The following is a 71,436-nucleotide window of genomic DNA, read 5'->3' on the forward strand; positions in this document are numbered from 1 at the left end:
GCATAATTTTCTCCCCCCTTAGATGTCATATGCCCAGTATGATGACCCCACTGCTCCCAAGGAAGGAGCACTGAGCCCCGTTTGCTCTAAGCTATTCTAGGCATTGGTCCTGTGATATGTTCAAGGGCAACAGGTCTTCCTTCCTTAGGATTATATTCAACAAAACTCCATGTAAAGAGATCTAACTTCTCCACTGCTTCATTTCACCCCAGTGCTTTGGGGGTTGCCAGACTGAGCAGGAAGAACCCCTGCTAAGCTGCAGCTCTGCCAGCTCCGGCTGCCCACAGAAGCAAAGCAAACCCCTTGAGGCACCATTGGAGCCAACCTCCTTAGGCAGGTTCATCCGTACCTACATGTGCCTCAGGACTTCGCTCACTGCTGACCCAGCTGCTGCCATGAATGGCAACAGGTCCCTGCAGCTGCTCTCCCGGCAAGGGTGGCTACTTTGCAGTGTAGATAACACCTCATTTTGCATAATCCTAAACAATTTCTCACCTACCCAACTTCTCAGGCCCTCTGACATACATGGCCATAGTTATTTAGCAGCCTAGCATTCCATAGAGCAGAGTGTACCAGGGACGTGAGGAAATTCTTTGAATTTCAAACATATATGTTTACTGTGAAGGAATCCACAGCTGGAGCGAGGAGCTGTGAGAATGCAATGCCAAGGAAATGTTTGCTGAAAGCATTTAAAAAATAACCAGAGTGCAAAATAAGGCACAAAAGCAACATTTTGCTGGGAGTGCAAACCAGAATTGAGGACTGTATTTAGGAGCATAGTTAGAACTCTACCAGAGCGGTTTTGGATTGCCCCCTGCTCTTGGGTGGAGAAGGGGGAGCAGGTAGCGCCGCGCTCCAGCCTGCCCTGGCAGTGCCAGGGGGCTGTGCGCGATGGCCGCCCACCTCAGGCAGCGCTGGGGCTGTGGCCTCTCCGCTGGCTGGAGCAGGGCTGGCACTGGGGAGCTCCATTGCTTGCAGCCTTGGGAGCAAATTCTCCTCTCAGCTGACAGCACGGTTGATTTTTTCCTGGCTCCTCCAGTGAGACAGATTAGGCCCCAGAGCACCACTTTTAGGCTCTTTCTGCACGATATCCCTTGGAAAGGTGCCTTGTTGCTGCTTACTGGCATGCCAGACCGGCCTACTGGCTGTCTGAGGCTGGGCACGTGGGCATGGACTGGCAGAGGTGCTGCGAAGACTGGCAAGGAGCTTCTTGCAGCTCCAGGCCGGCAGGTGCCCAAACTGCCCCTGCACCCTGGGCCTCCTGCCCCACTGCGGGATGCATGGGAGCCCCGGTGCTCCCGTCAGTCAGTGCTGCACCGTCCTCAGGGGAGCCGGCAGCAGGCCGCAGTATGCGGCCAGCAGCTATTGACTTATTTTTCCGTGCATGGCCGGGTAAGTAACCTTAATTAAAAACATGAAGCCCACAGTTTGTATCATATTCACGATGTTAAACAAGCTCTGGAAATAGAAACCCTGTTTTCATTTAAGCTTTTCAACTGTGATCTAAGTAATAAAATATGGAGGGGGCGGGTGTGTGTGAGATTTACATGTGATGATTTCGGAGATCTCGCTGCTTTAGAAGCTTGTAAGGCGCCATGGTGCCAACTGCTCCTGCCGCTGCCTTGCCGCGCTTGGCAGCGCCTGCCCGCACAGACTTTTGGTTTTTTCCAGAGCTGCTTTCCAAATGCTGATTTCTGCCCTCAGCTCTTGTTGCTGTGATTTATTCTGGGTGTGGGTGTGGGATCTGCCAGGCCGTCAGCAACCTGCTGCCCTGGGTGCCCATGCCCTGCCCGGCGCTGGCCAGGCGGGCATGCAGGGCAGCGCGCACCCCCACCACTCCTGGGGACCACGGATGTCCTTAAGGACAGCCACATCCCCTGCAAGTGCAGACAATGATCCCCTGAGCTCCAGCAGCACCATCATCAGAAGACACGGGAGAGGATTACCTTTGCCTTCCCAGGTTCCTCCTGAGCCACCCACAAGGCAGAGAACGAGCATCCATCCCACCACTGCGGGCAGGCAGGCAGGAAGAGAGTCTTTCCAAGGGCACCTGCTCTGTACCCTGCCGGTGCATGGGCTGACCCTGCTCCAGAGTCTGCCTCAACCTGCAGGCCCCATGGAAACCTGCCATGCCCCATCTGTGACTCCCCTCGGGAGCTGGGAGCCTGAGCCTGTGCCAGCCCAGCCAGAGGGGTTCGCCCCTGCCGTGCCAGAGGGGCTGGGAGTGGCAGATGGGGGGGGACACGGACGGACGACGACAACAGGGCAAATACTTGTCTAAGGCTGCAAATGGTTGAGATCACCTCTCCATTTATCTGGAGTGAGCGAGAGCCCTCAGGAGCTTGTTTGTGATCAAGCCTGTCACTTTCTCAGTCTACTTTTGCTGTGATATAATTATAACACCACATCCCAGGTCATAAACCGTTCCACTGGGCATGGCAATGGTTGGAGCTGCGTGTTTTGCAGCAAGCCCCTAATAAGCACGTTAGCACAGACTGGCAAGAGGCATTTGTCCCACGGTGTCCCTATGAGCCATGCAGAAGTGCTCCCGCGGTCATTTACACCCGTTTCTATCCTTTGTTTTCTCAGCCAGAGACTGGCAGCAAGTTATTTGGGGGGGATTTGCCCACCCTAGTGACAGCGGTTTTTCTCCCTGACAGGGTGCCTTCAGCACATTGCCCTTCCCCACCCTCCCTTCTGGTTCCCTTCAGCAAGCGGAGAAATCATACCCATAAGGGTGGGTGGTCCTTGACGCCAGGGTGCACTTCTTCCACGGGCCCCCTTCCCGGACATGTGTGGCTGTGTGACGTCGCAAAGAGCGGCCATGACGTCACAGAGGGGTGCAGAGAGGGGGCTAGGTCGCAGAGAGCACCCCATGGCGGGTCAGAAACGGTCTGGCAGAGCCCGGGAGGGGGGACGCGGCGGGCGGGCGGGGGTGCCCGGGGGCAGGAGCCGCCCCGCCGCAGACGGGAGCGAGCGCGCCCGCAGCAGGTACCTGCCCCCGCCGCTGCCCCGGGGCCGGGAAGGCGGCAGCCCCCAGCCCGTCTGTCCCCGCCGCTCCGGTGCCCAGGTCCGCGGAGAACCGCGTACTGCCTTCGCGGGGGCCTCCGCGGCCCAGCAGGACGGGAAGGGACGAGGCCAGGATGATGGAGAGGGGACGGGATAAAGCCCGCAGCGGCTATGCAGGCTCGGGTCCTTTGGGGTCAGGCTTGCGGGGACAAGGACGGGGACAAGCAGCCCACGGGGAAGCGAGGTGCCCTCGAGGGCGTGGGGGGGCGCTCACGGGGGTCCGCGCCGCGCACGTCCCGCCGGGCCCGCGGGCGCAGACGGCTGCTCCCCGCTCACCCGCGGCGGTCAAGTAACGTCTGAATTACATCCTTGTAAATATTGACTGTGGCCATCTTCTTCGTTTCTGCGCACAGTAACCGAAATGTTAAGCCCGGCGCTGCCGGGACTGGGCTGCTGCGCCGCAGGGCGGCGGGTGATGCGGGGCCGGGGGAGCCGGGGGGGCCAGGGCACATCCGTGGGAGCGGGCCGGGGGCGCCCGCAGACCTCGCCGGCGGCGGAGCACCGTGTGTCCGCAGGAGCGAGGATGCTAAAGCGAGCAGGCTGCCTCCGGCTCTGACTGCGGTCTGATTTATAATCCTTGTAAGGGGAGGCGAACGGGGGGACGGACGGGACACGGACACGGGACGACGACCCACAAGGGGAGACGGAGAAGAGTTGGGGGAGATGTTGCCCGGTCCAGCTTCATTAAACGCCAGCATTAATGAGCGGCTGAGGGCTGCGGCTGCCAGCACCGCCGCCGCCGCGCCGGCTCTGCCCCTCGCCCATCCCGCGCCCCCGACGGGGGTCGCTGCCGCGGGCAGCCCAACCCCAGCCGGTGCCCTCAGCTGCCTTTCCCGGGGGACCCCCCCATGCACACCGGGGACTGCCCAGCCGTGCACTGCCTCCCCCTCGGCTGCCCCTCGCCGGGCTCCTACCGCCCCTCCACGCACCGCCCCCCGATGCCGCGCTGCCCGGGCGGGGCCCGTGCCCTTGAAGGGGCTGCTGGGGTCCCCTCGCCGGCGGTGCCCCCCCCCCCCGGGGGGATGGGGAGCGGCGGTCCCGACAGTGTGAGTGGCTGCGCGGCGGCAGTGCCTCCGGGCGCCGGCTTTGCGCATTTGGTGGTCGTTAAAAACAATTTGTTTCCCTCCCCGTTTGGGGAGGGGGAAGGGGAAAATCATTCCGGGGGGAGGGGAGGGGAAGGGAAGGGAAAAGGGAAAAAAAAGGAGAGAGAGAGAGCGCAAGCGAGAGAGAAACACCAAACCAACCGAAAACCCGCGCTCCGAACTATTGCGACACGGTGCGAGCAGCGCGGCGGAGGCTGGCGGCGAGGTGCGAGTGGGAGCGGGCCGGGCCGTGGGAGCGGGCCGGGCCGAGGGGGCCGCGGGAGCGGGCTGAGGGGGGGGGGGGGGCGTGGGACCGGGCCGAGCCGTGGGAGGGGCGGGCAGCCCCCCACCTCCCCCGGTGGGTGGGCAGGCGGCGCCCGGTGCCTCCGCGCTTCCCCCCCCGCCGGTCGCGCCGGGCGGGTCTCGGCGGTTCGGCGCGGCTGCCCGGTGACCGCTGCCGCCTCCCCGCAGCGCAGAGCGAGCCCCCGCACCTCGGAGCCGGCGGCCAGCCCGACGGCGGCCCCCAGCCCCCCACCATGAACACCATCGTCTTCAGCAAGCTCAGCGGCCAGGTGCTTTTCGAGGAGGACGCCAAGGAGCGGGAGCGGAGCGGCCGGCCCTACGTGGGGGTGGTGGAGGGACCGCACCACGCCGAGGTGCTGCTCCCCGACAGCCCGTCCATCAAGGAGAGCCTCAGCCTGCGCAACCGGCGGACGGGGTATGCCGTGCGCTCGTCTCCGCGCCGCGCACCGGCTCCGCGGGGCGGCCCTGCATGCCACTGCCGGCGCTCCCGGCAGCCGCGTAGCCGGTTTGGGGTTGAGAGACGGGTTTCTAGATGGGTCCTCCCCCACACCCCGGGTCCGTACTCTCTGGGACTCTTACTCCGCAGCCACGGTGGGAAATTCCGGTAATAGGTGATGCAGAGGCGTCCGATTGGGCTGGAATGTGCCAGACAAGAGCGCTCCTGTCCGGCGGTGTTTGACCTCTCCCTCTCTGCCTCGAAACACAAACAAACCGGGGAAACCGGGGCTCGTCCGGTTTGGTCGGGCGCTTCATGTAATTAAAGCCCCCAAGACGGAGGCGCGAGGCGGAACGCGTGAAACCGGGGGTCGGAGCGGCGGCGGGGCCGGGGCAGCCGGTTCGCGGCCGGGGCTGAGGCGGGCGGGCGCAGCGGGCCCCCCAGCAGTTGCCCCGCCGGCTCGGCCGGCTCGCAGCGCGCTGGGCGAGCGGCCGGGAAGACGCTGCGCTGTCGGTGCATTCCCTGGGATGGGAGTTAAAGCGGACTAGTGCGGTGCCAGGCGAGGGCCGGGCAGGGTGTTGTTAGCGTCGGTTTTGCTAAAAAGGCAGCTGAGGCAGAACCGCCTGCGTCTGATTTTTTGTGTGTGCTGGAACAGGTGAAGTAGGAGGCGGTGAGAGGACGTGTCAGCTCCGGCGCGTTGTCAGCTCGAACGGCTGAACTGGCGAGCGCGGGCCAGACATTTCGGGTCAGCTTTACAAAGCAAAGACTAAGGAGCACGGTCAGGAGGCACCGAAACCGAGGAGTCCCGAGGAGCTGTTTTTACTGCCGAATTTCCACCTTAACGATTGCATCAGCTCGTACTTTTAACGGCGGTGCTGGTTGGTAGGACGCAGGTTTATGTTTCATCGAAATGTTATCAGCAGCCGACCGCGGCGGAGCTGGGTTGCCGAGGGAGCCTTGGACGAGGCAGCGGCCGCGGTCGCTCGGCCCGGCCCGGCGCGGAACGGCATGGCTTGGCGCGGCCGGCAGGGCACGGCGCGGCTCGGCTCTTCTCGGCCCGGCGCGGCCCCGCACGGCCCGGCGCGGCTCGGCCTGGCTCGGCCCGGCCCGGCCCGTCTCGGCACGGCGCCGTGGCGCCCCCTGCCGCCGCCGCCCGGAGCCTCCGCGCCGCGCTGCCCGCCCGGCGGGTTTTCCTCCTGGTTCCTCTGGCTTCGTTCACTCGCTTTCTGTTCCGGACCGTTTTTCACAAAGAAACACCGTTTTCTTTTCCTGTTTTTTTTAGCGGGCCCCGAGCTTCACTGCCCCCGTTAACCTCTTTTCCCCGGCGGGCGTGTGGGGCTTTGGGCGCTGCTCGGTGCGGCTGCCGGCGGCGCTGGGGAGCGGGCACGCCGCCGCTGCCGGGAGCGCTCCTCGCCGCCGGCTCCTCGCTGGGAAATGAGCCGGGAGGTGCCCGATGCCGCGGGTACCGCTCAGCGTAACTGGCAAATAAATACGGCCGCGGGGCCGGGGCAGCCCGCAGCCGTAGCTCTCTGCTCCCGGCTGCGCCCGGTGCGCGGCGGGGCCGTGCGAGGCGGGCCCTGGCCCCCCGGGAAGCCCCTCTGTAAGCAGAGCGAGCACACGCCCGGCAGATGCCGAGCACCGAACGCATCGGGATACTCAGACCCCGCACCGGCGGAGCCCTTGCCCTGCTGAAACCCCCGCGGCGGATCCGGCCGGGCCGGCGCTGCGTCCTCTCCCCCAGCCCCTCCACCGGCGGTGCGGGCCAGCCGCGGGCACCGCCTTCTCCCGAGCAGCCGGCCCGGGGCGGGGGTGGCGGCCGTGGGGAGTCCCCGAGCACCCCGCGAGGATGGGGGTCGGCTCCCCCCGCGCAGGGCCAGACCCGGGCAGGGGGCACCCCGGGGCTGGGGCACCCCCCGAGCAGGGTCCCCCCCCGGGCAGGGCACGCATCCCTGCCCGCCTCCTGCACCCTCAGCGGCGGCCCCTCAGGGGAGCTCGGCGCCGTGCCCGGGGACGGGGGGGGACACCGGGGAGGTGCCCACCGCCCCGGCCGCGGCCCTCAGCGCCCCTTCTCCGCGGCAGGGCGCGGCAGAGCGGCGGGAAGGTGCGGCACAAGCGGCAGGCGCTGCAGGACATGGCGCGGCCGCTCAAGCAGTGGCTCTACAAGCACCGCGACAACCCCTACCCCACCAAGACCGAGAAGATTCTGCTGGCCCTCGGCTCCCAGATGACCCTGGTGCAGGTAAGGGAACCCCCAACCCCACCTCCGGCGGCTGCTCTCGGGCGTTTAGTGGACGGGAGGGACAGGGGCAACATCAGCCGAAGCCCCTCTGTGAGCTGAGCAAGAGGCAGCGCTGGGGGTCGGCGGAGGCATCGGTGCATCCCGCAGGGTCCTGTGCGCATCCTTCGCTCAGCCCTCCCCGGGGCTCCCCCTTCAGCAGGGCTGTGTCCCCCAAACAGGAATTCCTACATCTGGGCTATCCTGGCTGGGGAAGCGCTAAAGGCAATCGGCAAAAGTGTGTGCTTTCCCTCCTAGGAAAAGATGTCCTCATTCTTTAATCTTGCTCGTAAATACAGTGGAAAGATTTTTGCGTAGTCTTTAAAAATCTTCAGGTAAAAAAAAAATCAGTCATGGGAGATTTCAGCACAGAATAGGAATTGTTGAGGAAGTTGCAGGGAGCTACTCTTTTCGTTTTTGAAAATGGGATAGAATGGAAACGGTGACATTGTTTTGATAATAATCATCACCTGTTGCACAGACGTTCGTGTTGTGATGCCCACTGTGTGCTGTGGCTCAACGTGCAGTGACGGTGCTTCGCCATCTTGCAGAAATTATCATTATAGTGTAATTAGACATGGGGAGTAGTTGTTTTGCTCTCAGGTATAACTGCCCTGAAATGACTGGCAGTTGTGTTGCAGTAAGAGGCATAAAGCTGGCTGCAAATGTTTATAAATCTTACTTCTTTGTTCTCTTCGCCATCTGGCACTCTACTGAAATATGTGGTTAAATGCTATCGGTTGCTGAGTGATGCTATCTCAGGTCTGGATGCTGCAAAGATTTATGCATTGTGAATAATCTAATTTCCTTACTGCAAGCTACTGCTAGGTGCATAAAATGAAACACATGTGTTTGCAGGATTGAGTCCTCAGTGCTCTGCCTAACACATTATGTGTCACTTTGCAAAGGACATGAAGATATCAAAATAACATGAAGTACTAGGAAAAGAAGGTGGTAATTCAGCATTATTATTTTGAGTGCTCCTTCAAAAAAGCCTCTGCTATGAACTTTGATCCTAGTAATGGAAAAATGGGAAACTTTTACACTTTAGTACCTCGCTGTGAAACTATTGCGCTAGAAAAAACACTACAACTTTGACAAAAATAATATTAATGTCTCAGAAAATGCCAGTTGTAACTGGAAGATATAGTTAAAACAACTTCTCTTGCTTTTAAAAAATATACATGAAAGGTTTGCTCAGACTTTTAAAAATATGATTGCATAAGCACTATCCATTCAATGCCACAATTTGATAGTAGTTTATTAGACTGTGGCTTTTAGAATATTCCTGTATTTTTACATGAGATTTAAAACATACATCCAGAATATATTTTGGGATACTTTCACATTAATGAAGTCTTGAGGACTTGTCCTGTTCTTTTATAATTGCCTCAGAACGAACAGACAAGGGGAAAAAACTGGTGGATTTTTGCAGTATTTCTCTCGTGGCAGCTTTGATAAATCCTGGTGGGATATGCTGTGCTGTCCTCTATAAAAGCACCAAGTGAGACATGGCCAGTGCTCCAGAGAGTTTTACAGTCTACTTAAGGTGTAGAATAAAATTTAAAAGAATCATGCAGGGCTGCATTTATCTCTGTTAGACCCCCACGACTCCAGTAGCTTTATGCTGAAGAGGTATTTGACCAGCCTTATTTCTGTGAACTATAATATTTGAAAGAGCTGTGCAAACCAGCACATCTATCTTCATCTACAGAAGCACACCATCAAAAAGAAACCCCAGATGTTTCTTCCATCATTTGAGTGCAATGCTGTTTTAATCCACGAATATGATAGCATCTGTACGAGAGGTAAATACATAATGTCTGGCACCAGCAGTAATTCCTGAGCCTGGAAGAACAAAACAACACACACCCCACATCTACTTTTTGGATGCCCAGAAAGAACAAGACTGTAATCCAGATCAAATGAGAGTGAGAGAGAAAGCGCCAGGCTGTGATCTCAGTCACACTGGGTACATCTGAAATAGCTTCCCCAAAGGCTGAGTGGTGTAACCAAGAACAGGCTCAGGACTGGGCTGTGGTATCTGTTGGAAAGCTTTGCTTCTGTCCCAGGAGGGGCACTTTGCAAAAGCATCAGCCAGGGTCCCCTGTGACTGCTTTTCTAATCTAGTAACACCAGACATTGTTGGAGAACCAGGAATCAGTGTATGATGTTTTCTCCGGGTTACACGCCTTCATGTTCACTGACCTGTCTCGTATTTCCTACTCTTCTTCCATTTCTCAGTGCTGTCCCATGGTGTTTGCTCTTGGCGGGAATGTGCGCTTGCCCCCACAGCTTTCCACTCCTGTGGAGGCTGTTGTCTGCTGACAGCTGTTACCTCTTCTCAGCATCCCTCGTGTGCTGACGCCTTGTTGTTGGAAGCCCTAGGGAAGGCAAAAGATACTGTTGAAAATCCCTTTGAGTTTCTGCCAAAATGCTGTTTAGGGAATGAATGGTCGGGGTTGGTTTTTTTTTCACCTGACTGCTGACCTTGAAAAAGGTCTTCAGCAGCTGCCTGGAAGATGATGTTGGTCACAGTAATATTGATAATATAGCTGTAACTCTTCTCCACGTGCTTTTTTTTTTTGTCTATTGAACCTTATTCCAGCACGTACCATCTGTCCAAGGGAGCTTTTGCAGGACTGTGGCATAGATAAAACCAACCCTTCTATGAGGCAGGGAGGTGAGCCCTATTTTCTGCTGTTATTACTAGGACAGTATCTGCATGTCAGATTCTCCACAACTTTTTTTTATTAGTTTTGTTATCACCCGGTTGGCTGATTTTAAATGAATTTATTCTACCTCACTGATACTTTGGCTTCACCCCCTGTTCCTGGGTGCAGTGGGATGGCAAATCGGCAGTTCCAGCTGCACGTCCAGCAGCACTGCAGAAGGAAAGTCAAACCCTTTCAGGGAGGCAGGATTTCTCAGGAATCATAAATCATCATACTTCTTAATAAGTAGTAGCAAAACCTGGGGCAAATTCTGGGCTGACTTATTCCTGAGCAGGCCAACAAGGTCTTCGGGAGTCATCAAAGCAAATGTTATTGCAGCTTTCAGTCCAACAGTCCAAAGTTTCTTCCCCAACTGCCAAAGCAGGAAACCAAAAAAGCAATATAGTTTGAAAAGGCATTTTATGTTTTACTCCAATTAGATTCCAATTCAGAATCCAATAATTTGTCCTATTAATATGCTATTAATATGCTACATTTTCATTTGTATTATTACCACAGTGCTTGATTTATTTTATTTTAAATTTTGGTTAAGATGTTCCTGTGAAATAAAAAAGAAAAATGGTTGTATATTCCTTCCAGAAAGAAATATGAATGGCCATATTGTTGAAGAGAAGTTTTTTGCTATACTAGGATTAATATATTGGTCATGTGCTGCTATGGATTTAATAGCATTCAGATTCATAAAGGCATATCTGGATTACTGGAGGAGGAGAACCGATTGATTTTGGTTCCTTTTCTGAAATTTTGACCGCTCTTAAGCAGTGAAGCAGAACAAATTACAATAAGATTGAAGAATCTCTTCAGAAGTAAAGCCAGAGGCACAATATTTCACGATGCCGATATAAGTACTTGATGCTCTTTGGGAATGGTTGAGCTGCTGAAAAATACGAATGCTGGAGAGCACATCCATTATTGTTCTCTTTGGGTTTTGTCTTTTTACTTCTTGAAGAGCTACATGATTGTTACTTTACAAGAATAATGAGTTTCATCATGTGTTTTTTCAAGATACTTAGTTCTTTGGGGAGTTTCTGAGAAAAAAATTTTCCCCCTGGCTTGTATGTAAATCATTGTTTGGTTTTTTTTCATTGTTTTTGGAGGTCACAGTAGTGTAACTTGGGACCGTGATAAAGGATGGATGGCTTTTGGCAGCTTTCGTTGTTTATTTTTGTAATAGCTTAAGTGTGGTGGAAACCGGCACTTGTAGTGCGTGGGACACAGCAGCAGGCATGCAACTTTTTAAACACCACATGGATACACAAGGTAACATTTGGGGCTGGTTGAAATTGGTGACAAAAGCGTCCTTGGCTTTAAAGGAGCTAGGAATAGCTTGTAATAACCCAGGTTGTGGCTGGAGTTCAGGGTGAACGTGCTGTCTGGTACAGCCTGTAGCCATGCAGCCTCTTCCAGTCCACACACCTGGAGGCTGTCCAAGACTGAAGAGTGGGAGAGATGTTGAATCTCTTGATGTCTTAGAGATCAGGTTTTTCCAGCACCATACACCAGTGGCCAAGAGCAGGAAAGCACCCAGAGATACCACACCATAGATCTAGCCTAAAAATCTCTGAAGTGAATTTGTCCAACTTCTCTTCATCTTTAATGGGCCTGGTTGTAATTGCATTTGGGTAGGAGTTTCTGGAGTGAGTTGCTGCTTTGTGCTTTAGCAGGGGCTTATGTTGTAAATGCTGACTTCAGGTTCTTTCATAATCATAGAATCATAGAATTGTTTAGGTTGGAAGAGACCTGTAAGATCACCAAGTCCAACTGTTAATCTAGCACTGCCAAGTTTATGGCTTCACCAGCTTTGTTGCCCTTCTCTGGACACGCTCCACATATGTGTCTGTCTCCTAGTCAGGGCCCCAGAACTGAACACAGTATGGAGGTGCGGCCTCACCAGTGCCGAGTACAAGGGGACGATCGCTGTCCTTGTCCTGCTGGCCACGCTGTTTCAGATACAAGCCAGGATGCTCTTGGCCACCTTGGCCACCTGGGCACACTGCTGGTTCGTGTTCAGCTGGCCATCAGCCAGCACCCCCAGGGCCTTTTCTGCCCGGCAGCTTTCCAGCCGCTCTGCCCCAGCCAGTAGAACGCTGCTGGGGGTTGTGCGTGGGGTTTTTTTGACCCAAATACAGGACGCGGTACTTCTTCTTGAATCTCGTACAGTTGGCCTTGGCCTATCAGTCGGGCCTGTCCAGAGCCCCCTGCAGAGCTTGCCTGCCCTCCAGCAGATCAACATTTCCCCCAGCTTGGTATCCTCTGCAAACTGACTGAGGGTGCGCTTGATCTCCTTGTCCAGATCATTAATAAAAGTATCAAACAGAACTGGCCCCAGTACTGAGCCCTGGGGAACACCATTTCTGACTGGCCAGCAACTGGATTTGACTCCATTTTTTGGGCCAGGCTGTCCAGCCAATTTTTTACCCAGTGAACAGCATGCCCGTCCAAGCCATAAGCAGCCACTTTCTCTAGGAGGATGCTGTGGGAAATGATTTAAAAGGCTTTACTGAACTCCAGGTAGACAACATCCACAGCTTTTCCCTTATCCCCTAAGGAGGTCACCTTGTCATAGAAGGAGACTAGGTTAGTCAAGCATGACCTGCCTTTCATAAACCCACACTGACTGGGTGTCCTGTACATGCCACATGATGGCACTCAAGATGATGTGTTCCATAAAGAGCACGAAGACAGGGCGCAATACATTTATCTCATTATGAGATAATGATCAAATACTACTGTTTTCTCTTCTCATAGCAGAAGACTTAAAATATGACTCATCTTTTCGTATTGATATGCAGAAAGCAAAGCACTGGCATGGGAAGAATGAGCCCAAAATAAACCAAGAGTACCATGCAAAAATCACTCCTGCTAAATTTAATTGCTTTTATGTATGAGTCACACTTATACTACCCTATCTTTCTTTTCTGTACATGGCAATTCACTGATGAAATATTTCAATATGTAATGAAATGGAGCATAATGAAGTCTTTCTCGTGAGAGGTTAGAAAGCTGTCAGTTTTGTAAGACACTGCAGTAACTGCTGTACTGTTCAGTGGGACCCTGGACTCATCCATCTCTATCATTGCACAGTTGATTTCAGAGTTACACTAAATCATGCAGCAGCCAGGTGACTGCTGCTTCAGCTGAGCCGTCTGCAGTGCATTTGTTAATGGCATTAGAGAGTGGATGGATTCCAGCCCACCCTTTCTGGTTTACTATAATGGTTGCTCTGTCAATATGATGAATATAAACAAGTAGCCTTGGAAGAGAATGAAAACTACTCACTCTTTTCTGCCAGCTACAGTTTTGGTCTTCTAACCTGTCATAGTAAACGACATGGTTTGTAAAGTTACGTGTTTGGCGCCTGAGCGCTGATCCAGGGCTCACTGTATTTTCGGTGGAACCCTGTTTCATGTAAATGTGATTTTAAGTAAAATCAAAGTGACAGGCTTAAGGTGCTACTGCTAGGTTCTGAGTGGAATTCTGAACTGAAGTTTTGTTTTTCATTTAAGCAAATAGGGTTTATTTTTCTCATAATTGCCCTAGAAGAGATTATCGATCCAGAATAATTGGCCAAATACTATGTGATTTAAAGAACCTTAGCTACAATAGACAGTTGACAAAACTAGGGCCAAAATCCAACACTGAGGTCTACAGTTTGGCTCTTTAGTAGGTGGGGTAGCATGTACTGATAAAACATGTGTTAGCTTGCTTTGCAGGTTAGCATAAATTAAATGGTGTGATTGTTCCCAGATCTGAATATGGCTGCAGGTCTCCAGCTTCCTCACTGTGCACTCTCACAACATAAAGATGTGAGTGGGGCTATAGACTCCCGACATTCTTTACATTCTCCTTTGCAAGTAATGCTGCTCTGCCTCCTGCTTGCAGAGGTCATGTCAAAATACACTCACTCCTGCAAGAAGTAAATAGCATTTTTAAGACCTGATTTATCATTAAACAAATATTGTTAGATGTAGGTAGCTTGCCTGTGCTCTTGCTCGTAATAAGGTTATGGTAAGGTCATTCTGTCAGTATCAGTATTTCCTATTTTATGTATTTTTAAGTTATGGTAGAATCAAGGCCAGCATTTTCTCAGATGTGTTTTAATGCAAAGTTGCTGCAAGTACATACATACATAACATTTGGTGGTTTGATTAGCACTGCTGGCACAGAAGACTGTACTGTGCCCCTTCCGCTCCCTTGGTGCCTAAAGCAATGTGAATCCTTCTGTTTGAGCCTGACTTTGTGGTGACCCTGTATGCTAGAAGGGTACTAACTTGTATCCATTTTGCAATGTCAAGCTGGAAAATGCTCTGCAGCAGAGAAGGAAGATAAGCCAGCCTCCTGTTTAGTAGTCACCTGGTGAGGAGTCTGCGTCTTCACTGGTTTTTAGCATTTCCACAACAGAAAGAGTTCATAAAAGCTGCTGCTCTGTAGAGCATATGGTTGATTTCTGCAGTGACTCAAAGTACATTTCATTCTGTGTAAGACTTTCCTGATACCCACTACCTGTCAGACTTGGAGTACTGATAAAGCACGAGGGAGAATTTTGGCTTTTATATAACCAAATTCAGAATGAGTTTTTCTGTTCGGCAGCCTTATTGTAGCCTACGTAAATGTCAAAGGCAAATTACCAAACATCAGCTATTAGTTTTAATTTAGGATGTTAGTAATATATTGAAGGTTCATATTGAAAATTCAGGGCATTATCTTTAAAATAATAAAAGAAAAGATTGATCTAAAATGAGTATTTTGGGATACCTTATTAAAAACCTTGTTTATAATGAGGGTTTGCTAACACTTGTGAAACATGGGAAGCCTGAACGGGCTGCCTCGTCTGAGGTTCCTGCTCTGCTCAGTGGTAGTTTCGTGGGCTTCTGTTCATGTTTCCCTTGTTTGCCATTTTCTTAGGGCATACATAAAACTCATGAAAACTCTATGGGTTAGTTTTGTTTATTTGCATAATTTTCAAGGAAAACTAATACATTCATTTATATGCAGGTATCAAACTGGTTTGCCAATGCAAGACGTCGCCTGAAGAATACTGTCAGGCAACCAGATCTTAGCTGGGCATTACGAATAAAACTGTACAACAAATATGTTCAAGGAAATGCTGAACGACTCAGCGTGAGCAGTGATGACTCATGCTCTGAAGGTCTGTTGATGCTCTTTTTATCAGTTTTAAACCAATTAAAATATATTTTGAAAGTATCAGGCACTCTTAAGTTAGCTCTGATTTCTCACAAAACACTCAGTGGCTCTGCCTTTACTATTTTGTGAATTAGGTGCCTTTTTACAATGCAGCCTTGCAAAGCGAGATGGTGTTACTGGTGAATTGGGGTGACAGTCTGATTGCATGTTATTTGCCTAGCAAATATTTGTATAACACTGTTAGTAGAAAGATAATTGTTAGTTCATTAGATTCTATGAGACTATTCCTTTAATCTGTGTTAAAGGAAAAAATTGATTATATTTCTTGGTTTAAGGAAATAGGAGACCTCTTGACTTTTACTTTCCTTGATGGAAGGGCTATAGCAATATCGTATCATTAACAAGACAATCTGATTAACTTCAGTGGAGCTTATTATATGGTAAACAGGGTATTATTGTTATCTATTGTATGTATTTTGCCAGCAAATGTTGTCCTTAAAAGGTGCACTGAAATTCTCTTTCTTATCCAAAGTAACAAATGGAGGAATTTTTTTAATAGCACCCAATATTTTTTAATAGAACATTTGTGTTAATTATGTACATGGGTACTTTTTCTAGTCATTTTTGACAGGGAGATACATTGACAGGAACAAATGCTACAGAACATTGTCAGAAACCTGTATGACTTTTTAGAAGAATTTGTTTCAATTTGTACTCAGTTTCAATTAGCTTTGTCCCAATTTCAGTTTGTACTCAAATTTCTTTGGTATGCACTTCCCTTTAAAAGATCAGTTGCAGGACAATTAAAAGAATATAGTTTAATACACTTAAATATGCTATAGTATTCAGGGGGCCCAAATTTCAAGTTATGATAGCAAGAATTCAGTTTATTCACACGGATTTTAAAATGCTTATCATTGATCTAGGGCTCTTCTCATTTTTTTTTCTATCTGCCTTGTGTTGCTCATGAACAAATTAGACTCAGAGACTGTTTTCTACAGTTAATTAATTTGGAATAGCTGGAACATCTGAGAACCCTGGGAACTACTGTGAGAAATGTGTGAACAGAAGAAAATTAAAATCGTTGTCTAATGCTGAAGTCTAAAGTTATTGTCTAGTTTTAGTTATCTTTATAGCAATTTAAAACCTGTAGAGAAAGCCTCTTGTTCAATATTAGGTGTTCGATGTATTACGGTATCTTTGTTCTTTTGTCTTCAGATGGAGAAAATCCTCCAAGAAACCATATGAATGAAGGGGGATATAACAAACCAGTTCATCACACTGTGATTAAAACTGAAAGTTCAGTAATAAAAGCAGGAGTGAGACCAGAAACAAGTGCCAATGAGGATTATGTGTCACCCCCCAAATACAAAAGCAGCTTATTGAATCGTTACCTAAATGACTCATTGAGACATGTCATGGCTACTAATGCAGCTATGATGGAAAAAACAAGGCAAAGGAATCACTCTGGTTCATTTAGTTCCAATGAATTTGAGGAAGAATTGGTGTCTCCGTCATCATCAGAGACAGAAGGCAATTTTGTCTACCGGACAGGTAAGGGATTCTTTCTGTATCATTTCTAATACAGCCAGCTTTGGTGGAAAGTGTCACCTGATTGTGCCTTTTATGACAGTAGATAACTCCTGCCCATCGTCTCGTATGAGAGGGTAGCTCCTCTCCACCCTTTCATTCACTGAAGAAATTCTACCTTCAGTATTGAAGTTAAATGCTGTTAATGACTGCTAATGAAACTGGTTTGCTTTTTGAATGGAGTCATGGGGCTGATTTTTGAAATGACACTTACAGGCCGCTTTTGTCAGCAGTAAGACAAGCCTAAAATAGAAAGCTCTTCAGGGTAAGGGAGGACTAGAGGGGGACTAAAGTTCTCCGTGGCCCCAGCTGGGAGGAGGAGGAGGGCTTTGAAATTTCAAGGTGGCTGTTTGTGGCACTTACATGAGCCATATGCCCTGTGATGGAGTGCACATGAACACCTTTCCCTGTTGTACCGCGTCTTTTCTGTCTTCAGTGCCTTGTCCAGCACGTGGCCCTTTGGTGCTCATGCATCCCTTAGGAATACATAGATTGTTTACACCAGTCTCTGCACTGCTCTCCAGACACAGTGCACTGAGCTAAGGAGCCACAGACTTGGCCACTAAATACCTTGGTTTAATGTTTTTTGAAGGGTTACACATAGTTTACTATTTTAATCTTCTCAATAAAAACATAAAAGCATGATTTGTATCCTCTGCTGTGTTACAGAGGAAAGCACATGGGACTGCCTGGTTCACACCAGTAAATTGCTGTAAATTGAGACAAGATCAGGACGTGCTCAGGTCCCTGTGGGGCAGGACATGCTGGAAGGCTCCTCTTACAAAGCTTGTTCTGTATTTCTTTGGGGACGTAAGGCAAAGGCAGTCCCTTATCTTTGAAAAAAATGAAGCTTTGCATTCCAAGTTCTGGACGTCTCTGCTAGCATCTCAGAGTTTCCACCCATAGCAGTCCTTTGCGTTGTCCGGGGGCCTTTCTTAGGGAGTTATTGTGCCAGGGATCACTGAAGGCAGGCAGCATCGCTTTTGGGATGGATGAATATCGATGGAAAGTACTGGAGGGCTTTGCACTAAAGTTAATATAGATTTAGATGTAGTACTTTATTCCCCTTGGCTTCCCTGGCAGGCAGGTTCAGATGCCCCTCACTTTTGCAGCTCTCAAGTTTGCAGCCTTTGCCCTCTTTTTCCTGCCACACTTCATGTGATTTTTTTGTCCTTGTGGAGGGGACACAAGGATTTCAGGAGGCTGAAAGCTCTGGTGGGGGTTGGAGGACACTGGTGTGTGCAGGTTGTCAGGGGATAACCAAGGGGGGAGTGGGAGCCCCATAGAGAAAGAGAATCTCCTCAGGATTAGAATAGTGCAAGCACAGTGAATAAGTTTCAAAATTTACACTCTGTTCATTCAGCTTTATTTTTTCAACATACCAAATAAATGCCTTTGGTCTGCATGATGGGCATATTGTCCTCCAAGTTTTATTTTTAAGTTATTCAAGAACAGATGCAGCAGCTCAGATATGTAAACTTCTGTACTTTTATACCATAACTTAAAAATGTACATGATGACTTTTTAAAAATTGTAACAAATTTGCTACTAGATTAAGTTCCTCTTCCCAAGTTTCAAGCTGCACTGAAAAATACAGTCTTTGATGAGAATGCTGAGACAGGCACGCTGCAACTGTGTGAGTTCACAAGCTGGGCTGGAATGACAAAAACCAGTATACTTGTCCTTAAAATTAATAACTAACATTCCTGGAACTCCTCTTAAGATCTTATTTAAGTCAGCTCTTAAATATCTTTATTAATATTTTGGAGTGCTGTGGCCTTTGATGAGAACACACCAGCAGTTCTCAGGGAAGTTTTATTCTTTTTACACTTCCAAAGCAGACAAGCAGTAGCCTGCTGATAGAAAGAAAAAGATTGTGTGCACGTACTACATTGCTTGATCGATCCTTCCTATATATGTGTGCCCATTTAGGAAATATGATGTACAAATAGGCTTTTTTCAGCTATAAGGTTACAGTCCCATTAATGATTTTCTGATGATGTTATAGCATGTGGGAATTGAGCCCTTCATGAACAAAGCAGGTATTTTCAAGTTACCATGCATTCATGCAATCTGTTTACAAATAGATGACATTATTCAAATGATTGTTAGATAGGAAGTGATAAATAAGAACTTTTTTTTTCCCTTTTTCTTTTCTCTGTAAATTGAATGCCTAGGATGGCAGTTCTCAATAGAGTTGTGTAGCAAACCTGTATCTGTGTTCTCAAAAATTTCTGTAATCCCTTTTGGTTAAGCAAAATAACAGGGTAAGGCTGACTGTAACACTCGTACCTTCCTGAAAGCAGCAAGTGTGTTTTTAAGGGAGATACCACAACTTAAAAGGAGCTCCCCGCTGCAATTTTTGTTAAGTGAAACAGCTAATTTTTAACACAAAGGGGTTGAAGCAGAATTGTGGAGTCACTCCTAGATGTTTTCGTTTATGAAGTCATTTTGAGTAGTATTTCAAAAAGCACAGAGTGAAAACTGATGACATTTTATTTCTGAGAAACATTTGGCAAGGTTGCTGTGCTCCTAGGAGCAGGCAATAATTGGTGTTGAAGCATATTCTTTGTTGTCCTTCCCTGTAAAAGCAACTTAGCAGAATGTGAGTAGAAAGTTTACTCACTGAATCTGATTTATGTTATGGGCTGGACACTGGTTTCAGGTACATCAGTGCGACTTTGCTCGCCTTGTACCTGGGGCCAGCGTGGCCACGTGCGTCTCAGCAGCCCACACCACATTAACGCGGTACGAGTGCAGTGTCCAGTGACAAAAACAAGAAATTGCAGTTTAAAGTTTATATGGAAAGTGGGTTGTACAGTTTCCTGTTTCAGTCATTAGCATGCTTATAAACACGGGACCATATGCTACTCTAGCTTCACGCAACTGGGAAATCCCATGTAAAGATCAAGGACAGGCTAATATAACCGACTGTCGGGAGAGCAGCCGAGTTTTGTACCTCCGCACGATTATTGCGAGCTTGTGGGAAGCAGCTCTGGTGCTGGGGCAGGAGCAGCAAAGCCTGAGCTGATGCCCTGGCCGGTGCAGTGCCTGTGCTGCTGGCTGCCCCGTCCCGCCCCGGCAGCATGGCCTGGGGAGCTAGGGAGCTGCTGCGGGAGGCGGTGTGGGCGGCCGGTGCCGGGAGAATGAGTGGCCGGGAAAGGGTGCAGCTGTACTCAGATATGTCACGTACGTGTGTGTTTCTGTCGTAAGCTGATAGGCTTATGTCTATAATGTGACATACGCAAATGTGTTCACTTAAGGCAGAAAACTTCAGTTCAGATTAATTCTCATGCAGGCATAATATATAAATACATATAACTGGTCAAATACGTGTCTTCAGCTGACCACTAAAAGGCTTGGTTCAGTGTTTAGTTAGAAATCCGTGTTGGAGAACAAGTTTTCATGAATGCCTTGGCATGCTGTCATTAACAGCAGCTTCTCTGTGTGACATGATAACTGAACCCAGACTTGCCTATCTGTATTTGTTGTGCAAACACGTGCAGAAACAACAGTCCAACTGCAACAAGCACTCCAGAAACCTGTGAGGGAAAGATGTAATAATGTTTATAGTGAGACTGGATGTAAATGTAGAGCAGCAAGGTCAGTCTTTGGTTTACGGCTCACTAAAATGCTGACTTTTTCTGTAATCAGGCTGCAGTGCTCTGCGAGTGCCCTGTTGTCAGTCACCTGCAGGAACAAAATGTTCTGCGTCGTTATAGCACAAGGAAATGAAAAACTCCAACTTTCTGGGATATCGCTGCCTGGTGAGCTGCGTTTGGTGAACGAAAGCAAAAATTAAAATGAGAGAAAGAGAGATGAAATGGCAGGACAGGGAGTTTTCTAGCTTCTTTCTGTAGGCAGATTTCCCTTGATTTTACTTTGCATGTTACTTAGCACAGTAGAAAAGCCAGAACAAATAAAAACAGTGAGGAAACTAAAGACTTGCAGGCCTGGAGAGGAGGATGGCTTTTAAAAAACCTCTTGAATGACTGGTTGATTTTTGAAGATGTTTGATCCCTATTTTTAGACATTTATACTTGGGAGTGTGCTCTGTTACTGATGTTTTCATTACTACTGCCTTTTTCTTTCCTCTCACCTTCCTTTCTTTCTTCCATTTGGATCCTGCAAAGTTTGTGATTTATAAAGCATGATCCTGGGTCATTTATTGCAGCACACTGAGCACCTCTGATGAGACCCTCGGCACACTGCAGGATCAGGCCCACATTCATACAGAGCACTTAAATGTAAGGGTATAGCCGTGCACAGAAGTACTGTGGAGAGACATGTGCAAGCTGCAGAACAGTGCTGTGATTTTGTGTGGTCTTTGCCAACTTTTCCTCGCAATTTAACATTTTTAGAAATTAACATGTAATTTAAAAATGAGCTATAAAATTTAAAAGCATAATATGAACACAATGGAACCTGTTTTCAGAAACAACTCAAGGGACCCACAAAAACTGCTAGTACCAGTGACTTTTGCAAGTTTGATCTAAACGGTGCTGGAGACCTTGGGGATACTTTGAAATAAATGGTAACCTGGGAGAGCTGAAGGAGGTCCTTGTTGCAGATCCTAATGTCATCCAGAAGTGAAATGGAAAAGGGGAATGTCAAGTACAGTATTAAATGCACACAGCAGCATAACTGCAATTTGAAGGTTACACAGCTAAGATCATATTTCTGCAGGAATTTTATTATTACATGACCTGATTCGTCAACACTGAAATAGCATGGAATTGAGAACCGAGGAGAGGATTGCATTTAATTTGCTGTTCTGTTGTTTTTTTCTAAAGAACGATTAAAAGGAAACGGCTTTACTATAGGGACAGTGTCAGGTTTAATATACCAGATGTGATAGCCCAAACTTGAGAATTTTAAAGATCCTGCCCACGCCCAGCTAGTTAAGTTGGTTGTTCTCTTTTTGCATTTCTTTCTGTTTGAACAGCAAAAATCAAATAACTTGTTTTTTAATTCCCTTTAGTTTCTCAGTATTTGAGCTGCAAGGGGAATGGGTCAGGATTATTTCCACATGACCCTGGAAAACAGTGCTTCATCAAAACTGAATCTTTTTTGTGGAAAGGTAGCAGTTTCAACCTCTTAGGTGGGGGAATGGAGGAAGAGAGCACTGGGTGGGCTGGGAGCAATGACGGTGCTGGGGGCAGAGCATCCTCCCAGAAGCCTGGGCACCCAGGGGCTGCCAGCGGGCAGGAGAGGTCTTTGCCTGGAGGACAGGAGGGGAAGCGGCATTCCTGGCAGTGTTAGCTTTTCTGAGCCATTTCTCTCTGCTCCCTGCTTTTAATAGCCAGTTTTGGGGGAAAAGAGAGTACTTGTTTTCTCACAGGTGCTGCATGCAAACACTATGCATCCTTGTTTTATCTGTTTTCAAATGCAAATGGCTATGAATGTTTTGGGCTTTTTTGTTTTGTTTTTTTTTAACACAAAATATTTAAGATTCTGGAGATTGGGTGATGTGCGGGTAGGATGTGCTTCTAATAGCAGCATGTACGTGGATATAATTCAGGTATAATTGCCCTGGAGACCTCATGGAGCAGAGGAGGTGCGTGTGCACCTCTGCTGGTTTTGCTTCTGTTGATGTCATGGTAAATTTTCTGCGTACTTCAGTAAAAACTGGCTCGAGGCAGTTGTTTGGCCACAGAGGATTTTCTTCAAGTCAGCTTGCTTCAGGGCAGCACGTCTCAGGCCTCCTGACAGCTTTATCGTCACAGAGAATGAGATGTTCTTGCATGAATTATTTGAAATGGAAAAGATGACAACATCTGACCAAAAAATCAGAGACACCAAAAAAAATCAGGGGATCAGCCATGTTTCCATGGCCACAGGTTGCTACTGCCCATGCTGGTGTAGCAGCCTGCCTCCGTTTCTCTGAGACCATTAAAATTTCCCCAATGCAAATATTCGCAGCAGCGGCCAAAAAAGCAGCAGACCCCTGCACTTGCCCAAGACCTCTCTCAGACACAGCAGGAAAAATGTATGGTGCTGTCACCAATGGCTAACAACTATATATTTTAATACTCCTCTTTAGAGTCTGCCAGTTCTCCAGGCCTCAGCGAGCTGTTCCCTGGCAAGCCTTGGGCCTCATTCATTTAGCAAAGGTGTGTGTTCAAAAAGAAAGTAATGTTTATCCACGTTTTTCTATTGTTCAGAACGTCTTCAGAATTATGCTCAGTCTTAAAATCTGGGGCCAGCCCAAATGTGAATGTTTCAGGAAATTATGTGCATGGAAAAGCACATGATCGTAAATCAGACTGTTTTCCAGTTTTAGCTGTAGACTGCATGGCTAGTAATGAATATAATAGGGAAATTAGTAAGAAAATTAGCAGTTAATTTAAGGAGTATTTAAAGAGTGTGTGAAACTACAGCTTGGGAAAACTGATTTAGTGAAATGGATGGGATTCCTTCTCCCCTTCCACTGCCTGAGCAGGATTTTCCCCAGTAGCCAAATTTCTGTGCAGGTCTCTTACAGCAGAAATGGTAGGCTTCCATGCTGCCTTACACCAGTGTCAGCTGCCATGGCTTTTGCACTGATTCAGGGGATCCTCAGCCTTGCAAATGCCAGCCAGCTGCAGCCACTGCTACTGTGAGCAGTTGTGTGTGTTGCAAAAGGAAGCACTACTCAAACTAGGAGAGCAGAAGGGGGCTCAGGGGGGAGATAATGAGATGAGACAATAGGGAATTGCAGCAGCCCAAACAGAGAAGCAGAAAGCCCTGGGCACTGCAGCCCTGGTGCCACAGCCAGGGATGGCGAGGTGCAGCATTGGGCAGGAGAGTAGGTGTGCATCCCTTGGGTTGTCTCTGTAGCCTGGCCACCCTGTGCTGCGTTGACATGCATGCAGAAGGGCCCTGCCACTGCAGCTTGCCCCTAATATGCTTCTGGGGGCACAGAGGAGGGTATGTCTGCTCTCTCTCCCACCCGGGGAACACGGCAGCAAAATGTGATTATCAGCTTGTGCCAGAAAGGGGATGTAGGCCAATGAACATGAAAAATATGGCACAATTTTAAACATGGAAGAGAGAAAAGGAGGAACAAAACAGAAGAGGAGTGTTTGCAAAGACAGAAAGGCAGAGATGCGTGCTGTCAGCCCATCAGGAGTGGCTTTGAAATCACACACTTAACTTTCTTTATCACTGATTGGAAAGTATTTTTGAGTGCAGAGCCGTGGCTGGAGGCAGATCGCCCTGGTGCTGGGTTGTGAGCAAGACTTGTGCAGGCTCTGATGCCAAAATGTGCCCATTCTGCTCCTCAGGGCTCATGCTGGCTCTGCCCCAGCACCAGGACAACTACCCGTGGCACCTGCGTGGAGAAGAAAGAGAAATTACTGGGACTAAACCCTTCCTTTTTGTCCAGTGAATTACTTTTACATATGAAATCTATCATCTCCTTCATGAATAACTGCTGTCTTTGGTCACACTTATTAACACACTATTCTGTGTGCCATGCAGCAGAGTGTGAGCAGGAGGGGATGGGGTGCAGGAAAGTCGGTGCAGGTGGGATGGAGTAGTAGCAGGAGGGGGACGAGGGCTGGACTTCTCACTGTCTGGGGCAGTAAATTTCAAGGAATGGTGAGCCCATAAAAGTTTCACTTTTTTCTGGAGAAACATCTGAATTGAAACTTCATACCTAGTGTGGGGTTCCCACGTGTCCCAGCCTCCTTCCGCTGCTGGGGAGAAATAACGTGACTTTGTGTAACATCCTGGTAGATTCTTCTTGTAGCGCACTGTCCCCTGCACAGTGTTACAGTGCTGCTGTTCATGTTGCTGTAGTTAAGGCTGTGTCTGTGTTTCCATTAGAACCTTTTTAATCCGCAAATTTATGACCCAGCTGTAAAAATTCAATCCAGACTGAAACTTGGCATGGGCAGTGTTCGTTCTCCCATCTGTGGAAGGGATTTAAGCAGGTACATCCCAGTAATAACCATCCGAGTTAGGCTTGTAAATTTGGAGCATGGTGACTGCTGAATAAAACTGTGAGCTTCTCAGTCATCCTGGAGCTTGAAATATTTTATGCCCATGGTGAGACTATTGAAAAGCAGCTTGTTTGTATTCAGTCATACAGCTGTATATAAAGAAAATGTTTGGGGGTTTTCTGCATTTGTTTATATGCACAAGTGCATGCATTTTCCTTACCGTGGAAATATTCTGATGTGGGTGGCTAATGCTTGAAACCTGCAGGGTCTTGCTCCAAAGCAAGGTTTGATCACTCCCAGGTAGTGTAAGAAATTGTATTCATGCAGGTGTGAACAGGACGATTTATCTATTGATCGTAATAGAAAAAAAACGGGGGTATAAAAAGACCAGATTGTTTTCTTTTGAGTAGGATTTTTGATTGGATTATTCTTAAAGTATCTTCAAAACCAATTCAGGATTGAACTGCAAAATTACTTTATTCACCATCACTTCCTCCCATTTTGATTTTCTTTTCTAAAAAGCTACACACTGAACGTGCCTGACCAGATAGACAAGTAATCTTATCTGATCCAGCAAATCCTATTTCCCTTTGCAGGTTTGTGGTTTTTGAAAGTCATTCTATAATTTAAAAAACTCCTTTATGTGTTTAACTGAAATTTTTTAGATCATTTGTCCATAATGTGAATACCAGAAACATAATGATGAAAGCAGTTTAGCGAGACCAGACTTCTGATCTTCCATGTGTATTCATGGAGAAGCTTTCGGGAGGGTTTTGGCACAATCTGAGAAGTGGATTGAAGGGGTCTCTACACTGACTAGCGTTAGGCTGCGGATGAGTTTATACCCAGTATTTGGAAAATATGGGGAGCTTGTGGGTTTTGTTTGTGTATGATATTTTTGCCATCTTGATGGAGGAAAGTGAATGCTCGTAAAAACACCTGTTCCAGAAAAACATATCTCAACTTCATCTGTGAAGTTCAATTTCTAATTATCTAAAACCAGAAGAGCAGAGCTGGATTCAGTTTTATTTAATCCACTTCACTCCAAACCTAAAAATTTGGGTATGAGATACAAGGGGTAGATGTGGAAATTATCAGTGATTACTAAAGACAGTTTGGGGTCTTTTATGCTTTATGGCATTACATTGGCATCAGATAGACACTTCAGATCTGTTAAAGGAGAAATATGTCCTAACAGTCAAAGCACGCAGAAGGCTTGTAGGCTTGTATAATATAAATGAGTTTTATTGAGCTACAAAAAAAAAAAAAAAAAAAAAAAAAAGAGAGAAAAAAGAAAAAAAAAGAAAAAAAAAGAGCAGGAGTTCAAAGCAGGAAAGTAAGTTGGAGAAGTAAACTGCATTGTAGAAAATCTGGAAAAAGTAAAAACAATTCAAACAGAAAGGGATCAGATAAACAGCTAAAGCTGGAACAGCTGAAAAGGAACACACAAAAATAGGTAAAGTGAAATTCCAACGAGCCATGAAATGTGTTTTCCTTAATTTTTCACAGTGGCCTTGAAACCTGATGTTGGAGACTCTATCTCTGTTCTTTCACTGATGGCCAGAAGTTGAGGTTATGATGACCAGATCGTTTGGTATGGCACTGACATTTCAAGTTAAAAGGGATTGCCAAGACTCTCAGTTATGACACTGAAATATACCGCTATTTCTAGGGCCAATTTTCAGTCCCTCCCTCATGCCTCCACATTGATTTAGGCAACAGATGCATGAAAAGCAAAGCAACATTCAAAATAATCCCTTAGCTGAAGCTGGGGGAAGGCTGGCTAGTGGGCTGTAGCCAAAATTCCTTAAATGTTACAATGTTTTACATTTCTAAATGTAAAAACTTTCTTTCCAATGTGAGGTACCAGCCAAATGTCTTAGTTACGGTATCTCGGAGTAAAAACTGGCGTATGGCCTTGTGGTCATTTGTGGGTATTGACAGATTTACACCGTTGAAGATCAAGTTAAATGTTGTCGGTTTCTCCATCTCCCCTTTACTTTGTCAGGCTTCTTTTTTTTTTTTTTTTTTTTTTTTTTTTCTTCTCTCAGTTACTATTTGTCAACTTAAATCCAGTTTGCTGGAAAAATGAAGGCTCTGCACGACCTGGCTCTTCAGGAGCAAATTGCCTCAAATTCTTTCTGCTAGCCAAGGTATTTTGTAATGCATTGCAAAACAGCAGCAGGATTGCTCTCCTTCGCACTAGATGTACTTTGTGGGCTAGACACTGTGGGCAGTTTTAATGAGATCTTGGTGTGCTGGAGAATTTCTCTCGGCTGTTGACTTCAGGGAAACTTTCATCCCAGGTCCTTGCTCTTCTAATTGCTCTTCCCACCCCAAGGAGCAGAATCTGCCTCTGCCCTGTTGTGGGCTAAGCCATGGGGAGCCTGGGCTGGTGGCTGCTCGGGGGGCAGGTCCTGGAGCTGGTGTGCAAATTAAACAGTCTGCTCCTGACATGGCAGCTCTGCACAGGAGAGGCGGTGGGTTGCCTGTTACACAAACACACTAAAATGCATTGTGCGACTTTTCTCCCTCTCATGCTGTCTAGCTGGTGTAGCTGTTGGTTACTACATCGCTAATTCATTTCCCCGAGATCATCTTCAAATAGGAGTTTCCTCCAGGAGGTGACGGCCTTTGTTCCTTGATCAGGGAAAGCCCAGGGTAGCTGTAGCACTGTTTGTGCTGGCAGTGACAGCAGTGTCTGTCACAGCCCGGAGCCCCGTGTAGCCTGTGAGACTAATCTCAGCAGGGGGACCATGGGTGCTGGGTGAAGTCTGGGGTCCTTCCTTGACCACAATATTAGAATTGCAGTTGTTATGGGCTTCTAAGTACTGAACCTCAGTAGTATGTTTAGTTTAGCATGAATGTTTAGAGACATTTACTGAAGTGGGAAGAACTCTGTCTCTCTGCACCCCCCCCCCCACCCCTGCCCCACCCCCCACCCCCGTTCCTTGGTGCTCTGTTACCTATATATCATCTATTATGATGATATCTGTGGAATTCAAGCCTGCTGCCTTGCTGTTTTGCTGTGCTTACTCCTTCAGCTCAGAGTTGTGCAGTAGTTCACTGTGGCAGTGAACTTTGAAAAGATAAAAGGAAAGACGCTCCCAACTGTGTTATCCACAAATGATGAGCTATCTCCCTTTCAAATCCCAGACCTCACTGAGGTGCTTGCTCCAGCTTGCCCAGCAAAGCCCAAAATCCTATTCACTGAGGTCAGCAGAGAAGAACGGGACTGATCTGCAAGTATCAATCCCTGTGATCCTTTGTTTTATGCAAAGGCCTTAACAGTTGCTTAAACATCTTAAATGAATAAAAATGTCAGGTGTTTATGTAAACCTGTTTCCTTTTCAGTACTGCCTCCCAGCATTTTTGCTGATGTTTTCACTCCTCGTCTAGTAAGACTGTGAGCGGTAATTTCTCCTGCCTACAAGTGCACATAAGCATTAATTTGTGTTTGTTACATTTGCTGTGGATCTATATAGGGAAGAAGTCATTAATATTTCTCAGTCCTCTATCCTTAACTCACAGATTCACATCCCTGATTCTCTGCCCTCCTGTTTCAAAAGGGGCTAATAATTACATCTGATGTCTGACTCAAAGTGCCTTTAGTTTCACCTGATAACTGATAGACAGGCACTCAGATATGTTTTAAAACCAAGCCTTTAGAAGTGCTTTATGTTGGACAAAGCAAGAATCCAGTGTGCCAAGATCTGGTCTGTTTTTTGAGTGTTTTGGCCCCAAAGCACACTACATGGTTTGACACACAATGTTCATGTGTTTGCAAAGCTTTCCAAACTTCATTTGGTGAACTGCAGCTGCTTTCAGTGGGATCTTTGCTCACAGATCAAAGACTGTGACCCCCGGAGAATGTAAATGCTCATATTTGGGTACTGCTCTTCCTTCATTCCTTGAACAAAATAGGAAAAATAAAGGCTGAGCCTTTATTCAGCACCATGGTACTGCTGCACTTGCTGAGGTTTGAGGAGCTCTGTCATCTCTCTGCGGGTGTTGTGACTGCTTGGAGACACCCCTTCCCTGCCCAGAGCAGCAGCAACACCCACCCCAGTGTAAGCCCACCAAAACCCTCTCCTGCCTCATGGCCATGTCCTTTTTCCATCCCGTCCCAACAGCCTCCAGGTAGCTGCTCCATGCTCCCCACAGGACCAAAAAACCTTTAACAGGGAGTGTGGGACATGGCTTTGCTGGGGCAGACTTGGCACGAGGTGCCAGCTCCTGCCCACCCTCACCCAGGGAGAGCCTGTGTCCCACCACCGAACACCTCCTGCATATGGAAAACCAGCTTGTGGCCCCAGCTGGGGGCAGGAGGTCTCGGCAAAAAGCCACGTTGAGCTGGGCGAAGGGCAGCAGAGGAGGGTTGGAACAAGGTGTCTGAAGGGGGTAGTGGGGAGAGGTGGGTTTGCGCTGCCCCTTGAAGTGTGAGGGACATGCACGCCATAGGTTACCTGATAACAGGGCTCACCTGCATCCTTGGCAAGCTCTGTTTCATCTGAGGGTTTTGGTCTCTTGGCCTCTGCATATCTTTACAGCTGGAATATGGGTTTAGGGAAGTCAAATGCCCTGAGATGACAGATGCAGGGTAACTGTTTGTAGAGGAGAGGAGGAGGGAGAAAATCAACGAATTCATGTGATATATTGTATGTCATCTGTACGTGACACTCTGAAACCTTCAAATGCTTAAACTAAAGACCTAAATATAATTTAGTTAGTAAAAATATACCTTAGTTATAATAAAATGATAATAGTGGAACTTGGCAACAGAGCAGCTAATAAATACTACACTTCTGAAATGTGCCTGGGATCCAAGTACGTACTCTTTTACTGTGTAGTTAAAGCATGTGGCAGGACATGCTAAACCAAGATTTTCTTTTTGTCTTTCCAGTGGAAAACTAAAGTTCTTTGTTTAAGTGAAGTCTGTTGGGAATTTTTCTTAAGTAAAACAAGGAGCTAAAGAATTCCATTTCTTTTTGCCAATTTTTTTTTCTCCTTCAAGCCAAATTATCGATTAATGGGGCATTAAATATCAAATACTGCCTAGTTATAGTCTTACCCTTTTTTATTTAGGCACCTTAAATACTTTGTTGTTGGTGCTTCAAACACAGCTGAATTAAAAGATGAGGCAATTACCGGGAAAATTCTAACCCTTTTGGGCCTTATAAAAATAAAGGTCAGTAATCTGAAAGCCATTAGATTTGCACACTTAACCCTATTTCTGATTTTTTAAAAGAAAAAAGTATCTGTGCTCCTTTAAGATCTTCTTCTTTCTGAGCTTCATTCTTTGCCTTCCTCATTAGCTGTCTCCATTTCGGTACCCTATCGTTTTGCCAGCAGAGCAGCCAAGTGAATGCTTGACCATATTTTTGTCTGGCTCTAGCAAAACCGTGATCTGACAATAGAATACTTTTCTCTGGGTTTTCCTTCTTCCCCTGGGGAACCATACTTCAAGGGCAACCTGCTTGTCCAGCATATGAACATGTGGAAAATCCACTGCTATGCACTAATGATTTTCAGATGGGCAATTGTTGCTGAAAATCATCCCAAGAGCAGCAGCTTCTCCATTGTAGCACCTAACCACTTTGGGATCACATTGCTCGTAGCTGATCTGGAACAAACCCTTTGCACTTATCTACAGGGTGGTGACATTTGCTGCATCACACGTATGTAGCACCAAAATTTAGGGAGAAGGGAGGGAAAAGTTGCAGTTGTGGTTCTTTTTTGGCCATTGCAATGTGCATCAAAATCTGATGCTTATTTTAGCTTGAAAGTATAAGGGTAGGAAAAAGTTGAACTATGCCAAAAATCCACGACAGCAAGGCAGAAGCTCCCTAAATATTGTTCATAAATTAATCGCTTTCAAACTTTTGTTTTAAATATTTACGAGGAGACTTGTCACATGCTGGGAGAGAGAAGAACGAGTTTTAAATTTAAAATCATTTCTATTACTGTTCTTCTCAAAATATGCATTCTTTTTAAACAACTTTCACTTTTAATCTGTAATTAAAGCCGACGTTTTCTTTTAATTTTAAAAGCTTGTCCTTGGACTAAAATAACATGGAACATTTTTAAACATTGATCCAAGCTGCTGTAGATACATTTTATTTAAACCACAGAGCCTGCAGTTGGATTCCTCGCCTTGCCAGATCGGCTACGAACTGTAAGTGTGGCAGTAGTGACTGCGGAGTCCTGGATGCTGTGCTACCAGCAAGCAGGGTTGTTTTTCTGGAGTTGTTCCTACCTTTGGGCCCTATTCATGAATGACTTAATCTCTGTGTATGATCAAATGTTGTGCAAGTTACTGTGCACAGAAAAATCAAGGAATGCTTCTCTTCCCCACGTTCCTTACATGGAATTGCTGTGCCTGCCCGGCAAGCAGCTGGAGAATGGTAAGGGTGGGAAGTGAGCAGCAGCAAACACACACACGCACACCAGAAGCAATATAAAAGAAGTGAGACAAAGAAATCAGAAAATATTTTGAAGGATTGGGTGCGCAAGTGGGATTGGGCTGTGGATAGGCAGCTGTAGCTTGCCCAGGCAGCACCAGCTGGAAGGGGGAAGCCAGGCTTTCAGATGGGAGGGTGTTACGGGGGCGTTACGTTCACCATGAAAAACAGAAGTGTTCCCCAGTATTTTCTCTGCAGCAGTGGCTTTAAACATGAATTCCAGTGCATGTTTCTAGTAGCTTGTTTCGTCTTGGAAAGCAAGCAGATGTCAAGAAGTTCAGGGAATCAGGGCTTCTTATCCTCTTGACCTAATTGCTTATGTGGTGTAATTCTGTCCACTCACAGGATGTTAAACCACTGCACTTGAAGCCAAGACAGAGATTTTTGTTAGCTGTGATATTAATTACACGATGCATGCCATACAAGGAACTTTTCTTGTGATGTTTTGGTATTTTCTTAGAGATCCATCAGAATCGGAGATCTGTTCAGGGGGTGAAGCAGAGTGCAGCTGTCTCCATATTTACACAGACCTCTTCCTTAGTCTTTTAAGTTTCAACAAAGTTTTTGCCTGTGTTTAGGTGTCATTCTTAGTTCAGGGCAAGGAAAGGACTTACATTATCTAAAGTGTTTTTCTCATCACCAACACCCGGTGGCCACTGCATGAAATTCTGTCTGTCTCTCCATGCCTTGGTGTGGGGACGGGTCACTCTTAGCAGGACTCCTGTGCCAAACAGTGACTGGTGGCAAATGGGGAATAACTTGACTCAAGCACTGAACTCCTCCAGCTGTCAATGGGAGTTACACTTGTTTGTCCAGGACAGTGACTGGAATAGTCATTTAGCTCTTTTTGAGACACTTTCCATCCCTTTAGTACTGACAATGGGCTTAAAAGATGTACCTCACTTTTCGGGGGGGCTATGGCTGGAGTGTCAATTTAACTCCAGGAGGCAAAAGATAGAAGAAAGGATGGGGAACGAAGGGAAAAAGCAAAACTGACAGCCAGGAAATAAATACAGGTGGGAAAATAAAGAACAGAAACTTTTGGAAGATGGTAAAGAGAGGAGAGTGCTGGGAGAGGGCGAGGAAGGGGGTATGCAGAGATGAGGACAGGAACAAAAAGGAAAAGGAAAGGGGAGGGCAATGGAGGGGAAGGAAGAGGAAAGAAAAGACATCAAAGGGATGAGGTAAGAAGAGAAAGTACTGGGGAAGCACATATGATGGAAATACTGGTAGGAACCTGGAGTGCAACGAGGAAGGGCTCTAGATTAGAGAAGCATAGGAGATACTAGCAAGCGAGAAGTTTGACATTTTTCTTTTCAAAGTGTTTGAGAAACAAGGGTAGATAAGTTTTAAGATACTGCCATTCTTCTTGGAAGGCAGGTTTGAATCTAATTACTATGTCTTGGCATTTTTTTCCACGTTACACTGTGTAAGAGCAAATACACTTCTAGGAAAGGGTATAACCTTGCTTACAATACAAAGCAAATTAATCCAAACCATTGCTCACAACTCGGGGAAAAAACCCAGAATTTAGGCTGGGACTGGGAAATGCTCTCGTTCTGATGGCAGTGGTGGTAGTGGTGGGGCTGTCTGTTTTAGGGGCGTGGTTATGAATTTCCCAGTTTCCCAGTGCATCCACAATCCTTGACTAAGCTGGACACAAAAGTATAGAAGACTTTTCATACCTTGGCTTAATCACACCCAAACGAGAGTTTGGCGAATCCCACCAAGACCTGTTTTGAAAACTATTAAGTAGTTTTCAGGCTACTGTAAGACAGTTTGGCCAAGTATGGAGGCTTCTTGGACCCTATGTTCCTGAAAGTTTGAACTTATCCCAAGTCTACCCCTTTCTGTAAATTTTTCAGATCAGGTATTCAGTTTGAAAATTTTTCAAGTCACCATCTATAAGTTGCAGGCAGAAAATTTTCATAACCTATTGCATAGCTGGCTGAGGACAATGTCTTTGTGCTCCTCTGAGATCAGCATCGGTTAGCAGCGTAGAAAGGACATCACTCAGGATGGAACGATAGTTTGATCCTGCACAGCAAATCATGCATTCCTATATAGTTCATGATATATATGAACCTAAAATATGTCATGCCAAATCAGATTATACATACAATTTTCGAGTTCAGCGAAAGGTTTTGTTTCTTTTTCCCCCATCATTTTTTAAAGAAACAGAATTTATCTGAATTAAAAACATGATTGGTGATGACGAGTGGGTGGTTCTATTTACCCTGCCACATTATATAGTACCACTTTTACTCCTTGTTTGGATAGCAGTCACAAGACCCAGATATCAAGCTGTGAAAGTATTTTTCTTGCAGCAGCCTTTCTTTTTTTGGCAGGCAGTGGCTTTGGAGATGCCTTGCGTTTTGTCATGTGATTGGACTGCTGATGAGGTTTCTGTGCTGCCTCCTTTTCCTGGATTCCATCTGAATTAACTCTTCTTTGGGTCACGATCTTTAGCGCACTTCTGAATGAGTGGGCCTTTGCACTGTAGTGTAATGAGCTCCTAATGCTCAGTTCCTGTAAGGAAACAGCCCGTAAAGAAGGAATTCGCTGTGTTTGTTCCACGTGACAGAAATCTGTTTTCTGTACCTCCGGCTGTCAACATCGAAAACACATTCCTTCTTCACAGTAATATTCCATCCTAAAAAAAGGGAAAATGAGGGGAAATTACTAGTATATAATCGTTCCATCTAAAAACTTTCAGCTTAGTCTTGTAAACGCATAAACTAGTTCTTTGTAAACAAATGTGTTAATTTTCTTTAAACTGAACATTTAGATGTCAAAGATAGAGAAGCTCAATATGTCAAACATATGGTTCTTATTGCATCAGAGGCTTTCTTAATTTTGGTATTCTAATTGAAAAGACATGCTATCTTTCTAATTGAAAGCATGCTAACTTCAAGAGAAACTAAACTATCTGACTCTGTCGGGTCTACGTTTTATTCTTACATCTATCACCGCATTCTGGAAACATTTTCCACTTTAAATGTACAGCAGTAACAATATCCCTTATGGACTTTCAGTTGCCCTCAGTGCTTGACGTGGAGGCATGGTTTGGGGTGGCGGATGCTGGGGAGCTGACAGGGGCTTAAAGGGGAGAGAATCAGGAAGAGTCATCAGGGAAAGAATGGGAGTAGGGACTATAATTTATTCATAAGTTTTTGCCTTATTCCTGGACAATTTATAATACAGAATGCCCTAGGCTACGTAATACCTTTAACTGGACAAAATTTCTATCCACATTGGAGAAATACTGCAGGTCTGCCTTAAAATATAAGCTATTTTATAAAGGTCATGAAACAACTACCTGTCTCGGTTAAAGCAAAATTTCAGTTTGGCATCCAATATATATTCATTTTCCTCCTACACATAATAGGCAGAAAACTATTAACTTTACATCGGAAATAGGAACATTTGAAATAAAAAACACATTATTATCTCAGGCACTGCCATTAGGCTTTCCGCTAGTGCGGGCTTTAACTGCAGGTGCATGCTCTGCAGAGAGCTGAGCAGTGTACGTGTGCTTGCGGATTTTGATGGGGTGGGATGTCTTGTGGAGCTGAGTTAGAGCCCCCTCTCAGCAGCACCCTGAGCCCTTTGCAGCGCAGGTGCTGGGCTCTGACCTGCTGCACTGAGTGCACCAGCTGTGCCACTGGCTTTGGTCTGAATACTGTACAAATCCATCTTTCCTAATCATACAGAAAATTTAACAATACGTTACCTTTTTTTAATCCACTAACATGGACAATAGAAAGTCCACAAAGGTCACTGAGGCAAATTTATTTATTAAATGGAAATACTTGGGTCCAAAAAACATTATGAATCATTTTGGTGTTTCAAGTTCAGGATGCAGAGTAAATTATTCCAAAAATAATGGTAGCCAAATGTCATTCCCTCCAAACATTTGTGTAATATCTATTTATCTGTGGGCAGATGACTCCTATGTATAATCAGAGGCAGACTTTTGTCAAATTGAGACTAAGTAAACACAGCTGAACACAAGCAAGTTGGACTACAATTTTCAGTTTTGCCAGCACTGTTATGACCTTGAAAATGAGCGTTTCTTCAGAGCCATCTGCTTTCAATACGGGAGGATTTTTAGTGTTTCGAATTAACAAGTGTTGATTGGAAATTTGTTCTGTTTAATTTTAGGGGTTTTTTTTGTCCGCATAAATGAAAAGTGTGTCTTTGCCCGAAGGAGGGCATCCTTTCTGCTGCTTAGAAAGTAGGAATGTTTTGTAAAGGAACGTTTCTTGCACGTATCTATGAGAACAGGAACAACAGTTTGAGAAAGAGCTGTGAACTCATCTGAAGCTTCATTATATGAGAGAAAATTTTCTGTTGTTTTCTTGAGCTATAATTTTTTTGTTATTGTTGTTGTTGTTATTATTATTATTAAATGTGCTGTGCAAGTAAACGTAGCATTTAAGAAGTAGATTTTACACCACTACATATCTAGATACTATTTTCATCATCCTTTGAAAAGTAGTACTTCTATTTATAAATTTTGACCTTTTTTCCAAAACAGTCTCCTACTAAACATTTTCAACAGATCTTGTTTTCCTCTGAGACACAAAAAGAAACTAGTCTGATTTTATTGACAAACAGGAGTACAATTTAAACGTGCTTTAATATGAAATTTTTCTGCTTTTACATTACCAATAATTTAAAAAGAAAACATTTTGCTCCCTTGATTTTAAAGGGCACAGCATTTGGAGTCTGGAGGAGGCTTTGGACAGAAGTCAAATAGGAGTCTTGCTCAAAACTTGGTCTTTCAGTAATTACAACAAGTGAGTCTCATCCATTGCCAATCTCTGTTTCAAGGTACTTCTTTCAAAGGGATACTTTTTTCTATTTAAGTGCTGTATACAAACCCAGCTTATGCACCAAATTCAGGGGTAGACATGTGTGCACCGCATTGTGGCCAGGGGAAACCTTCCCACAGTCCTTGTGCCTCATATCCACAAGTCATGCTTCCCAGTCTGCCTTTTTTGGGGGCAGTGATTACTATTTTCAAATTTCTAACAAATTTTTACAGTAACAACAGTTTAATGCCAGCAGCCAAGCATACACAGCACCTTGTATTTGATGCGTTTCTACAGTATGGCTTTGACTTTGCAAGCTAAGCACCGTCTCAGCAGGTACTTTTTTTCTCAGCAGGTAGTCTTGGATTTTTTTGAAAGAATGGCAGCAGAAGTCTCTTCTTGCTTCCGTTTTCTTTTCCCCAGTCATAGTAGCAAAAGAAAAATGAGGATGCAGTTGGAAATGGGGAGGAGGTGGAAAAGGAAGAAGATGATAGAAAACAACATGACTGAGAAGCTATTTTAATTGAGAATTGCAAACAATGGATATGCCTGTACATTCCTATACATCCTTATATTTGGTACTGAAATGCAGATTTCAGAAACAAAGCAGGAGACGCTGCTCCAAGGCCTGGCTGAGCAATGCGGCTTCTTAACATTAACCAAATCATCTGGAAAAGGCCTTGATGCTATGATTTTTAGACACTTCGTTGTTTCCCATGGGCAGCTGCCTCTTGGGGACTGGGGGTGCAGGACACTGTTGGCATCCTGCTCCTTGTTTTGTTATTTCTACTTCACCACAAAGGCTAATGAGGCTTGTAAAAATAAAAGTAAAACCAGAATGTGCCAGGTGTCATCTAAGGCCACAAAGTGAGCCTCTGGGTGTTCGGAGGGTGCAAGGCAAGTACTAATTACAAAGCTTGGGACCATCAGGCAGAGCTTGCCTTGAGCTATAAGAGCTTGTGGCAGCTGGCTGTGCTTGAGGTGCCAGAGGAGGGGGAGAGCCTCGATGCAGGCAGGGGCTGGGGGTGTAGCAGCCTTCAGGGCACATGGAGCAGCCCTCTAGATGCTCCTGCCTGAGATGGTAGTCACCTAGGAAGTGCTATCAGAAGAGTATTTTTAAAAAGATATGCTTAACCTGGAGTTGCAGCGGGGGTTGGTGGTGTGTGCCGGCGCCAGCTGTGTCCTGCCTGCAGGCAGGGTCGGCCATTCGCTCAGCTGTGCTCCGGGGGGCTGCTTTTGCCAGTAGCTTGCTAGTTTGTTCATCTGAAGTAAAGTGGTTGGTGGCAGCCGACTAGGTAGGTTGTATGAGGGCTTTGTGTGCCCTGATGAATCTGTACGCTCAAATATAACATTTTCTGGTGGTGCATGGTGTGTTTGGCCACTGTTGCAGGAGGTTGGGGATGAAAGCAGGCGTTGTCCACACATGGGATTTGCTGTGTCTGCTTTGCAGACCCTTTGCAGATCTCCATAAACATCGCAAACTGTGATATAGGCTTTTCTATGGAAAAGCTTTGGCTTACAGGCCAAAGTAAAAACTCTTTCAAAATGAAAGAAAAAAGCTTTTATTGTTTTAAAAGTGGAAACAGAAGTGCTACTAGTAATAGCAGGAGTTAATTAGAGAACATGCAACACTTCAATTCACAGAGCTTAAAGCCATTGTGTGGTAGCTGCCTGGCTTCCATGGCTGCTGAGAGGCTTCCTCTCATCCTCCACCCAAAGGCTCAAAGCCTAGAGTTGGCCTATGTTGGAGGGGTCAAAGGATCTCAGGTTTTTTCATCATAATTTTTCCCCAAAACAGTATGAATGTTGTATAAGTCTGGAACCATGGCTTCCTGTCTCATTGCTTTTCTCTATAGAAGTGGAAATTCAGAATCTTAATTGTTAAAAGGGAGGTGAAGATGCAAGGCTATCTATACAAAATATGTGATTGTTGCAGATGCTGCTTACCCTTAGGAAAACATCTAAGCAAGTCAGGGAAGACACATAAGGAAATTACGGAAGTGTGAGTTACTCTGAAGTAAAGTTAATTTGGTTGCTTCTTGAGCAACAAGTCCACAGCAATTTCCAATTGCATGTGTGTGAGGAATTGCGTTCTGTGAATGCAGATATTTTCTGTATTTTTATGCATATATATGTAGCCCAGTTTTCCCTGATTGCACACCCTGCTGGATGAAGGGGTTTTTTTTGATTTCTGGTAACAGGAGGGAAAGGGTTTTTTTGATTTCTGGTAACAGGAGGGAAAACTGGTTATTTATACACGCTGATAAAGCTTTGGAGTTGTTTTTGATCTACAGATCTTTCAAATTATTCAAAACTCATATTTTTTGAAGTATGTCAGTTGATTTAACCTTAAATACCATATAGCTTTGCCATAAATATGTATGTGTGTTTTAAGTCTGATATAGCAAACTGTTGCAGGAGAGAAGTCACTAACAGAAATCTCGTGACTTCCAGGAGACCATGTATGATCTAATGTAAAATATGTAGTAAATATGACATTATTGCCTTCTGCACCTGTCTTACATATTTTTGAAACACCCTGTCTCTGCACCAACCTGACATTTTTAAACAAACGGTGTTCATCCTATTTGCAGGGAAAATGTTACAAGGGGCTGCTTTAGATACCATTGTGTTTGATCTTGGAGGCTAATAGCCGGCAATGCATTTAGGTTTTAGGGCGCTGCTGTTAGATCATGGTGGCTATTGCAACTTGGGCTACACTGGTCACAGTAGTCAGTACCTTTTGGGGAGAAATAAGTTCAACATTCTGCATAATAGATTTCTCCCCTGTGGTAATAATACATTGTGCTTCAATAATTTGTCATTTTTTGAGCACAGAGGCACAGATTACTTTTTATCACTCGTATTTAAAAGATACATGTTATTACTGTCACAGTTATTGTTGCTACTATTTTGGTGTAGTTGCTCTTTAGGTCCAATTTCCAGTGGCCGGTGTAGCTTTTTGAGGTGAGAACTGTTTGCAGTGATCTCAGAGAATCGGCATCTTCACTCAGAGAAACAGCCTGGGCATATTGCCCGTGGTTTGGATACTCTCTGTTGGAAAGCAAACCTGTTTGGCTTGAAATGTTGTAGTTTAGGGTCCTTTACAGCTCAGCAATTGCATCTTTACGAACAGCTCTTCCTGGGATGAATGGCAGAGGGTTTGAATGTGCTCGTTGTTACGCAACGTGGCCTACCGTTCGAGGAGCCAAATGGAACAGTAATAGTCTCTGCAACCTCATGGAGTGTGTTTTACACAGGCCCCCAAATTCATGCAATTGTGCTGTACCAAGAACTGCAAGCAGTACATCAAGGTCAGGGTGAGCTAGCAAGCCCTGTCACTCCACAACAATCTTTGCTATGGTATAGGTCCGTTAATGTGGTGTAGCATTGCTGGCACGGCTGGGGCAGTATGCGGTGCCATGTGGATACACGATGCCCCCGCTACGTGGTGCACATTGACTCAGGCGTGCCTCAGTGTCTGAGGCCCTGAGTGCTGAGAAGATTGAATTCAGTCCTGTGTTGTTATCAGTTGACGATGCTTCCCTGCTGGTTTCTTGAAAATCACTGTCTCCAAAAGCAGCAGTGTGTGTTGAATAACAACCCCCTTCACATTCAGACACTTCAAGCTTGGGAATGGAGCCAACATTCTTGAAGAATGATTTAGGGGCCAATAAACATCTGCAAAGTCTGTAAGACTGTCAGAAGCAGTAACATTGAAAGTAAAGATCATATCAGTAGCAATTCCACTGTCCTGACAAGGCATTCAGTGCAAATATTTGTTCAGTCATCCTTGCTCTCATTCGAGTTATCACAGACAGTTTCACATGTTTTGCCAAAAGATTCCATCTTCTTCCCCAGAGCTGTTCACATCCAAGGCCTTTGCAATGTTAAATACCGGCCTACTACTGTTTCAGGACCTCCCACACATGCTCCTTTGGAGCGCAGGAGCCTCATCTGTCTTACACAAAGACTCTGCTGTGAAGGGCTCTTACAACATTCAATTAGTGAGCATCTGCCATGTTAAGGTTTTGCTGCTCCTTTAGGATTCAAGCTCAGTTTGGGTGATCTATTACACTGCACCGATCTCCGTGATAGCTAGGATAGTCTTTGAGTTCTTTGAAGTACAGTTCTCCTGAAGAGTCATTGAAATTGCACTGCTCTAGGACTCAAACCGTGTTAAACATGAGATGGTATTTGGAGAGGAAGGAGGTGTTTCTTCTTCAAAACCTATTGGCATATAGGTACATCTTCCTGAATCATTCCAGGTATGCGATTCTTCTGCTCCAAGAGCCTTCTCCCTTTTGCCTGGTTTGCTGCACAGCCTCTCACTCGCTCGATGAATAGGGAAAGTGAAAACACAGCCCTTCTTGAGATACCTCCCAGTTTACTAGAATCTCTGAGGGCCTGTTCAGAAGGTGTCTGGGAATACTTAGGTTTGGGAAGAAATCCTGTAATGGAAATAATAACAGTGCAAGCTGTGGTGAGTGAGAGCATGAAGACTGCAATCACTTCACAAGGGAAAGCAAAGGGAGAGGAACTAAGAACTGTACTCAGAAATAATGCAGTGAAACACTAAAATAATTTGTGTGCAACTGGAGGTGAGAATAATCCACAGGCAGCTATTCCCCCTGTGGCTCCCTCAGCAATGTTTCTTTCTGCTGGTTATTCTGCATATGGTCAGGGGTGTGTGTGACTGCAGCTTTCTGTGTAGGTTCATGTAATTCCTCGGGATGATGAATAAAGGGGTTCCCATCACATTTGTAGCTAGATGAGATAAGAAGTACTTTTCTGAAATCCACGAGCTGGCCCAGTTTGAAAGAAGCCTCAAAACCCAGCTCACATCCTCAGAGGATGCTTGTTGCTGCTTCTCTTCTGGCAAAGCACTAACATGAATGCAGCTGAGCATCTCTGAGGACAGGATCGTTAATTTCATGATGTGTTGTTCAGTGCCATTTGATACATTACATCTGGTCCTTTGCAAACTTCACTAAAGTTGTTTGCGAAAGGTGCCTGTTGGATTTCACAAACGGGGAACTGAGGCACCAAACAATTACAATCTGAAGTAATTTTAGATACCTAAGACCTTGTGGATGCTCATGATTTCATGCGCAGCTCTTGTTGACCTCATTTGCACCTGCAGGTGCTCAGCACTGCTGAAGATGAGAGCCCAGACTCTCGAGTTGGAGTCCAGAGACTGGGGAATGTAGCGCAGCATCTGTGAAAAGGTCGAAGACAAACCTGTACCATAAGCAGAGAGACTGTCAGTCACCAGTATGTTTTACTTGGCGTTGTTAAATCTATCTGACCATCTTCTTGTGTTTCCCTCCCACAACAGCCTCGATGCTGCTGTGCCGTGGCACGGAGGTTGCGCAGGGCAAGGTCTCACCTACTGCTCCATGTTCAGCCCTGGAGCAGGTCTGTCCTGCACCTTTGGGGAGGCAGTGACCACAGAAAATACCGCTTGTGATTGTACTGCTGTGTCTCACAGTACACTTAGCAGGAGGGCAGACTGCTTAAGTATTCCTATTCCTGTTTTTATGCGCACATAATATAGAAGCAGATACAGATATGTATATATGTGAATATGTCTGTATCTCCTTATAGATCTATTTTTTTAAACGTCATGTGTAATACCTTGATTTGTAGGATCTGTTGTGCAACAGTTGTCTGAAATTACCATGAGGTTCTTCTGCAGCTTGTAGCCATTTTTACAGCTGTTTGACTGTTGGAGCCCTTATGTGTTTATGCACTTCCTTACAAGCTGCTTGAATTTTTATACTTGTGATAAGTTTGGGATGTAACTTATGTACCTGGGGTTTAGTATTTGGACATAAGTATTGCGCACATCCCAGTACCCCATGCTGTGGGTGGAAGTAGCTATGTTTAAAAGGGTCATACTTGTCAGTCTTTTTATCTTACAGGAGAGTGAGTGAAAGAAACAGTGAATTTCCTCTCTCTGACAGACTTACACATTCTTTACTCCATGCTTCTGGCTAAACACACCCTGGAAATCAGTTCTGGCATTCACTTAGAAGTTCCTCCACTTGCCTGAAAATGCAGCACCTTGTAATTTAAATTGCCTTTGTGCAGCATATGCCATGTCTGAGCCCGCCTAGCTCCCAGGGGCAGGAGAGGAGCTGGCTCCTGCGAGTGGGGCCGCAGGAACAGGGGGCACGTTTCTCCGAATTCTGCAGGAGGCTTCTGAAAATATCCTTGTGCATGCATTCATATCATAACGTTACACCGCATATGTAGGGTCTGCTCCCAAACCCACAGCCAACTAGCATAACAAAATCAGATTTTACTGCTGTAGTGTCAGCCTTGGGTTGAAATACGGCTTTGAAACCCTCCCTTTCACCCTGCTTTTTTAATGAAAAACAATCGGGCTGGAGTGTAATAGTGCTTACCCTGGCTGCATTTGACTTTAGCTTTTTACTTTTAAAGCCTTATTTTAGGCTTTAAGAGCTCCCAGTTAAACTTTTTAGATCCAGAGTGAAAGCCTGAACGTGCCTGCCTGCACAACAGTGAGATTCCTGGGTGGGAAAAAGATATTTTAATATTAAAAATAAAGAAAATTAACATAGTGGTATGTTTTCTCCCTTCATATTCCTTACTCTTTTTTTCCCTAATGAATCTTCGTATGCCATTTTCTCATTATTTTTTTTAACTTCTCCCATACCCTTTCTTTTATTTTTTTTCTTCCTCTTCTCCTTTCTTCTTTTTTCTTTATTTCACCCTCCCCCTTTCCTGCTGTCTAACTTGGTTTTCACTGTTAACCCATAACAGTTTGCAACAGGAGGGCTAACTACTTCATCCTTCCAGTCAGTACAGCACGTGCTGTAAATCCCTTTCTAAATAAAACAAAACAAAACAAAACAAAAAAAAGAAGCCTACGTTAGATATTTGTTTATCCATTATGAAATACATGTGGGAGACTATCACCAAGGAATCTGACAACATTACACTATTAATTACATGCCAACTTAATGAGGAAAGATTTGATTTCAGTCAGCTTTGCAGCAAACTTGAAAAGAAAATAATACCCTATAACCATCAGTTCGTTAACAGCTCGCCTCCAACACTACACAGCCCTGACTCTCATTATAAGCTCTACTGAAGTCTGGCTAAGAAAACAAGTCTCACACAGTGCCCTGCATCTTACCAAGGAGAACACACTGTCACTGGTCATGGGAAATTTAGAGCCAGCCGAGACAGCCCAAACAATGAAGTGATTTACACCAGGTTTGTATCTAGTTTGCTAACTCATAAATTCTTACGTGCAGGTGCATAGCCCAAGACTGTAAGACCGTTTGCACCGTGCCTACTATTATGTGAGGCTTTCAGTGCACTTATTAATGCAAATATTAATATAGAGTTGCAAACTCAATTCTCTTTTATGGTTTATAAAATACACCTATCCCAGTCTCTGTGGGCATGTACACTCATTTTATAAAAATCACATGTATTAAAATGTAACTAGATGCCTACTCCCACTTCAGCAGGCTCCAGGCTGCACAGGGAAAAAAAGCCTTCAAGTTTCCAGGTATTCAGGGAAAAAAACCCTTGAGTGGTACCAATCACTCCCAGTTAAAGCTTATATCTGCTGTTTCGGTGCAAGAAGCAAATTTCAGAGATTTCCCTGAAGAGGCTTGATCCGAGACTTGATGGCAAAGGAGTATTTCCAATACTGGCAAGACCCAACCTGTGGGTCTTAATAGAAGAGGTCAGACCAGGGCTAAAGCTGTTCCTGGAAAAAAACAAACCAAACAAACAACCCAAAAAACAAACAACGCTGGGAGAACAGGGAAAGATATTCACTGTAGCTGTCACTGTGAACATAAACTGTCATTATGCAGTTTGTTCATCTGAAAGGACGTAACAGCTGATGACAGGTCTGTTGTTGCACTTGGTGTCACCTTGAAGCCAAAGGAGTGAGGTAATGGGGTTGTGGGGGTGACTTCATTACAAGCTGCTCCATAACCTCCTCCTGGAAGAAAGAGAGAGCAGTGGTAAATGAAAGCTTTGCTGAAAAGGTGTTTTCTCTAGGGCCTGGACCCAGAGCTCGTTCCTGCAGGTTTCTGACAGCTTTCCTCCTCCCACCCAGCAAAAGGACACAGTAATAAATCTTTGTCAGTAGAAATCCAGTACCCTCCTGAGATCAGACCAGCTGCGACTGGTATCGTGCACACTCCCAGGTCACACTGCCTTCCCGTGCCTGCAGCCACAGGTCATCTGAAACTCCAGCGGGGACTGTCATCCCTCTGCTGCACTAGCACCGCCAGCCCTGGCCAGACGGTTTCACACGGGCCAGGAGCTGCTCTGGGCAGGAGTGCCTTCACAGTGCAACACTGAGCGGAGACCCTCTGGAGGTGGCCCAGGGTCTATGGGAGGTCAGCCACCGGCATGGGTTTGAGGAACATTTCTGTAGAAGACTTTGTGGTTTGGAGTCTCTTCCAGTGTGAGCTTTCCTGTCTGCACTTCTCCATAATTCATCCTTGATAGGTCTGATGTCCCTGAGCAAACCTGGGAGGATGGTGCAAAAGGAAGAGGGTTTTAAGTGTTTCTGTGCTGGATCAGATGAGTCCTGTCTGTGTGTAGAAAGCCTTTGGTAGCGTGGGTTCTGGCTGAGCAGTATCCATGTTCAGAAACCCATTTGTCTGTTCACATCAGGCTCAAGATGGGAGCCCTGCAGGTATAAGCACGGGAAGGCCAGCTCCTGCTTCCTCCAATTTAAGCTAGAGGAGCTGAAGTTTACCGTGCTGGATTTTTTGAAAAGATGCTACAGTCTTTGTACCAAGGTAAAATGACATTTTTTACAAGAGCAGAGGGCCTGCCTGGTGTTTTGGGCTACAGTTTTATATACTGTGGAAAATTCTGGTCTTACATGCTCCCTTGCACTGCTGAGCAGCCTGGACTAAGCCACCTTCCCTCCCCAGGTGGGGGTGAATGTAAGTGATGTTGTGTGATCCATGGTTTACTTTGGGGTCCTTCAGGAGGAAAGGAGCTGTGTCAATGCAGAAAAGTGCAAGAATATTAACTCCAGTTCACCCAGGTTTTTTTTCTTGGAGAGCCAGAGATCTGAAAGTTGTATGTGCCATGAAATTGTGGCTTGGAAAATAGTTACTAGAGTCAAGGTGTATGTGTGACCTACAGAAATACCTCATCTCACCACTAATTTACTCACACATGTAAACTTCATTTTTCATTCAGCTGCCCCAATTTATTTCCTGTTTCTCCCTCTTTTTCCTCTTCTTGCTTGTTTTGAAAATGCTGGTCAACACATGTTAAGCCAGAGTCTCCAAAACCAACAAAAGAAAGTTCAGGAAAGGCAGTGAGAGAAACAGCTGAGTAACATTGCCAATTTTAAAATGAAGATAAGTTATACAGCACCTTTTATTGAACCAACAAATATTTTATAGTGTTCACCATTTGAGGCCAGCAGTTCTTTTTTCCCCTCTGCTTTGAGCTAGAGTAGAAGGTGTGTAAATTCGTCAGGAACAGTCATGCGGGACTGACCTACTGTGTCTTGACTTCCATGTCCATTTTTTCCCCACTACATAATGTTCCGTACCCTTTCCTCTCTGTCTTGTTCCCTCATTCACACGTTCTTTCCCCTGTTGGTTTCAAGCCATCTTTGCTTTGTCAGTGTTACCTGATAACACAAAGCCGGGGTTTAAGCCAGTTGTTGCAGTTCGGCTTGAGCCGTGTGTAACACCAAGCGGGGGAGCAGCACGGATGCTTCTTGGTCCTACGTAAGTGGTTGGTCTTTCCTTTGCTCTTCCCAGCAGGGCCTTTAGGTGAAGTCAGTTCACCACCACACATGTGTGATATTCTTAGGTCAGAATTCTTAGATCCAAAGAATAAAATGTAACTGTAATTAACACTACTTAGCACGCCCCTGAAGTCATCCAAGTATATAAATGTTATTAGCCTGGACTCGGCCAACGGTAAGGGTCTGAACTGAATGTGCCACAAGCACCACATAGCCAGAGAGCCTTTGCATGGTGTATACTGGTGTAGGCCTGTGTGCTATGGCATTTATGTACTGGCTTTCTTCTCTGATAGCAGCTGCGGTGTGTAAAAGAGCACTGTGTATGTACTTAGATGTGTATCTTCCTGTGAATTATTTCTGTCCTGTTTTGACAACAGCCAGGTGTAATGACAATGTACTGGAGGTAAGTGATGCTGTTGTCCAGTTTAAGGATGGTTGCCTGCAAGAACCCTGGTGTTTTGGTTTTTTCTTTGGGTGGGCCTTTCTGATAGTAGAAGAACAAAAGAAAACATTTTAAATATAGGCGAAATCCTGGAAAATTCTGCTCTTAAATGCTTTTGAAATGGTCAGAGTATTGCCTAGGCATGTTGTCTTTGGACTTCTGAGACTCATTTCCATCTCTGCTAAAATGGGACTGCAGGCTACCTTGTAAGAGAGCTGTCAGGATCAGCCAGTGAATATTTATGAAGAATTTTTGTGGTGAAAAAAAATATATATGCCACATATATTATTAATAATTATGTGAGTCCTGAAAAATACCATACTGTATCACAAAGCTGGTATTGTCTGATGACTACACTCTTGGCACTGCATGCTACAGTAAACTGTATACTGAAAACTCATACTAATGGAAAGGTATACAGGATTCCATTGGTAAGTGATTTATAGTGACTTCCTATTATAAACAAGAGGGAACAAATATCCCGTCTTGCTGGTTTCTTTGGGCGGATGGTGAGAGCAGAAGGAGACATTCCTGGCCAGGCAAAAGCTGATTCTCTGGATGCTTACAACTGGAAGCAGAATGAAGCACCAGAAAGTGAGGTATAAATGACAATCCCTAATTATAAATGATTGAGTTTCCACTTTCATAGTGCTTAGAACTTTCCAGTTGTAGAGCAAACGACCACTATTTTAAATGATTTCCAAACTTGTACCAGGAAGATATTTAATATTAAGTAGACTAACTACAGGATCTCAATATCTGCTTACCTTCAGCAGGTAAAAAAAACTTTTTTTGGGGTTTCAGTTAATAAATATGCTTTTGAGCACAACTGTAATTTGTTTAGGAAAGTTATTTGTGCTGGCCAGTGGTTGCTGTTGATACAGCTACATTCAGCGTACACCCTATCAAATAAGTCTTCGGAACAGTGGGGAGTATAATAACGTGTGAGCATTGGCTTTCTCTGGAGACACTTGACACATTGATCTGAGGTTGACTAGTCTGTAGGGGTTTAAGTTTGTGTGACAGCCTGCCTTGATCCAACTTGTGAGAGGACCACACTTTTTCAGGAGAGACAGGTGGCTGCCACCTAAAGCACGTTAAATTGAAGTTAACCACAGTGCTTTTTTCCATTCCTTCCATCACCATTTGCAGAGATGTTACCCAGTCCCAGTGCCATTTCCTCATTGCCTCAGAGAAGAAATCTAGGAACATGTTGTCTGATGATCAAGAAACTAAACATGTGCCATATGGAGAATGCAGTTCTTTGATTATGTTCATGAAATTGTCTCATTCAATGTCATCAAGTCTCATTGAAATATAGTTTGCAATTGCTGTGCAGATAGGTCAAATATAAAAAGTATTAATTATCAAAAGCTTTAATTAGTAATCCGGAGTTGAGCAGGTAGATTGTAAAAGATGAAGAAAAAGCAAAATTTGGGCAAGATTCACCTTTTTTTATTATTATTATTTGATAAAATTTTGTCATCTGTGTTCCCTCTCTGGTTAGTGAAGAGCCGGACGTGGCCAGACTGCTTTTCTTCCAAGCTGAGCTAAGCAGTTAAGGCTGTAGTTATGCCACCAGTTCAGTTTCCAAAGGGGAGATATGGTCCTCCCTTCATCCAGCTCTCAGCATATCCGCATGGATGGTAATGCTGCCCAAAGGGGAACAGTGGGAGGAGATGGCCATAGAAGAGGGCTTTGCAAACTGGTTTTGCAACAGCACTCGGACGTTGAATTGCCATGTTAGGTGGGCTGAAACCATTTCTTAGAAGACATCTCTTGTTTGTGAATGGAGGCTGGATGGCTAGCCTGGATAAAGATACATGGCTTAGATGGCAGGTTCATGGCAAGTGAGGTGAACCCTGCTCTTCCTTTTCAGTTGGATCAAGTTGGTTTGACTGGCAAGACATCAAGGAGACCAGGAGAATGGTCTTCGTCTCTCTCAATGTGGTTATCCCCATTCAAAAAAATGATGGTAATACTTACCTCCTTCACTAAGGGCTGTTCAGACAGATGTAAACTGCTTGGATGCTATGGTAGTGCGAACTGGGATATGCTGTCAGAGGTTTGGTGTAGCAGAAAAGGACTTTTGGCCAGAAAAAGGGGGCCTATGCTTTGAAATGATGGATTTTCAGGCTTCATTGTATTAACATGCTTTTGCAGCAGTTATTAGCAAGAGCTTTGCAAATTATCAATGATGGTTTTCTTGTAACCCAGTTTCGAGTTTCTTTGACATAAATTATTTGTTTGAAAAACCATAAAATCTGAATGGTATAAAAAAAAGACTTGTAATTCAGGAAAAATCTTCAGCAAAGTTGAAGAATGAGTAGCTCTTTGCTCCTGGGTTTTATTTTTTTGCTTTGCTACTGCTTTTATGTACTATGGGCAAGCCTTTTTCTTTTAGAGCTGGCTAAACACCAGTAAAAAATATTTGCAAATACTCCTTCAAATAAACGCTGGAATTGGAATGTGTGTCACCATTCACACCTACTTCCCTCAGAAGTTTGTACAAGCAATTTTTTTGTTCATAGGAAATATTTTCCAACAGCAAAAGAAACTGACAGATGCTTGAGAAAGGTGTATTTATATCCAGGTTTGCTCTGGCAACGACGTTCTCTATTACTTGTCGTTTCCATTTCTATACCTACTGACCTATTCAGTCTTAACCCTCTTCCTTAAAATTGTCTCTATTAAAAAAAAAAAAAAAGAAGCGGGGCTGAAAAATTATTTGTAGCCAAGTACAGCATGAAGAAGGAGACTTTTGGTGTCATTCAGTACCTCTCTCTGGATCACATGTTTCTTTTTTCCCTGGTTTCCTCTCCTTTGCATAGGTTGAACTTTCCTCTATTGAATCCCATTCAAGCACTGATCTAGGAGAGCTTAAGAGATACTGATTTAAGATGTGCTCTTTTGGAACCAAATTTAAACCTCAGTCACTTGTGGAAATTTATTTATAAAGCTGTTTTGCAAAAGGATGGAGGCCTGCTAAATCAGACATCTTGGCAAACACCTGACCTCTGAAATTACAGCTGGTCTCCCTGCATTTCTTTGGTGAGACTGTGGTCTTCAGTGATTGCCTCCACGTGCTGGGGAGCGTGGCTGGGCTGAGTTGTTTGACGTGGGTTGGCTGTATGAGAAGATGGGCTGCTGGTTGGTGGTGGGCAAAGTCACTCCTAAATGGTGACCTACCAAGGGCTGCAATGTGCTTTGAGACCTATTTTGCTGGAAGCTCTGTTTAAAGAAAAGATCAACTTTTAATTAATAATCTGATGGAAATCTAGCAATAAGGTTGATTTGTAGTTGGGAATCCAGCCTCATATAGACTTTATGAGATTCATGCTGCATTTAGGGGCTTTGTGTAGCCTTTAATGCTTACGCAGTCGCTGTTTCTTTTATTTGACTTGTTCTCCATAGGTATTGCAGTTAGGCATCAGCTTCTTGCTCCTCTATAATGTGTTTCTGTGTCAGGATAGCAAGCCACTGAATAAAGCTTATACATTTCTGCCTGGCAAATACTTCTGGCTTCTCTGCGATGTGAGGACTTAATGAATGAACAAATGTGACTCTTGATGGGGAAGTGTAGCTTACGCCTGTGATGCAATTTCACCTTTGAAGGCTGTTAACCAGGTGTGCTTGTTACTTGTATCCTTCTCAGCCTGCCTCTGTGACTGAGTCGCAGCCTGGCCAAGGGGCACATTAAAAGCCACACACATCATATGTGCATGGGTGAAAGTCCTATTTTTAGTGCATACAAGAAGGCATTCACTGAAGGGCAATGAAGCTGATTTTTATTTTTAGGTTTTGCAATTCCTTATGTCCTTGGGACTGATGTTTTGAAAAACTAGCTCTGTCACCCTGCAAAATGTCGGTGAACCTCCAAGGCCAGCTTTGTTCTTACTGTTGCCAGGAGAACCTTTCCCCAGACAAAGGCTGGTGTGGGATGCGCTGAGCAGGCTTCGCACCAGTTCTGCCAGTGAGGTTCTGGTAAGGCTCAGTAAGGTTCTGCCTCACCAAAGCCTATTTCTGTAAGGTCATGTCTCAAGAGCCTCCCCACAGCATTTTATTTTTCTGTGCCCTGCTCCAGGCTTAGGCTAGATTTCACCAGGCAAATGCTTGCATGAAGCCAGGCCTTTTTATGTGTTGAAACAAAGATTTTATTTGGAAATCTGGTATCGATTTTGGAATTAATTTTGGGTTATTTTTCCATATGCATATTCCATAAACTTGCTTGTTTTAAAAACCATTACAAGAAAACAGACATCTTTCTCTTCTGTTTTCAGAAACTCTGGAGAATGGACCAAGTAAGTGTGAAAGGTGAGTAAGGGACTTAACCATTTTCCAAAATTACTGTTATTATTACAATTTCCCTGACATCGCGTAGCTATGTAAGCTGTACATGTAAATATTTGTTATTGCTTGAATCTAGCGCAGCTAACAGAAAAGGAACCAGCAAAGATGAAACATACTGGAAGGAGATCAACGCAGCTATGGCCCTAACAAACCTTGCCCAGGGGAAGGATAAACTGCAGGGAACCACCAGCTGCATCATTCAGAAATCATCACATATATCAGAAGTAAAGACTGTTAAAGTGCCATTAGTTCAGCAGTTTTAAAAGATGGGTCCTTTTTCTTTTTCCTGTCAAATGGACATTTTCCTTGCAGGATTGGTTTTCAGCAAAATCAGATTCACAGATAAGAGGCAAATGTGGAAAATAGGCCCCCTTTCACAGTATGGTCAGTTGAAAAAAATAAGGTTCCTTCTGACTCAGATGTTTTCATTGTATTAAATGAAATGTTCAATTGCTTCTATAAAAGGCATGTAAATTATAAAAAATCTGGTTTTATCAAAACATTAACTTATTTTATGTTAATCAAAGTGCGCATAGGACGTTTGCAATGCTATTACAGTAAGTGCCTTGCTTTCAAAAAATAAGCTATAACGTGGGCATAGTACAACAGTATTATGCCTCAAAATGACAATGCCATAATGCTTAAACTTTGTATATTATTCCAAGTGGGCTTAAGCAGCCTAGGGCTAAACACATTACTGCTGGAGGCCCTGGAGAGTTGTGCTTATTTGACTTGTACAAATTGACGAGTCTTAATGAAATTGTTACATCATTTTCTCTCTCTTTTTTTGATGAACAGTGTTATAAAAATTGTACAGTATGTTTTGTCAAAGTGACGATGAGGTTGTTATGCATGTTTCTTACCTGTATATGCAGTATATTAAAATACCAAAATCATTCCTTTGAAAAGTGCAATACTCTAGAACACACAAATTTAGGAAATAAGTTAATTGTTCAGATTATTTTGAACTTATATGTATGCTCCCAGCTGTGTTGCTTATTAAAGATTTCTAGTTGAGAAGGTTAGCCAGACTAGCTGTAAATTCAAGTTGAATTTCTATAATTTTGAAGCTTTGCTAGTGACTTACTGAGGTTTTCATAGAAGTGAAATTGATTTCTTCTTGTACAAAACTAAATCTATAGTGCCATTTATGATTTGCAATGGAGCTCAAAAAGTTTCCATGGTGGAACTTACTACTTTAATGTGGTTTAAACATTTTTATTTTGTAGGTACTGCATAAATGAAGGCAGTTGATTGACAGTTCACATTTCAATGAGAAAAAGTTATAATATAAACTATCAAAGTCCAAAGTAGAAACACAAATAGGAAATGAAACATTGAAAAATCTCAGCATTTAAGGTGGGAGGGTTTTAAGTAGATACTGAACAATGTATGAGATGTTATGTCTCTAAACTTGACTGCTATTGAGTGTAATAACTAGCATAAAACCGGGTTTATTTTTAAGTTTTATTGGGAGGTGTACAAGTTATTCTTAAGTCATATAACAATAGTCTAATGAGGTTTACAGCGCTTGAATCAACAGTGGCAAAGCCAAAACCGATTGATACTGAATCAGTTACAGAAAACTGGAAGAGAGCTGATTGTTGCTAGGATTTGGATTTTTTCCTGTGGGTATCCTGTCAGGTTTTTTCCTACTTATCCCTTTCCTTGTTTCTCTTTTTGGTGAGCCATCAATGAACAACACGGGACTTCAGTCCTGCTCCCACTGAGTTTAATGGCAGAACTCCCACTTCAATGGAAGCAGGGCTGTGCCAATGATGAAACTAACTTGCAAGTAGAGGCTGTTTCAGTTGCACTAAAATAGTCAAGATACATTGCAAATTATCAGCCTTGGTGTGACTCCTTAGGAAACTTTTTGATGTAACATAACATGTTGTTGGGTTTATTTAGTGTACAATGAAAATGATTTGATATGAAAATATTTTGTACATATATATTTTTACTTTGTTTTCTAAATTGCTGATTTGCATTGACTTAAAGTGCCAAGCAAGAAATGTATGTCATGACTGTATGAACAGTTGAAGTATATGTTTTACTGACTTGCATCATTATATGTCTAAGATTCCATGACATTAATTTTTGATACTTTACTGGATTTTGACATAATAATGTGAGTTTATAACTAATAGCAGAGTTAATACTTCACTTTTGTTCATACTATTATAAGTTATTCTGGTATTAAATATTTTGTGACAATAAATTGATGGTTTTGACAAACTTTTCTGTTAGAAATATTCATAGTGTTTCTGTCTGTATAAATGACAACAAAATTTGTCATGTAAAAAAGGTACTTTTGGGGACTTCTCTGGAGTAAAACTAGAGAAGACAAGCCATTGTGTAAACAACTTGTTCATGGTTCTTTTTTTAAATGATCAAAGCACAAAGAATAATCTGTAGAACACATCAAGTGGGTTTTACATTTAAAAAATACTTGGCATAATTTCTTGTTACTATTTCCTTTAATTTATTTTTTTCTACTGCTGCTTTAGAGTTTTCTGAAAACACAAATTCTAATGAATTATGTGTGTGTCTTTTTTTAAATAACAAAAATCACGATCAATGCTGAGCCAACAGCTAATGAAGACTCAATAATTATTTATGATATCGGAAAAACAAACATTATTACTATTGCTCTTCTTTGTTTCAATATATGTAACCATTTTAGTAAAATAAATAACTGCAAACAACATCTTGCTGGTCTGAATTAAATATTCATTTATCTGTCCTTAGTCATTTGCATTTCTGGTTTCCCGCTGTAGTCAGGGTTTCTCTATACTGGGATGCAAGTATGGGATAGTCAAAGACAAAACAGGAGTGCTACTCTTTTGATTAATAAACCTTGCGCTGCATGGTTATGTGAAGTAGTTTCACACGTCCCTGATGAAAATGGCTGTTCAGCAAGATTATGCTAATGACTGCTGGTGGCAACATGGCACGATGCTTATAAATCCTTCACACTGGAGGAGCGCAGCAGGAAGCCATAGCTAATGTCCTGAGGCACTGGAGAAGGTCCCTAAGCTGGGAAAGACTTTGGTCATTTAGGGCTCTTTATGAGTACAGGCTACATTTGTCTGTGGTGCCATGTATCTATACACTGGCTGTGGAGCCTTAGTGGAGAAGGAGATGCAATCAGCCCATCTAGAAGTTCAGCGCTCATAGCAACGAGAGCCCAGTGCAGCTGGGCTCCTAACTTCTGTGCCTCAGGAATGTTCTCCAGGTATACAGGAGGAGTGATAACTAAGGTTTTGGTGGGCAGTTGGCACTTTCAGGATTTATGTCCTGCTTATCTGTGACGTAATTATACCACTGTAATATCTGTGGCCATCCAACATGTCTGTGGAGGTCTGGATATTCAGTTGATAGGCGAGTTCCTGAGGGAATATGTACAGCCTGACTTTCGCTGTTGGGAATGCATAGAAACACCCTCATCCTAATGATGCTGAGCTTCTTGGCATCTACTCTGCACCCAAGTCTGACATGGAAAAAACAACTCATTCTGCTCCTACCTACTCTGTCACATCATTTGCAAGAGCTGAGCACTCCCAACCTCATAAACCACTGAGAGTAAGGGGAGTTCCAATTGTGCCAAGCTCTTAGTAGTTAGTTAGAATATACGTTGGGATCAGGACTACAGTCTCCTCTACAACAGCTACAACAGAGCTATAGTTCTCACTTTGTGGCTTCATTTTATTAGTTGGTGGCCTGATGTATAAATATGTGCACCAGGTGAAGCAGTTCCACCAGGGAGACTGAGAGCAAGTCCTGGGACAACACATGGACCATTTTGAGGACATTTGTTAACTTTGTGGCTTAAGTTTTGATTTGGAGTTTGGCAAAGAATGGCAGCTAAACTTGGATGTCCGCATGCAAGTGCATGAAGTAACGGCTGCAGTGTGGGTTAGAAGGAGAAGATAGGGAAGGCAGGTTGATAGCACCTCTGTACTATGCAAGGAAGAATAGATTTAGCTTAGACCAGAGGAAGGGCTGTGTGGGCTTAAACCTGTTTCTTCATTGTCGCTTTACCCAGCTAGTTTTTCATTACGTGCCCTGGCTTTGATGAATTATGTTTTTATCCACCTAAACTATCCATCAGTGGAGATCCACAACACCAAATGTGAGATACTATTACAGGAAGCAGCCTTGATTATAAAAATGAGTGGGATCTCTGATAATCGTGACCTTCCAGAACTCACCATACTCTTAATGCCCAGAAAGTCCTTCTTTGTACCCACTGCGACATCCCCAGCAGTGGGAGAGAGGGTAGGACTCATTCTACGTTAGTCAAAATGGGACCTGCACCAGGGAAAGGAATTTCTGGCTGCCCTGGGAACGCTCTGAAGCAGCAGGGAGGTGCCTTCTCTCCCTGTTTCACCACAGTGAGCAAATACTGGCATCAGGAATCACTCAGTGCCAGTCAGGGCTGATGGGTAGCACGCCAGCAGGGTCCACTGCACCCTGCCTACCAAGGCACTGCCGAGCTGCGGGGCTGCAGCCACCCAGCTCAGACCCTCCTTCAGGAATCCATCCAGAGGTTTTCAGGCTCAGCGGTGCCTGTTTCTTTTGGTCTTGAGGAAGCTCTGGGCCATAATCTCCTGCATGGCTTCCAAGGGCTGGAGGAGACAGGTGTATCTATTGCTAAGTCCCCTGTGTGGGGTGGAAAATGAGATTATGACTAGTCATCCAGCCTCCCAAAGCTGCAGTAGATCTCCTACAAATTGAGCTCCAGCAGGGTTATACAAGTCTTACTCATAATTTGCACATTCAAAAGAGCGCTGAGGACCTCAGAGCAGCCCTGGCAGAGCCAGGATCTTGGTAATGCCAGGAGAGAAAAGCAGTTAAACCAGCAAAGCTTGTCAGTGCTCCCTGGGCTGGGTGCTGTTGCAGATGCCCACTTGCTGTGTGGCAAAGGGAAGGGTGCAGCTGTCTTCCATCACGGCTGATTTTCTCACACCTATGGATGTTTTTCGCTGTGAAATCTTACGTTCTGCTATGAAGCCTTCAACTCTGTTGTGCTTCCACTCAGTCCTTAGTGTTTTCTTAAACCCTCACCTCTTACTTGCAGGAAAATGGGACCTAAACTTGGCACAGACTGAGGACAGCAGACCCTCCAGTAGTCCACCAGACCCTCCAGTAGTCCACAAGCAGTGGGCACCAATTCAGTGGTCACCAATTCAGTGGTCATAGTGACAAGTTCAAGCATGACAGACCCCTGATTTATTCCTGTTACTATGAACAATCTGACACTTAGACAATCAGAAAGAACCTCAAAGGGATCCAGGCTCCTAACTGAACACATCCGAGCATTGCTGAAGGTCTGAGGGCCAAAGCATGTTTCCACAGCCAAGTGCAGGCAGTTGCATACCTGTACTGAGCCAGCTGGACAGAAACGTGGCCTGGTTCAGAAACTGGGTAACGAAGTTTGGAGTCAAGCCTGAGCTGCCACATCAAGGTCCCCAGCAGAGCACCACTGGACGTAGCACCGTGTTAATATATCTGTGCAGCTTTTGGACCATGGCTTGTTCTATGCCTTCACTTCCCACAGCAACGGCCTCAAATTTCTCTGGGCTTCGGAGCAGCATTGCAAAGAGGACAATAATAGTCCTCTGCACAGCTGAGCTGTTGTTTGTACAGGGACACTTGACAGCTGGGTGAGCTGTGATGAAATACCTCCCTAGTTAGCTAGGGCAGGAGAGTGAGATGAAGCATGATGCAAAGGGCTGAATTGCCTGAGAGCACCGCTTTGACAAGCTGCAAGGGACGCTACAGGAATCCAGTCTGATGAGTTCATGTTGTACGAGTCGGTTTGCCAGTGTCTGGGTGTGCTTGATCCCCATTAGCAGCAGAATTGAGACCCAAACGCACAGCTTTCACAGTGCTGGGTTGCTGAGCCAGTGTTTAGTTTTGGACCCCATCTTGAAACTCCTCTTGTTTAACAAGAAGGGAGGAGGTTGGCTAAAATACAAGTACCTTGTGAAAAAAAAGAAGAGGGGAAAAAAAAAACAAGTGGAAAAAGAGACATGAATGCCTAATGCAACAGAAAAAAAAAAAACAAAAACCCAACCCAAACCTCCTTAATGTTGCTGTTATGTCAGCTTGGGTTATTGGCAGTGGAAGTGGTTATTGGCAGCGGAAGTTAGACCTGGCTCGAGGCTAATATAACTCATGCACCTGACTTTTTAAAAGGAGTTGAGATCTGGTTTCTTTATGGATGGGCTTTTTTTCATTTGTGGTGTTGGTCCCTTCTTCAAGTTTCCTTCACTTTCCTTTCAGCCTGTTTTGGACTTGATTCTCCTTCTGTCTTTCTTGCATGAACAGTCTCTTGTTATATGCAGACAGCAATGGGATCCTTCATGCCAAAGCTCACTCTTCTGGGTTTGCAGTTTCTAGGGCCATATAGATGAAGGACGTATGATTCAACAAGCTGGTGTTCAGTGACAAAGTCTGGTATCTCCCTTCTTCCAGCTCAGGGCCAGTGAACATATGAAATCTCAAGAGCGTGCAATAGAGGCTCTTCAACCAGCAAGCTCCACCATCTATCACTTCACTCCTAACTACTACTGCTTTTGGCTATCTTAACTCCCCAAAGGACTGTCAATTTAACCATAACTACCTAAGAACTGCCAAGTCTCATTTTATGAGCTGCTGTTGAGAGTTTAGCTATTTAAGGCTGATTTTAAACAATTTTTATTGGCACTTCGTGGCATGTGCCTGATTTACAGTGCTGTAAATAACCACAAATTAGGGAAATTTCTTTCTTTACGGTAAAGGCACATTATCTTGAGCACAAGAAAGGTAGTTTGTTGGTGAAGAACTGGAGTGCAGGCTCTTTCCTGCCACACGTTTCCTGTGTGAGCCCAGGCAAGCCTTGTCCTGGGTTTGGTCCGTGCAGAGTTGCTGGCTGTCTCCCCTGGGGACACTCTAAGCACCAGGGAATGTGGAATAAGGATCCCATCTATGGGATGTCTCTCACTGCTCGGTTGCTACTGTGATGCTCTGAAGGTAGGAAAGAGCAGTGCTGTTTTGTAAGTGGTACTCTCAGTTTAATGCACTTAAAGAACTGTAGGTATCTGATGTCGTGTAATCAAAATTGCATTTCAGAGCAGGCATGACCTTTTGCAGTACTTCATCTCTTCACAGACTGCAGCAGGAGAATAAGCTACTACAAGAAACCAGATGCGCAAACCTGACAAGGCTAAAGTCAGGGAAGACAAACCGCTCTCTTGAGAAACAAGACATTAGGTACTATACCAAGAAGAGACCTCGTGGGCTCAGGCCACCACTGCCTACCTTCCTTTGTAACATCAAATGAGGCTCACACTGAAGCACCTAGAAAACCTCATCCTAGGAAGTGGTAAACATGTCTTTCCAGGTTATAAAAGAATTCTTGCAGTCCAGGAATTTGTGGATGTAGAAGTTCAGGTGTAAGATAAGATGCTTCACTGAGGACCATCCCTGTGACTTGGGGACATTCAATAAAGCTGTCTGATCTTCCTTATATGAACTGGTTTGAGGGTGAGAATCTTCACTCAAAGGGGTTTTAAGCTACTTTTTCGCACCCTTTGTAGCCTTTGCCAGCCAGACCTGAAAACAGGAATGTGCTTATCATGTTCAGAAAAAATCCAGAAGTCATGCAGCAAAAGTCAACCCTGCCAGAGGACAGCAGATCTACAGACACCTTACTGGAGGCTTCAGTGCCTTCACTGCACTGCACCGATGGATTCCTCTTCAACAGTAAATTCACATTTGATGTCTTCACATACAGAGAGAAGTGAAGCCAGCCTTCTCTTCACAGGGAGGAGTGAGGGTGTATAACTGAAATACATGGCTAAGCACTTTGGGCAGCACTTGAAATGTGAATCTAACTTTGGGGATCTTGTGAAATGGCCACAAAATATGTGGCCAGATTTTAAAATGTTCCAAGTACTCAATGGCAGCCAGTGTAGTCGTGAAAAGTGGTCAGCAGTGTTTCAGCTAGATCTTTGCAAATAAAATGCCAGGTCAGCAAAATGGAAACATTTTGTGGAACAGGACAACTGTGTTTAATATCTTTGGATTTCTTTTAAGAAAGCTTGGAGATCATCAAACCCCAAAATTTCTTTCTTTTTTTTTTTTAATGAAGAAGTCTAGTTTTCCAGATTAATTTTTTTTTGTCTTGAAATGTAAGATAATTATAGTAAAAAAGGTTGAAATCGAAGCCAAAATATAAATCATTGAAACTTATCAAAACATTGAGGTTACCAAATTATGTTTACTGTGATTTTTAAAATGTTCCTTTGGCCATTCATATTCATTTGTTTATATATTTACACTTCCCAACCCATTTTAAAACAAGAAGGTTTTAACATCTCAAAAATTTCCACAGGATGGAAAAATACACACACACACCCCCCACAGTTGCATGGAAGAATTTTTAATGCTCAATGTTTTGAAAATGAGAGCAATTTTGCATGGTGATCTGTGAATATAAAAGTCTGTATTTCAGTACTTGATTTTGAGAGTACTAGTTTTTATGCTGAATCATTTCAGCAAGCACGATGCTGCTTTTGCTGTAGGTCACCTTTGTATCAGTGTCCCGTTGCCTTCAAAAAACCAGGGTTTAAGGGAAACAGAGACTTTTGCTTCTCTCGGGGATGATGAAAAGAATTTGCATTTGGCTGGAAAATTAAGACAGTGAGCAGAGCATTTGCTATTACTCCTCATCCTTGGAGAGCAGACACCTGCTGTGGTAATGGAGGAACCTATGTGATGTTAGTTCATGCCTGTTGATTACAAATAATGGAGAAAGCAAGAGAAGGCAGGGGTGTCAGACTGAAGTTGGAATCCCCACCACTTAAAAAGAGACCGCAACAGCAATAAGAAATGCATGTCTCAGTGGTCAGTGTAATGGCAACCAGAAAACTCAAGAGTGGTCCAAGATTTGCTGCAACACTTCACTGGCAGTGAAACCATGTGCAAAAAAAATGTGACAGAAACCCAAACAGCCAAGTGTCTCTACATGCTTCAGGATGTAGAGCAAAGAAAATCTTAGTCATTTCCAGTCCTTTAAACCCCTGACTACACTCCTGAAGCTGACATCTGCTGAGAAGGGTGCCAGTAGGTGGGCAGCAGAACGGTCTTGAGAGCAACCTGCCCAGGCTGGTGTAACCCCATCAGGCCATGTCCAGGGCCAAACCGGAGGAGGCTCTGTCTGGAAAGTCTGGTGCTTTTGTCACTTTGAAGTATGTAAAGTGTTACACAGTTACAAGTTATATTTACTCACTGTCTCTCACCTTTTAAATATAAGCTTTCCTTTATGGTCTTAGTTCCCAGAAAAGCACATTTCTGTTACTGCTACCTCAAACAAGGCTACTTGCAATAAAAGTGTTTTCTGTGTATGCATTTCTATATAATGCAGTCAGTATCAACCATCTTCTAAGAAGCTTCAATCAGATTCCCTTTCAGGAACAAAAATACAAGAAGGTTGCAATTTTTTTGCAATTTCCTAATAGGCAGCTGAGGTGGGAACTCTATACCCAATTTATAACATGAAATATTCCCTGTATCTGTTTCACAAGGACATGTACCAGCATAAGAGTGGGATTTGGTGGAACCTGGATTTACAACTGGAAATTAAATACAGGCATATGGAAACATTATTATGTAAACTAATACTTAGCTACTTCTTGCTGTGTTCCCTCAACAGCAACAAAATGGTAGCATGGAAACCAAATGCCAAGTGTAATTTTTTAAACCTGTTCTATGAGAATGAGAAGAAAAACAGTCCCATGCAGAACCAGGAAGGACTTGTTACTTTTTCATCTGTGAAGTCTTAAATGTCACAGCCCCTAGGCTGAATTCTCCTTTCATCAAAACCAATGGAGCTTTGATATTGGTTTCCACTTGAGCATGAAAGATCCCAGAGACTCCGTTTTTCACCTCTTACTGAGAACCCTGGCAACATATCTCGATGTCTTTCTTTCATTTGTTTTGGTGGCTCCCATTGCTGAGGTCAGAAGTACACCTCAGAGAAGCTGTAGCTCAGAGACACACTGAGGAGCGAGCCTTCAGGTGCTGGTGATTCAGCATCGCTCTAGCCTGAGGCACTGCTTCACTAACCCAGACAGGAGGGCAAATCACAGGCAAAGTGCTCTAAGACACAAAGTCCCCTGCATCTGTGTTTCACCCACTTCTTCAGTCCCTGCAGGTCAGCCAGGACACCACCACTTGAGGCTCACCTGCACCCAGATCCTGCCTACACCTTCTCTGCAACAGCAGGTCAGTAAGAGACATGGCTGCTCTTGATCCTGTAGGGCAAGGTAAGCAGCCCCATATCTGGCTGTTTTCACTGTACAAGGGTGCCCACTGCTTCTCCAAAACAGGTTCCACCCATCCACACAGGGGACATACTGGAGAAGTCCAGATGGTTGGCTGACATCTCTGGGAACTGCAGGAACAGCCAGTTGAGCTGTGCATAATCACCTGAAAGACAGCAAGGTACTAAAAGTAACAGTCAGCACAGGCTTCTTATAAACAAATCACATAAACCAATTTAATTTCTTTCTGTGACAGTACAGCGAACTGTCAGTATGGAAGACTTGCAATGCATCAGACAGCTACTGGGAATCTAGTTAGGCTTTTAGCGACATCTTACATGAAATTCTCATAAATAAGCAGAGGAAATATTGTGGCACCATCAAGACTGTATAAAAGAAGTTGAAACTCAGAGAAGTTACTAGAGACTCATTGTCAAAATGGAAGTATTCATCAAGGGCTTTCACAGAGTCTGTCCTCGGCTGTTTGTATTTTCACCAGTATTTCATCAATATTTTCATCAATAGCTTGGCTAAAGGAATAAAGGAGAGGTTCCCCAGCTGTGCCATATGTACTATTAGTTTTATACAAAGGGTTCCTGGGGGGCATGTAGTCCAGCAAAGGCTTCTGGCTGCTGCCACCAGTGCGTGCTCCCTCTTCATGGTGGTCTTGAGCAGAAAAAAAGCGCATCTGCTGAAATGCATAATCTTGTCACGTTTCTTGTTGTCAGCTTGGTGCCCCTTACAAGTACCTCGGCAGCCAGGGTTAGAATTTAAGATTACCTGATACACTGGTGAAATGGCCTGTAAAATAACAGAATTAATCAACTGTATTGCAAGGACCTGCGAACAAAAGTGATGAACTGCATAGGGCGTGGGGAGGTAGCTGGTTCTGCAGGAGCAGATGATAGCTGTTCACAAGGTGAAGATGATCCAATCCTGCTATTGTGAAAAAAGAAATGACACACTGTGTTGTACATTTAGGTGTTGGTTGGGCTATATGACATGTAACTAATTCTTCTGCTTTGCTGAGCTGTGTTGGGGTTGCACTTACAAAAAATAGGGACCAACTGGAGGCACCCACAGTTACCAGATTAGGAGCAAGCATGAACTGGAAAGAACTGACTGATCTGGGGTTATTGAGTGTAGAGAAGATAACAATCTTCAGGTATATGTGGCCAGCAAAAGGGAATAATCTGTTCTCTGTACCATAGTACAGTTGAGTAATAATGGGGTTTAACTGCAGCAAAGGAGATGGTAGGTGAGTTACTGGGTAGAACATGCCAACAGCAGAAGGGGGATCAGATGGGGAAGCACTGGAATACATTGCTTGTGTGGGTGGTAAACCCCCCATCACTGAAGATTTTTTTAAGAACAAGTTAGGGAGATATTAATCAGGAATTAAATAGGTGTAACTGATCCTACTTTGGGGCAGGATGGCCTCTTCAGGTCGCTTCCCCATCCTTATTTTCCATTTCAGCAGTCTGTCTTATAATCATGGCATGTAGGTCTGTTGCTCAGTAGATGGTTAAAAGAAGGAATAGCAGCTGGTTTACTCCTTCGGTTTTAGGAAGTGTGTTTACATTTCAGGTGAAAGAGTGGAGAGGAAGGACAGTGTGTTCTGATCCCACCAGCCAGCCAGTGGAGGAGACTGGGCAGCCATCCACTGGAGGCTGTTTAACTTTCCCAGCCTTTCAGAGCCTAACATAAAGGACAAAGGTGGCTCCCAGATGGAAGACAACAGACCTGAAAAACATGGAAACTGACAAAGAGGGATGTACATTTAACATGAAAGTTAGAATTGCCAGAAGAAGAAAGCAAGGAAATTTCCAGTTAGGTGCAATGGAACAACTCCTGAAGGATCAGTAAGTGCTTTTGGCCTCCACAGAAAATACTTGGGCAGAAACCCTCCAGAAGGTATGTTTGTTTTGAGCAGAACCTGGAGTTCCCGCACCAAGCTTTCTGGAGGCTGCATTGCAGGGTTAGCCTATATTCCCTCTAGTCAATGTCATGGGAGACTGAACATTTTCACTGTGTTCTGGAGCCTGACACAGGCAGACAGACCACAAAGAAAAACACAGGAACAGATCCTATAAGCTGCTTCAAGTAACACTTGCTCCAGAGCCTCTGGTGAATGCTGAGAAATTCTAGTTTCACAAAAGATGCCAACAGGGGAAGAAATTATTTCACAGTTTGCCTCAAGCTTCAAAAGGGGTTGCTGAACATGTTAACTGACACGCTGTTTGACAGGCTGGTTTGTGGTCAATGACGCCAACTAACAGGAAAACAAACGCCTGTAGTTCGAGTGGGGATTCACACTCTGCGCCACAAAGCCAAGGAAATTGCTGCTGGTGGATCCCCAGAGCTGCTCTATGAGAGCACGCAGGCCAGCAGGATGTGTAAAAAAACATCAGGAATGTTCCTTATGTGACAAGACGGATCATTCAGAAGCAAGGCTCTGCTGGGAGTGAAAAGACTTGGTATATTGACTCAAAGGGACAGTTTGAATATGTTTCTAGGTATGAGCAGCTCACTACGGAAAGAAACTGGTGGATAGGGAAATGGGGAGGCGGGAGTAGGAGGCAAAGCGAAGTCAAGCTATGCACAAAGATGGAGATCGAGCCAGAAATTGAAAGGGGGGAAAGTAAACCAGAATTTAAGAGTCTTGCATACATTCATTATGATAAGATTTTTTTTCATTTTTTTTGCAAGCACCGGCAATTCCATTAGCCACATATACACAATCACTTTTGATACAAAAGAGACAAGAATTTTATTACCGTTGTATCAGATCCAGTCACTATAGCAAATTCAATCCCCTTTCTTTGCCAGCTACATGATTCACAAGGTGTTTGCTGCAAAGGCTGATGATCCGACTGTTTGTGTGTGCCGAATGAGCTATTCTTGATGTGAAGGACTTGCATAAGTGGTCAGAAACGTTCGGGAGGATGATGAAACCTGAAACAGATCCAAGCGCAGCATGATAGAAATAGGCTTTGGCTCTCGAAGTAGGAAAGAGGAATATCACAGATACTGCTAATGGGATCTGGTTATTAAGCTAGACTACCGGTCATGGAGGATGGAAATCAGTCAAATGCCTTAGATCTGAAAGATCTGACCAACATGGGACATTACCTGTTAGTGAACATGGATTCCTCCCTCTGACTCCACCTGGTGCCAAGGATTAAAGAGACCCTGATTGTGACTTGCCAGTATTTCAGTGAGACTACGAGTTTAGTTGTTTATTTAGGCCAACATCCATTTTCTTGTATTAAGATTCTGCTCCTTTAACAAGAGTTGCAAAAAACAACTTGTGACAGCATACTTACTTATGGAAATGGTAGAAATGTCTCGTGAGATCCTCACAGGAGCAATTGTGTGATACTGATACTGTTGTCTGTCTCTTGGCACCAGAGTTTTACCAAATGGCTTTTGAGAGGTCTGCCTGGAAAATATAGTATTCGCTCCATAGTCAGAATGAAAGAGCATGAGAGGTCAAGAATCTGTAGCTGGTCCTTTAAGAAACTACAGTCTGGGCATATGTAATGACAAGATTTTTCTCTATTTCTTAGAACTGCTGGACCACCTATTTTTCAAATTACCAGCAAAAGCAACACAGCAGTAGATGTTCCAGTTCCTGACAATTATTATTAATAATTATTTAATTTCTTTCTTCAAACTACTGAATTAAAGTGCAGACTTTGGTCCTCAGTTAATTGCAGGTCAGAATTAACTCTGCCTTTTAGTTACCAAGGGACAATGTAAAGCCCTAAGCCACCACAATACATTCGTCTACAATTTTCTCCCTCCCCCCTCACACTTCCCAATACATCTTTGCCACTTTGTAGATAAAGCTTTTCCAGAGATGGGTTGACTTTTACAGAGCCTGGCTCAATAGGGCACAGGGCTGAATGATGACTTCTTTGTGACAATGTTTACTACTCAAGAAGAATAAGTTACTAAATAAGAACAATCTCATAGGGTTTAAGCACACTTTGATCTTGATTTACCGAGGCACGGGCTGTGCCATACATTTCCATTGAGTGGGATCTGTATTTTTTGGATGGGGGGGTGGTGGGGGGTGCGGTGACACACTTCAAAGGCAAAAGGCTATGAACATGTGGATAAGAAGATTTGTATTTTGAGTGCTGCTGAGTATTTGTGTAGACAAAAAAGATGTTGCTTTTGAGATAACACTGGAGCTGCACAGAGAGACTGAAAAGATAAAAACCAGCAGTGAATGGAGCCCTGAAATGCAAATCCAAACCCACAACCGGCGTTCACAATCCAGCTGAGAGAGGCTTTTTATTTACTTTTCCATGCCATCGAGTGCAACAATTAATGTACTCCTGATACATAAATACATACACACATGACATTAAGTAATATCCTGCTGATTTGCAATGCTCCCCAGGCCTCACCCCCTCCCTACTGGCACCCCCCACCCCCCACCCCCCAGCCAGCCCTCTTCTGCTCTGCAGTGGCACAGCCCTAGGGTACGTAACTGAGAAACCTCTGCTTCAGACAAGGGAGAAAGCTTCATGAATCACTAAACAACACTTCTCAGGTGGGAAAAGCACATTCTTTGTTCCTCTACGTGGAATTAGAAAAATATGTGTAGAAGTAAAGCCCTGAAAGCCCCGGGGGAGCAATTGCTCTCTTTCTTTTTTGGTTTTGTTGAGCTTGTGAGTTTTGGGGTGGTTTAATTAAAGGTCTTAAAATTCTTTAACACTAACATTGAAATGCTTCATATTTTTCCCCCTGTACTTGCAGAGTTTCCGTCCTCCCCTCTCTCTTGTGTCATTTTTACTCTGCAATAAAACAATTGAATTACACGCTGGTACATAAATATTGGCAGATTTTTAGGCTTGCTGGTTTTTTTTACTCAGCCTATTGGGCAAACAGCCTAGAAAGGCTAAGTTATTTGCCAGAGTCTGAATTTCTGGCAAACAGTGCAGATCCACTACAAATCTCAAATCATATTTCAGGAATGCCGTGCTTCTACCGCACCTTTCCAACTCTTCTCTCTGTGCACTAATGACTATTATGGGGAAATGCGTTCCAGAAATGTGAAAATCAATGTAGTGGGAAATGTACCAAAACCACCTTTCCACTTATACAATCTCAGTTGTCCAAGAAACACAATTAATTAGTGTTATTGAGCTGTTTAGCTCCCCAATAAAAGCTTTTTGAGTGATTATATGAAGAACCATTGGTATGGGAGACTTCATACTGAAGTAATTAATGGAAGTTGATTATATTCTGACAAGTTAAACACAGGTTTGTTTGATATTACACACACATGGAAAACACATGCGCTATTGAGCTCAGTACCTAGGAGTTTAGATTAATGGTGTTGATGAATTATGTGGAGATTATATACTTTGCAGACATATAATGGACCTGATTTTGAAAAGCAGGCTCTCATTTTGCTCCTGCAATTTTGAGGGTGTGAATAATTGCAGGTGATTTTCTAGCAGCTAGACATCTCGCTGCCTGGTTGAATTCCTTCGGGCAGAGGTCATGCCTGGTTTTCCATGAGGCACCAGAAGGCACCAGGACAGTGCGTGCAGACACTGAAAAACAAACCTACACTTGTGCTGCACGCTGGGGCCACAGTGACCAGCAAGGAAAACTGGTTCAATGCACAGCTGTGACAGCTGAGGCGGGACTTTCAAGAAATCTACTAAGTTCAGGGGCATGTGGTGAACTTGAGTCTCAAGCCCAAGAGGGGAAGGAGGAAGCTGTCATTAGGCTTTCCCCTGCTGCCAGGCACAGGCTGGCAACTGAGCTGGCACCTAGCCCTGAGACCAGCTGCTGAAGCAGTCTCTGTGTGACATTAGTCAGGTTCAGCCCAATACCTGAGCTTACCACTTGGTGTCTTTCTCTTGACGCTCTATCTAAAGGCAACTGAATGACACTAAGATGAGGACAGAGGTAGTAACTGATGTCAGGCTTTAAGAGTTGCAGGAAATAGCCAGGAGGTAGAAGGCCAGGTTCAAATGAATGGCTTGATCCAGGGAATGCACTCAGAGTTTGGGTTTAGCTGCACTAGCCTGCCACGTAGAGCAACCTGCGCAGAGCAGTGAAGCCCAGATCTGATGTCTTCTGCAGGAACACACAGGGGTGCCATAGCCAGTATTACAGGGCATTAACTGAGTGCTCAGAGCACTGTCTGGGCTTGCTTCCTCTGGATTTTCCTAGGAATGTGCCCAGAAGGAGCTGGGACTGCAGATACCTCAAATCTAAGCTACGAAGTCAGGATGACTGCAAGCTGCGGAGAGCAGCCTGGCTTTCACAGCACTCCTGGGACTGTCTTCTGGATGGGTCCATGAACCAGCCCAGATCTGGGTGAGCATCGCCTCCCAAGAGCAGATCCTGCTGAGCCCTGTGGGCATGATTCAGTTCAAGACATCAAATCTGGGAGTCAAAATGAAGGTTTCCATGTGAGCCAGGCACTTAAACTCACATTGACATGATGGAGATTTCATCAAAATTGTCCGTGGAGCCTGCAGAGGGATTCTGCTCCCCCTAAAGCACAACTTTCTTGCTGAGCTGCTATACCTCTCTACCTCACACACTTGTGGACACTTACCGTCAGAAACCCCCATTTAGGTGGCAGTCACCAAGTGAAACCCTGCCCATAGAGATGCATAACAGCTACACCACAGCAGCAGGAGGCTGTTCCCAGCACCACTGTCATCACAGCCAGACACTGACTGCTCTGCCCACCCCTCTACTGTCCCTTGGATGGGACAGCACCCTGTAGCAGCAAATTGTCAGTGTAGAGGAATGAAGCTGGGTTAATTAGCATTGATAATATACAACTGTGGGTTGGCTTCAGGGGCGGAGGGTTGGCTGATTTAGATGAGGTGCAGGTGTGGCTGGTTAAATTAAGTGGTTGAGAGCCAATGAAGAGAGAGCAGCCGAGGAAGAAGGAAGAGGAAAGAGAACACACGCCCTGGATGAGGTGAGGAGGCGGCAGCAGAGGGACTATATGAAAGAGTGTGCTGGTATGAGATGGTAAAAGACCCTGTTGCAGCTTGATAATTTGGAGAGTGCTGCAACAGTCAGTGCTGCCCAGCTTGAACCAACAAGCAGGAGCCCTCTGAGGACTGCTGGCTGCAGAATCAAGGGATAATATTAACACCAAGGGCAAGGCAGGAAGGAGCAGACAGCCTTCCTCCTGGGATTAGCACATCTTCCTCCAAATTTTAGTGTGTTCAGAGCTAGAATATGTTTTCAGCTCAGCCATTTCAGGTCACCCAGGCTGAGAAATGAGTTAAGAAGATGCATCGTACTCCATATTCAGTGATTGTGCCCAGAGACTTGCTTGGGGTATGCTACATAGAGACAGAAAAAGAAAGATATGCAGTTCTAGCTTAGATCTTAAAGGCATGTGAGGAACAAATATGAGGCACCAGCATGTGCCTGTGGATGTACAGTAAGTGGAAAGCTAAAGAGGGCCACACAGCTCCACTCTCGGTGTTTGCAGTCTCTGAATCCAGCACTTGGCTCTCTGTCTGTGTGTCATTAAATGTTGACCACTACCATGGTCTATAAAAAAATATAGAGCATGCATTAATCGTTACAAAAATGAGATCACAAATGTGGACCCCTAAAGAGGCTGCAGCCCCAACTAGTCAAGATCCAGGTCTATCTGAGATGGTTTATGTTGGCATGTACCCCAGACAATGAGAAAAGCTGTGTGGCAAACACCCCACCATTGGTGATTGTCCACTCTTCAGTGGAGATTTCAGCATCCTCTCCACCTTGCCTGATCCTGGGGAGTCCTAGAGTATGGGAACAATGTGGTAGGCAGGGCACAGAGGGGCAGCAAGGGGTGGAAGGGAGTCAGTGAGAGGTGACCATTGATGATGCTTAGAGATGTCAAAAGGTCTTGGTCTTGCTGAACGTGGTACCCTATGGATGCCCTGGACAGTGCGGATGTGTGGAGAAACTGAGTCCCAGAGGGCCATGGCGAAGGACAAGCTGCTCTAGCTTTGTCCCTCCACATGGAAGCAGAAGACCTAACACAACAGCACTGGTGTGGGTGCTGGACAGTTTATTTGGCTGTATAAATACCTAACCCCTTCCTAACACTGCTGCTGCTCTAATTGCTCACCTAGCTGTAACCTTACAAGAAAGACAGAATTAGGGTCTAATTCTGCAATTATCTGCTGCCTCCAGGAAAAAGCAATCATTGTTGGAAAGGGCTTTTAAGTCTTCCCCCCATGCTGGCTGTCTGCTGGAGGCAGTGGATAATCCCAGAAGCAAGCCCCGAACATCGCTGTGCTGGCGGAGAGGAAGCAGCCTTTTCTGAGGAAGGGGAAAGACCTGGCTTCAGCTGCTCCTTCTTAATTAGCTGCTGCAGGTGGGGAGTTGTGCAAGACCCTCACATTGCTTTTATAACTATCACATCTTTATGTGGCTGAACTGTTTTTTTCCACTGTAACTCGGCCATTTTTGGAAGAGAAATATTTTGGGTCACATTATCAATTTTCCCCCCATGGAAAGCTTATAAAAATTAATCTATAAGCAAATTGATGTGAGGAAAAAAGTTAGCAGAAATGTTTTCAAATGGACAATCTTCAAAGGATTTGAGCTCATTCCATTTGAATTACAAAGTCAGAGCTTTGGTCCAGCCACTCTCTGGTTCCCTACCTCTCTTCCCCACCCATGCTGCTTTGCATCACACACTTGAACAGGTCCCCAGTGAGTACTTTTTTCCTAATGATTGAATTTAGCATTGGCAGAAGTACCTTGATAGGCTGTTTTTGAGGCTGAAGACTCCATTTTCTGTCCCCAGTAGGTATAAGAAGCTGCTGAGCTGCCTTTCTGATGGCAATGTGCTAATCCGTCTCAGACAGGTAGAGGAGGGTACTCCTTCCCCCAAAATTTCACATTACTGTGACTTTCGTTAATGGTCCCAAGACAGCTCTCAGCTAGGGCAGTGGTTTGTCTGTGGACATCAATCTAACCGGACTAGACTAAGGCCACCGTGAAGATACCTCTTTTATAGTAATCTTGTGCCCTTTTAGTTAGGGCTAAAGCAAATTAATGACTCTGAGTCTCAATGGCTGATAATAACCTACAAAACCAGAACCCTGCCTTTTCTTTAAAGTAAGATGCCAACTGCACACCCAGGCAAGCACTGAGGTTGTCCTCAGGACAAGTCAGGGAGGGCTGTAAGAGCCACTGTCCCTTTGGGTTAAATACAAGAAACTAAACCTTTCAAGATGTTTTGTGGAACCGGAACAAAGTGGCCTCCACGCAGAGTCATGCATACCTGTATAAATAATATAAAGAAATTACCTCTATTTACAGGTCTCATGTCTTACCGGTTATTGGTTTTGTGTGTTTATGGAAAAAAAGCAGAGCAGATCAGAGAAGCCAAGGACAAGGCCTAAACAAACATTAAGATTATGGTTCCGAAAACAAAGGCAGAGCAGGGGAAAAGAGAGATTTTGGCTAAGCTGATTAAAAGACAATTGTAGTGGAAAACCAGCTCCTAATTCCTCCTGTGTCTGGGGACGCTGCACATTGCACATTCCTTGTAGACAGACAACCGTATTAAGGAAGCCTGACTCTATCATCACCTTCATGTCCTAATCTACACAGCCCACAGCATTCTGAATTTTGGAGAGCAACCTGAAATATTAGTGTCTATGTCAGGACCAAGAGCCAGGCATCAGGAGAAGAAACCGAGGAGCTGTATGTGCAGAGGGTCAAGAGAGAGAGGGTAATGGAGATGTCACCAAAATCAACCACGGTGGAAGCAAATCTGAAAGCCAAGTGGGAAGCAAGGGGCTCGCCAGCTACATATGATGTGCAGCTGCATCCTGCAGAGCCTGCAGGTAGCCAAAGTCTTTGCTCTACATCCATCCCTCCTCCATCTTACCCTCTGCAGCGCTCCTGCCTCCCGCTCTCCCTCTCCACTCACAGCTCCTCTTGACTCAGTGTTATCCGCATTGCCAGCGTGGTGCTGGGAAAGGGCTGGGACAACTCTCAGCACATCTGAGCTCCTTCAATCCTCTCCAGCACAAAGGTCTCCCTTGACCTACAGCCAGCAGTGCGAGGCATCATTAAAGCAGAAAGCATCAAATAAGGAAGGAAGAAGCATCCAGGAGTCTCTTGATAATGGTGGAGAGATGACTTGTAGGTGGAGACAAAATGGCCTTTGGAGCAACAGCTATGCAGTGTCTAGCCAGACCGGGAAGCCCCATAGCTGGAAGCAGAGATCTGTCTGCTCTGAACAAGGAGGATTTCCACGGAGCCAGGGAGATTCAAAGGTGTCTCAACAACCTGAAACCTGCTAATAGATGTGAGCAGCAGCAAGGAATGACAGATCTCGGAAGCTGTGTTGAGAAAGCAATGAAAGGGGCAGAGGTCAGAGCAGCCTTCGCTCAGCCACCTGGCTGCACAAGTGGGTTAGCCAGATGACCTCAGTAAAACTATTTTCTACTCCATTCGTAACCCTCAGAGGCCAGTCAGGGAGAGGAGAGATTGTCCAGTTCAAAAAATGCAAAAATTGATTTCTTTGAGGAAAAACTCCCTGACAGGCTTCTTGGCTCTGCTCAGCATCTCACCCAAGCGAGTGGCTAGGAAGAGGAATAGGAGCGGTTTCCAGCAGCCAGCCTCCACACGCCAGCTCTGTCTGTGCTACAGAGCAGCCCACAACAGACAACCGAGCGCTCCAAGTTTGCAGGAGCTGTTGAGAT

The 71,436-nt window shown here is 44.8% G+C and overlaps 1 protein-coding gene across 3 annotated transcripts; it reads left to right on the top strand.

Annotated features, from left to right (window-relative positions):
- The first annotated feature begins 4,259 nt into the window (after window positions 1-4,259).
- Window positions 4,260-53,115, top strand: MKX (mohawk homeobox). Of its 3 annotated transcripts, none has more exons than XM_055709696.1 (7): window positions 4,260-4,377; window positions 4,623-4,869; window positions 6,970-7,129; window positions 14,896-15,049; window positions 16,264-16,599; window positions 50,336-50,369; window positions 50,482-53,115. In XM_055709696.1, the coding sequence occupies exons 2-7, from the start codon at window positions 4,688-4,690 to the stop codon at window positions 50,666-50,668; spliced, it is 1,053 nt and encodes a 350-aa protein (XP_055565671.1). In that variant the 5' UTR covers window positions 4,260-4,377; window positions 4,623-4,687; the 3' UTR covers window positions 50,669-53,115. The 3 variants fall into 3 exon arrangements, 2 of the variants coding, with proteins under 2 accessions (XP_055565671.1, XP_055565672.1); XR_008732139.1 differs by lacking the exon at window positions 4,260-4,377 and adding an exon at window positions 20,290-20,402 and having other exon boundaries at window positions 4,582-4,869; window positions 50,482-50,542; XM_055709697.1 differs by lacking the exon at window positions 4,260-4,377 and having other exon boundaries at window positions 4,582-4,869; window positions 50,487-50,609.
- Window positions 53,116-71,436: the final 18,321 nt, after the last annotated feature.

The sequence above is a fragment of the Falco cherrug genome, chromosome 4 (assembly GCF_023634085.1).
Source record: "Falco cherrug isolate bFalChe1 chromosome 4, bFalChe1.pri, whole genome shotgun sequence".
Classification (NCBI taxonomy): Eukaryota; Metazoa; Chordata; class Aves; order Falconiformes; family Falconidae; genus Falco; species Falco cherrug.

Bases quoted from the DNA above. Each gene is read 5' to 3' on its own strand.
- MKX (XM_055709696.1), top strand. From the start codon at position 4,688: ATGAACACCATCGTCTTCAGCAAGCTCAGCGGCCAGGTGCTTTTCGAG. The intron at 4,870-6,969 runs GTATGCCGTGCG...TCTCCGCGGCAG, and splicing joins CTGCGCAACCGGCGGACGGG to GGCGCGGCAGAGCGGCGGGA. The intron at 16,600-50,335 runs GTAAGGGATTCT...TTCTGTTTTCAG, and splicing joins CAATTTTGTCTACCGGACAG to AAACTCTGGAGAATGGACCA.